The following is a 72,089-nucleotide window of genomic DNA, read 5'->3' as shown; positions in this document are numbered from 1 at the left end:
GATACATATTTTTTAACGACTTTTTTGCGTATTCATGTAAAACGAAGAAATATGCGAATTACCCCTCTCTGCATTTGAGTGACTAATTTCTTGGAAAGACATGGATTCAATTCCCTAGGATACTGCCGGAATAAGAATAACCATCCAGTTTCTTCGGAGCTGGTTTCATATGATTGCAGTGGGGAATATATCTACGCTTAAGCAGAAAAGAGAAACAGAAACCTATTCCTATCCAATGCACATTCATAGAAATGCCTATAGTAATTTGAAGAAATTCTTTGCCGTCTATGGTCTATGGTCGAGAACTTTTCAGAACACCTTCATATATAGATGTACTACTCTGGATTATAATAGTTTTTATACTACACTCTTGTTTTGATTATAATCTTTCAAGCAGATTAATTCTGCACACTAGGACAAATACTTTTATTTTTCATAAACTGGAACAAATATACACAGAAGCAGAAATTGATGATTTATGGCACAGTAATGAATATGCTTACATATGTTGTATACCGTGCACACGATAGCTTAGTTCATATATTTCTATCAGGGCAAAACGATCTCCTAAAGACATCGTTTTACTCTGATTAAAGCACGATAATGTCATACTATTGGGGGTAAAAAATTTGGATTTGTATTACAATAAAAGCAAAATTGAAGAATATGAAAATATACAGTGTATACACATGAGTTTCTTTCATACATCGATGGCAATAAGAGAGAGAGAGAGAGAGAGAGAGAGAAGCGAACAACTCTGGAAGTTGTATTGATCACGTATTCATAAGAAACAAAATGGCCTATATGATATCCTCTGCAGTCTATTTTAACAAAATAACAAATCACCATTCTATACTGTTGAATCTATCATTACCTAATAGTGTTGACATGAGCTGTGCAGGTAGTCACAGAAAATTCGAAATCGGCACCAATTCTAATAAATTTGAGAATTACATAAACCATGATAAACTGCTTCAAAATGATATATTAGATTCATGTCAGTTATATGAGGAATTTATCAACATGATTAAATATGCAGACAGCAAATCGCAATATCACAAAAGAGTTACTCGGAAAAAGGACGTTCACACACTCTGGATAAGAGATGAACTAAAAAATACGATAAGGACAAACGATAATTGCTGAATGATGATTTCAACAAAAAAAAAAATAATAATAAAACGATGATTAGTTTCATTTCACGATCCAACTACAAGCAACAACAACAATAATAATAATGGGAGAAAAACTAATTCTTTAATTTATTTAGGAAGGGTGCACGAAAATATAAAAATCAGAAAATACCTACAAATAGCGTGTGAGTAATAAATTATGCCGAAAGTTCTTAGTGCAATACCGGACAGTTTCTGTGATATTTACAATACCAACAGTAAAACAGTCAATGGTGATAAACATTCAAATCAATGCACAAATATTGAATGAATCTCGATGTCTCACCGCGTGTTTCTACCTATTTATTATGGTTTTCAATTAACTGCTTACAAACCCTCAGAACTACGAACATGCATATGAATAACATATCAGAATCATACTAGAATCATCATTATTTATTTGAATGTCATCCCTAGTATTATTAATCAAGGGAAAGCAACCATTCCAGCGGTTCAACTTATAGGGCGTGCAAACTCATTTTCCCCAAAATATTATGGATAGAAATAGGAAAGGAGAGGACAGGAACCATTCTGCTTGATATTCGTAAACCCACTTTTCTAATATCAAGTCGAAGGGTTCCTGGTCTTCCATAATTGAAATAAACTTAATAATAGTAAATGACAACCATCTTGGTTTATTTGATATCTCAAGTAGAAGCCGAAATACAATGAATTGAAACTAAAACATATTCAACTTTTGTGTGTCGGCTTCGAATCCAAATCTGCAAACTCGATGTAGACCCGGAGCCATAAATATTCCAACTGTGACCAAAAAAGGAAGAAGAGGAAAATGACACGAACATCCAGTTAGGTGGTGGTGGTGGTGGTGGGGGGGGTTGACCAGGACTTGCCTTTTCTGTTTCTTCTCTATATACCAGGGTTTCCCAAATTGTGTTCCACGGAAAGTGAATAAGTATCCCGTGATGTCAGTGACCAAGCCATGTATTTTTAAACATAGAAGTAATTCGCGAAAATGAATACCTCTATTTATGACTGGTCATAAAAATTGCCTGCAAGCCGATTACAACAATGAGAGGCGCATCCTCTGTTCTCAAAAGTGAATGAAATAATATCTGGGTTGCAAAATATTAGTGACCAATCAACAAGGAAGTGTAAAGAATATTTTTTTCACTGAAATCGAAGATCAAGGTAGTCTGTATCCGGTTCTCAAATCTAGTAATACTGAATACTTTCTTCGCAAGTTCGTATTGTAGAGTGAAAGTACTTGTTTCGAAACCATAGTGCCGTGATTTTTTAAAAGTAATAGGCCTACAGATTTAAATTTTAATATGAATAAGAGACAAGGGACTTCGGTGTTAAGAAATCTCTTATTGAAGGTGTTTGTGACGCAACAGAAAGTGATTCATCCACCTCCAGCCTACAAAGCGATCTCCAGGATGTACAAAAGGAGGGGAAAACTACCAACACACAGGAGAAAAAGTCTGCATTCACTCGTAAGTACTTATAATAATATTATTAATTTTGGTGATCAGAATGGGATATGTCAATGAAAATCAGCACAAATTAATTTAATGATGTTGGCCTGAGGAAACTAAAATATGCTACAAGATTTCATTACTCCAGTGATTGATAACTGATTTAAATGCAATTTTATATTTGTCAACATGTCACACCGCATACATAAGTGTACTAATGCTCTTTATGATTAGGCTATAATTAATTATTAATACATTACAAAATAACCAAGATGTTCCGTGAAAATTTCGGGATTTGTGAAGTGTTCCGTCGTAAGAAAAATCTGGGAAACGCTGCTATATACGAAGTGCTTCCCGACATTACACATCTTCTACTCGTGCAAAAGGCAGCTGCTAGACGCAGAGCATCGAAAATAAAACTTCTGTAAAAAGAACGTCCTCACCTTGGACTTGAAAATTTTAAGAGAAGTGATGATGGTAAGCTGCTTTCTTCAAATGATGTCATTTCACGTGCTTAATGAATGCTGTATTTAACTCTCATCTACAATTTTACTTTGATATCCAAGAAAGAAAGGAAAAAAAAAAACATCAAAAGGATTTTAAGAAATCCGCTACATTTGAGGGGTGGTGACCTTTAAAATTCCACCATACAACTCAACTAAAATTTTGAAAAAAAACTTTAATGCAATAAAAGTAATCTTTAATGATTCTCAGGTTTTTGTAACTTGTTCTATATTTCTCTATGTTTTATTCACACTTTTCCTCGGCTATGTCTTTCTCGTTCGTAATTCTTAATGCGATGTAGTTGGCATAATACTCGGTCACTTTTCGTTGAAATCGAAGCCCACCCATTCCAGAAAAGTTTGGGTGTTACCCTTCTAATCAATCAAGTATTGTTTAACTGTCGTAATATTCTTATTCAAGCAATAAATAAATAAATAAGATTGTTAAATTTAAATTCGATCTTTAATCGTGCAACTCAACACGATTGATCAGAGCATAACACATTATATACTGATGGCACAATGAAATCGGTTTTTAGTGAGTGTCGATCCGAATGGACCTTATTGTTTCTTTTATTAATTTCTTCCATCAGAGATTCGCTAATTTCAAATAACAGCATAACTACATTAAGTTCTATTTCGATACGAACAATTTATATACTCATCTTCTCAATGTTTTATTGGTTGTGGAGAGTAGAAAGATAAGCAGAATACAAATTGTTAATTAATCTTCTATATACTCAAAAGTTCTTTTGTCTGTTAACTACCTTACCTGCCATTATGGATCAAATACGCATTCTCATACGCTTCGTATCCATCATATATTTCAGTGTAATATCAATGGTATTATAATTTTAATATGCACTTCGCATCCATGGAAACTTGGACGTATATATACGTTCTGGCCGGAAGCATGGTTTAAGTGAATAATGAACGATAAGCAGAACTGAAACATTCAGTTGGCTTCCTAAGTTCAAAAGGGGAGTGATAATGGCGGATGATGGACATTCCAATTGACGAAAAGGATGAGAATGTTGTGTGATTTACTCAGGTTGTCCGTCACAGTACTGGCGATCAAAAAATAATTACATTTTGTTTTCACTGCAAAGGATTTTCACACGCAACACAAAAATGGTCCAACTCGTTCTGCATTTTCTTTTATGTATTCATAAAACCTGCTCTGAACTCTTCTTACACCCAGTAAAGAACAACTTCACAGATCTTCCATCATATATAATTTAAGGGGTTTTTTATTCCAAAGCTAAATGAATTGAATAATTTAATAACGTCCTACGCTTAAAAAAGGGGGGGGGGGACGGTATTTATTAGACCATTTGAGACGAGAATTAAAATCTTGAACTGTTTTGACATTGCTTGACAGAGACACTTTAGAAATCTCTTTCTTTTCTTCCTTTCCAAGAACAACTTTGGCCATTCCAGTTGCAGAAGGCTTGATCTGAGACACGCCTATTGTGTGAGGTTTCTTGTTTTTCGCGATTTAATATGTCACTTTGTAGAAGGCCTCAAGGAGTGGCTGCATGCTAGATCCAAGATAGAACTTGGTCGGGGTGGAGATGAATTGAATCAAGCATTCTCTTGCTGCAGCGTTTCCAGAGTGTCTCCACAATTTCTTGTTTGCACTTTTTTCGAAATGTTCTTTGAGTTTCGCGGCCACATCACTACAGAGAACTTTTCGCACTTAAAATGCATTGTGGTTTTTTAGTTTTTAGACCATGGCGGTCAACATAACATGCGAATCCAAATGGAACGTAATCCTCACTCCACTATCTTTTCTTGGACATTTTGTTGACTTGTTGGGGCAAAATATATATTTTGCATATTTCATAAAATAAATTCAGTGCATAAATCAGCACAGCGAGACTTTTCCGCGCGTAAGATGAGTGACGAATAAAAGCGAAGTGCATAACACATGGAGGAGAACGGAGTCTGGAACTGAGTGAGGGTCATGTGGATCAATCACAGACCGTAAGGCACTCATTCGACGCGTTCGTTGGCTGAGTGAGTAGGCATACAACTCCGACAAGCTGGCCGTAAGCGAATGCAAATTTGCGCCTCCTCCATCGCCATTTTTCTCGCTTGAATTTTAGGTTGAATTTATTGTAACAATATAATATTGCACTTAAATGCCTGACCCCCACTAATGGTGTGTTAGAAAATAAATATATTTGAAAAATATTATGGTGAAACACAGCCATCAATTCGCTGCTTTATTGGGTTCATCATTTAGGGAAATTCTACTTCATATTTTTCATTATTTTTTCTCTCTTTGCATACATCGTTGAAAGTTATATTTAAATATTAATGTAGAACGTATATTCTTAAAGTTTTCTATGAAATAATCTAACATTTGTAATATTTTTTTTATAATGCACAGTAGAGGTTCCCAACTTATTTTCACAGTTCGATTCCTGTAAAAAGTCATTTCAAGTTGAAAATGAATCTTTTTTTTTTTTTCAACATCCATGGTCCACTATTGTAAGTTTCGTAATAATGATTGTAATGTATATTTTGTGTTGAAATATTTATATATGTATTTTTTTTCCTGAAGGAAGAGAGAAACATCTTTCCCTTTTATGAATATATCCAGATAAGCAATTTGACTCGAGCCTGAAACGTTTCTAAAGCGATCTGCTAATAGAAATTTGTCGTTGCGCAAGACTACTGTGGCTAGCTCTTCTCGTAATTCAAACAATCTGACAAGAACTCTGCCCACGTGGTAGCCATCTAATTCTAGATATACCAGCAAAGATGTGTGTTGTCTGCCCATATCTTCAGATGAAATTTTTGAATAATCTTGTTTTTAATGGTCGTGTTTTCACAAAGTTAATAATTTTCACTGCTTCAAATGAAATACATTTTAAAGATGAAGGGATGTTTCGAGTAACCCGTACATGTCTATGAGGGTCACAGTGACTATTCGTAGAGGTTTTAGCAACATTTCTAATTCGTTACTGCCCCTTTCACAAGTCCTATCATTGACTTCGTTTCATCGCTATATACACCGACACATTTCTCCTAACTTATTCCACGAGTCTTCATAAAATCATCGATACACTTAAATATTATTTCTCCTGTTGTATTGGTTTGCAAAATTTTCACAGAGTAACATGTCTTCTTCAATAGAATTATTGTAGTAATAACGAACGAAAACTAATAAAATTGAAAATTTTGCAACAACATCCATTGTCTCATCTAATTGCAAAGGGAACTCATCACGTGACTGAAGTCACAAAATAAGTTCCTGCTCAATATCCTCAGCCATATCATGAATTCTGCGTGAAACTGTATTATCTGAGAAAGAAATTTTATCAATTCGTTGACAGGATTTCTCATCGAATATACACTGAACAACGTCTTTTGGGGTGGATTTACGACTGTTTCAGAAATTGTATACACTTCACCTGCGAGCGCTGTACGGCAAATTACTTTGTAGGAAGCCATTGTTGCACTTTCGTTATCCGACAATATTTTCGACATAAATAGTGTCATTTTGTCAAGAGACTCAAGTTTGCTTTCAAAAAAATTGTCATCTTTATTTTCATATTCTGAAGGGTTCAGTAGTATGGGAGCCTCTTTAAACCAGATCAAGATCAAGATAAGATAAGGAATCGTGACGTGTTGGTTGACGTCTTTGTGGGCGTGGCATCATGGGTTTGGAATGTTAGGAATTTCTCTGTGGGCATATGTGTCATTGGCTTCAGTTGGTGTGTTTTGGTTCGCGTATGGAATTATGGGTGATGCTATAGATAAGGAATCGTGTCGTGATTGGTGGGACACTTTGAACCAGATGAAGTTCAAGATAAGATAAGGAATGGTGACATGAATGTTTGTTGTTATGAGATGTAGATAAGTGACGTCATTTGTTAGTTGTTAATAAGTGATGTTATTGTTTTGAATGGGAAGGATGATTTTAGTGGTTAAGGAATCTTGTCGTGATTGGTGGACACTTCTGACAAGATGAAGATCAAGATAAGATAAGGAATGGTGACGTGAATGTTTGTTGTTATGAGATGTAGATAAGTGACGTCATTTGTTAGTTGTTAATAAGTGATGTTATTGTTTTGAATGGAAAGGGAGATATATTAGTGTATAAGTAATCGTGTCGTGATTGGTGGGACACTTCTGACAAGATAAGATTAGGAATCGTGACGTGAATGTTTGTTGTTATTGAGTTTGGAATGATAATTTAATTTAATTATATGCTATGTCCCTCAAGCATACAGTTTTTTTTTTCTTCTATAGATGGCTGTACTAATTTTCCAATACATTTTGGGGTATTTCTTTACTGTTAATGGGTGGAAATTCTTAGAGTATGTCATTATGGCAGGTGTGATTAGATTTTCTGAATAATTAATTATATACTGGTGTCACTCAAACATATGTTTTTTTTTTTTTTTAAACTCATGATGGCGACAGTCTTTCGAGGTTTTCTGAATAATTTAATTAAATGCTATGTAACTCAAACATACAGTTTTTTTCTTCTATAGATGTTTGTTCTAATTTTAAAACACATTTTGGTGTATTTCTTTACTGTTAAAGGGTGGAAATTCTTAGAGTATATCGTGATGACGGGTGTGATTAGGTTTTCTGAATAATTTAATTATAATAGTGTCCTTAATCACACACACATTAGACATGAAAAGTCGCTAATGTATCCATGTTGATACTTTAATATATATCCTATGATTATTCTTATGAAAAAAAAAACTATTCAGTATTAGAATTACACTTACCAATCTGGAGAGCTGTAAGTACTTAAAAAAGTACTTACAGCTTTCCAGATGACTCTTCTAAATACGAATATTCCAAAATAGTTGAATTTTATATCCACAACACTAACACAAAAACCACAAAGAATGAAATTTCTGTAAATACTGTAACCCGAACTAGTTAAGTACTTCGTCCTTTAGATTACAGACCGTAGATGTTGTGGTTTCGTGATTTGCAATATCCCCCAGCGAGCGGCTTTCTTCAAAGGGGTCTTTCATGAAGATGACATGAGTCATATCCGTAAATTGTGGTATTGTTCAAAAGGTAACATTTCTTCAAGTTTGGATATTCCTCAAATACTTACATATGACTAAGGGATTAATATTCACATATTTGGATGACACACATCCTAAATTATTCATTCTTCTTTACCGTTGGCATTTATTGGTGTAGTAAATTAATGCTTACATTTAATTTTAATTTAGATTACTATCCATTGGTTCTCTGTATTAATTCTTTCCCACTGTTGCCCAAACTTGGTGGGAAAGTCTATGCGCCATTTTGTTTAGGGTAAGTGTTATTTTCGGTTTCGAATTCCGATTGCTGTTAGAGTATGGAATTCTGACAAGTGAAATTATTATTATTATTTTTTTTTAAAAAATTGATTGGTTATTTTCTGTATTTTACTTTTAAAGGTCATATTCTAACAGAATAACTGAGCAAAATTTAATTCTGAATATTCCAAATATTTTACCTTCAATTCCTTGTGCTTTTAACCTATTTCTGTAAGGAATTTATTTATTTTATTTATTTTTTATTTAGCATTAGTAAATTTTAAGTAACTGATATCAGACAAACAAGATTTTGAACTCTCTGCAGCGTTTTTCTACAGCAATCTTTTTTAGAGTTTTTGTAACATGTCGTTGGTTTTAAATATCTAATGGCTCTGTAAAATAACTAAACTCTAACAGTATTGTGACTTTTCAGGTGAAATCTTCACCACTAAAATTCTAGATATTGATCAAGATTTGTCAGTTTCTTGAAATATTTGAGGGCTTGCATGAACAAATAAGACTTTTAATTCAATGAATCAAAAAAAATTCTCTGGTTACTTTGTGGCATGAAATTTCACAAGGGAAAAAAAAAGAAAAGAAAAATGTTATCCTCCTTCTTAAAGTTGTATATAACAAATCAATGACACCCAAGTATTCATTTAAATTTACACATTTTATTTGAATAAAATATTTTTTACAAATTGTATTAACTGAATCTAACAATACAGAGAATAAATAAATAAACTGAAAAATACATCAAAGGTTCTTCCCAGACTTGTGGAATTGCCATCATATGGTTTTTGACAATGTGGCTCTCATCTGAAAGTTAATTTTTCGTTTGGCGTTCGTTGGGAATTTATTACTGTAGTAAAATTAAGGGTTGTGTATTTATTTCTTTGAATCCAATACGTATACTTCAGAGAATTATTACATGACGATAATGATCGATATGTGTTCCCCAGAAATATCCAAACACATAACGACATTGTTGTTATGTTTTGTTTGGCTATGGAATTGTGGGGGATGTTTTTGAGATAAGATATCTTGGAATTTTCACAGGTGACACACATCCTTCATTGTCGTCATGTTTTATCTAACAGCATGTAGAAACATGTCCATGAATCATCTGCACAAAAAGTTTAAATTTGGAAGGAACGGCCAGGGTTAAGGGTCAGGTAAACAGTACTATAAGGAAAAATAAACGAGTCAAGTGGCTTTGCAGTTACGACAATTCATTCATCCTGTGAAGTTATCATATTGTGTTGTGGTTATTGGTATCCAGGAAAGTAAAGTAAAATAATGGGTGAGCCAAAAAAGTCATTGAAATTTTCTTTCTTCAGGAAAATAGCACGAGACAAAACTCTTCACCTAGCTCTAAAAGGATGGAAACCGATTATTATTTTAGAAGACACATGCATTGTGATGTATTTATCCAGGACCACTTGGGAAAAATTATGCAGGAAGTGGTCTGATATCCTCAGCTACTTGCAAAGAAGAGTTGACTACGAAATGGACCTCGGTGAGTGTTATATTCTGAAATGCCAAGATGGGGAACTAATACTGGATGATACAGGAGCTGATGGAAGTAAGGATTTTTCTATTAGTTGTGAAGAAGCTGAGAGATTTTCACCAAAAATGTACGACATTGATAATCATTTACTATTTTTGGAAACCGAATTACCATCTGTTTGTATAATGGGAAAAATTATCGCTAATCATTTAAATTCATCAATGGTAAAATTAGACTTTCAAGATTTTATCCAATTCAATAAAGATTCTTTATTTTGGGACATTACGAACATTTTATAAAAACTGTTTTTGTATATTTGCTGACAAAAGAATACACAGAATGTTTAGTGAGGCATGATGTCATTTCCAGACTGACACAATATCAAACGTATGGATGTGTGGTTACCATGGTATCTGATTTAAAAATTCTTTTGCGTGACCAGCTATTTTGATGTAATGTAACCAAGAAACAGTGAGTAACAAAAATTTTATTCATTGTACTCTTTGGAAAATATTAAGAGTCTAAACTAAAAATTGTGAAATATTTTTAGGTAATTACATGTTTCGAGTTTTTCTCAGTGAATATACTTGTAAATAGTATTTCAGCAAAATAAAATGTGCATTTGTAAACTTAAATGAACAAAGATGTGTGCTTTTGTTGTTGTGTTTTTCCACAGTGAATTTTTTAATCAATTATTCTGATTAGAACTTGATATTTAAATCCACAACTTTATATCTTAATGCAATTCTGTTTAATTATTTTTAAAAAATCACAAGTGTGAAATTAATGCCAGGACAGGAAATAAAGTGTCGAAAATGAATATCCATGTATTGATTATTTTAGAAATTGCCTAATGCTATCTATTGATATTATTTGAGTGATCTGAAAACAAAATCGTTCACATAATCGAAAATCCGAACTGTTAGAATTTGGTTATTTTACAGAGAGAGAAAGAGCGAGAGAGAGATAAGCATCTAATTAACCCAACAAAACGTGACTTTAACTCTTCTTTAAAGTTTGGCATAGAGAAAATGTTTGTACTCTACAGATAACACTTATACAAATTTTACCTTTTCCTACACAAAGTAAGATAAAAACACACCAACAGTATATCCAACACCATGTGAAAACATGTCGTTGAGTCATCTGCACAAAAGGTTCATTTTTGAAGGAACGGTCAGGGTAGGGCATGGTAAGTGTAAACAGTACTATAAGAAAATACCATACAGTCGAGGGACTTTGGACTTAAGGTATTCGTTCATCCACTGCAGCTGCTGTTTTGTGATTTGTGTTTGGTAATGTAAAAATAATGGGTGAACCACAAATTCTTTGAAAGTTTCTTTGTGAAAAGTTCTAATTGTTCAGAATTTTGTAAACAAAAGTTGCCTAAAGTATACGATCAGAGCTAATAATCAGTGAAATAATAATAAACTATTTATTTGTGGTGTCATATGAAGTAATCGAAGAAATAGAAGAATGAAGGAAAACAATTATGAAAAATCGACAGTGGGTGAAAAATACGAATTTTCAGTTATCATTGGGATAATTGACTGCCAATTTCTTTTGAATAAGAGTTCAAATTTATTTCCTAAAGAAATTTGTATTTCTGATGGAATTAGTGTAAGATATGCATTGACAAAATCACCTTGTAGTTGCAAAGAATTACCTGAACGAGTTAAAAAACAGAATTCTTGGTTAATAAAATATAACCATCAGCTGAAGAGATTGGATGATAGAATCAACATACAAATATTATATATTACTTGCCAAAGGAAGAGAAAAATCAAAAACATTAACAAAGTTAATAGGGAGGCCTGTTCTTGATTTAAATGAAATTGGATGCCCAAAACGTGAAAACATAACGTGTACTTTTAAATGCTTTTGGAAACATAACGAAAGATTCTGTGTTTTTAATAATTCTCTGAAGTATACGTATTGGATTCAAAGAAATATATACACAACCCTTAATTTTACTACAGTAATAAATTCCCAACTAACGCCAAACGAAAAATTAACTTTCAGATGAGAGCCACATTGTCAAAAACCATATGATGGCAATTCCACAACCATGGAAGAACCTTTGATGTATTTTTCAATTTATTTATTTTCTGTATTGTTAGATTCAGTAAATACTATTTGTAAATAATATTTTATTCAAATAAAATGTGTAAATTTAAATGAATACTTTGGTGTCATTGATGTGTTATATACAACTTTAAGAAGGAGGATAACATTTTTCTTTTCTTTTTTTTTCCCTTGTGAAATTTCATGCCACAAAGTAACCAGAGAATTTTTTTTTTGATTCATTGAATTAAAAGTCTTATTTGTTCATGCAAGCCCTCAAATATTTCAAGAAACTGACAAATCTTGATCAATATCTAGAATTTTAGTGGTGAAGATTTCACCTGAAAAGTCACAATACTGTTAGAGTTTGGTTATTTTACAGAGCATTAAAAGTCTTATTTGTTCATGCAAGCCCTCAAATATTTCAAGAAACTGACAAATCTTGATCAATATCTAGAATTTTAGTGGTGAAGATTTCACCTGAAAAGTCACAATACTGTTAGAGTTTGGTTATTTTACAGAGCAATTAGATATTTAAAACCAACAACACGTTACAAATACTCTTAAAAATATTGCTGTATAAAAACGCTGCGGAGAGTTCAAAACCTTGTTTGTCTCATATCAGTTACTTAAAATTTACTAATGCTAAATAAAAAATAAATAAAATAAATAAATTCCACTTACAGAAATAGGTTAAAAGCACAAGGAATCGAAGGTAAAATATTTGGAATATTCAGAATTAAATTTCGCTCAGTTATTCTGTTAGAATATGACCTTTAAAAGTAAAATACAGAAAATAACCAATCAATTTTTTAAAAAAAATAATAATAATAATTTCACTTGTCAGAATTCCATACTCTAACAGCAATCGGAATTCGAAACCGGAAATAACACTTACCCTAAACAAAACGGCGCATAGACTTTCCCACCAAGTTTGGGCAACAGTGGGAAAGAATTAATACAGAACCAATGGATAGTAATCTAAATTAAAATTAAATGTAAGCATTAATTTACTACACCAATAAATGCCAACGGTAATGAAGAATGAATAATTTAGAATGTGTATCATCCAAATATGTGAATATTAATCCCTTAGTCATATGTAAGTATTTGAGGAATATCCAAACTTGAGGAAATGCTACCTTTTGAACAATACCACAATTTCCGGATGTGACTCACGTCATCTTCATGAAAGACCCCTTTGAAGAAAACCGCTCGCTGGGGGATATTGCAAATGTCGAAACCACACCATCTATGGTCTGTAATCTAAAGGACGAAGTACTTAACTTGTTCAGGTTACAGTATTTACAGAAATTTCATTCTTTGTGGTTTTTGTGTTTGTGTTGTGGATATAAAATTCAACTATTTTTGAATATTCGTAATTAGAAGCATCATCTGGAAAGCTGTAAGTACTTTTTTAACTTAAACATAACAACTGCTCATATGCTTTTGGTAAGCGTAATTCTAATACTGAATAGTTTTTTTTTCCATAAGAATAATCATAGGGTATATATTAGAGTATCAAAATAACACATTAGCGACTTTTCATGTCTAATGCGTGTGTGTGTGTGATTAAGGACACCATTATAATTAAATTATTCAGAAAACCTAATCACACCCGTCATAACGACATACTCTAAGAATTCCCACCGTTTAACAGTAAAGAAATACCCCAAAATGTATTGGAAAATTAGTACAACCATCTATAGAAATAAAAAAAACTGCATGTTTGAGTGACAGAGCATATAATTAAATTATTCACAAAACCTCGAAAGACTGTCGCCATCGTGAGTTAAAAAAAAACTGTATGTTTGAGTGACATAGCATATAATTAAATTAAATTATCATTCCAAACTCAATAACAACAAACATTCACGTCACGATTCCTTATCTTATCTTTATCTTGATCTTGTCAGAAGTCTCCCACCAATCACGACACGATTACTTAATCACTAATATATCTCCTTTCCATTCAAAACAATAACGTCACTTATTAACAACTAACAAATGACGTCACTTATCTACATCTCATAACAACAAACATTCACGTCACCATTCCTTATCTTATCTTGATCTTCATCTGGTCACGACACGATTCCTTATCTATACCATCACCCATAATTCCATACGCGAACCAAAACACACCAGCTGAAGCCATTGACACATATGCCCACTGGGAAATTCCTAACATTCCAAACCCATGAAGCCACGCCCACAATGACGTCAACCAACACGTCACGATTCCTTATCTTATCTTGATCTTGATCTGGTTTAAATAGGCTCCCATACTACTAGGTTCGTTTCGAAATATCTGCGCAATTTAGCTAGTCCTAACGAACTAGTTGATAAAATCTTATTGCCTAATATACATAACGCACCGCCTTGAGATTTCCTTTGGTCGTGAATCCGAATAATAAATAACTTGAGTCGTATTTACGTTTTAAATGACTTAGCGATGTTTCAGTATTGACAAAAAAACACTTCCCTTTTTCTCGATTCATCTGCTACGCAAGTAATGCCAGTGTCCTGATCTGTATTTTCGTCAGCATCCGATTTACCAGTCTCTTTGTCGCTTGCAACACGTTTTTTTAAAAAAACCTTCTCTCAACTAACAATCCATGATTTAATTTGGGGTACACATAATAGTAATATTATAAATTTATACGATGCCCACTTTATTATTTTTATATGAAAAGTCCATAAGGCATCACAAAATGATTGCAGTGCATAACACTGCTGATCTATGAATGATTACGCCCATTCGTACGCTGCACAGCAGCGCTCCACCTCACTACAGTTCATTTCATTAGGGGGATATGACTCAACTAGTGGTGGGAGAATCAAATGCAAGTATTCGATTCGTTCATCCACCACTTGACTCAACTGATTTGATTGAAATTTTTGAAATTTATTTACATATATTTTTCATATTTTAAACTATTAATCAGATGGGGTGGGGGGGGGGGGGGGTGGGGGGGGGGGGGGGTGGGGGGGGGGGGGGGTGGGGGGGGGGGGGGGTGGGGGGGGGGGGGGGTGGGGGGGGGGGGGGGTGGGGGGGGGGGGGGGTGGGGGGGGGGGGGGGTGGGGGGGGGGGGGGGTGGGGGGGGGGGGGGGTGGGGGGGGGGGGGGGTGGGGGGGGGGGGGGGTGGGGGGGGGGGGGGGTGGGGGGGGGGGGGGGTGGGGGGGGGGGGGGGTGGGGGGGGGGGGGGGTGGGGGGGGGGGGGGGTGGGGGGGGGGGGGGGTGGGGGGGGGGGGGGGTGGGGGGGGGGGGGGGTGGGGGGGGGGGGGGGTGGGGGGGGGGGGGGGTGGGGGGGGGGGGGGGTGGGGGGGGGGGGGGGTGGGGGGGGGGGGGGGTGGGGGGGGGGGGGGGTGGGGGGGGGGGGGGGTGGGGGGGGGGGGGGGTGGGGGGGGGGGGGGGTGGGGGGGGGGGGGGGTGGGGGGGGGGGGGGAAGACTAATCGTATTGCATTTAACAGAAATACGAAAGTAAATAATAGCAAAAGACAAGACAATATAGTCTTTTTTATGTATGTATGTATGTATTGTTTATTTAGATTTTAATTAGATTTTCATAATATTTTTATTCTTATACAATGAAAGCAATATATTTATTGATTTGATGAGTTTCCTAATTTCCGTTTCGTTTCAATTTTTATTCAATTTAACCTGGTTGGGAAATCCTGCTCAAATTTCATGACCAAACATGGTAAGCACTCGAGCCACTTCAGGCCTCTAATAAGCAGTGCTGTTGTCTCACATCTGACGATGAAATTCATCTCACACCTAAAAACAGTTGCAAACATCCATGCCCATTGCGCGTTTCGAATCCACAGCTCATTGGTGGAAGAGGGTACGCTATTCAGCATGTATATATATATGTATATATATATTTTTTATTTATTTATTTTATTTTATTTTTTTTCCCACTAAAGAAGACTAAATATGAAATTTTAAATTTCTCAGTGTTATAAAATACTAGTATTGGAGGAAAAGGTAATGGCTAGTATTGAAATTGCAGATGGCAATTTAACTTATGCTGATTTACATGACGATGATAGGATTTGTGTAATATTATTATCATTTTCTTTAATATAATTACTCGAAAGTGCACCTATCATCTTAAACTAGCTATCTAAACGATAACAACGTATGACGTATCTTTTGTAAGCAGGAAAAGGGTGCAGTGATTTTCAAAATACACTTTTATTCAATAACTAAAACATGTCACCTTCTGAATTAGTTCAAATGAAAAAATAGATCACAGCTGGATGGATGGCTGAATGCGCAGAACAGAAAAATAGTGAATGGTTAGAATAATAAATATTCTTAAATATTGTGTCATTTCTCCTTAACTATTATTAAATATATTATTTTCTCTAATAACTATTCTAACTATTAATAGAATAGTTAATAGGAATAACAGGCATATGTAAATAGTTAACAACCTATTTGTTTATAAATTCAGTGATGATTCATAATTTCATTTACATTGAGCAAGAATATGAATTTTTTTGGAAAAAGAGAAACTCAAAACAGCTTATTTTTCTTATAGCAAGCACGCAGACACAAGGACACTGCAAAGATAAGGATGGCTACTGCGAATTCGAAAACCGAGAGACTTCGAAGAATGAAAATGTCACATTTATTCTTCTGCCTTTTCGTCTGTATTTTAGTGTCATCAGTACAAGCAGATGATATGCTCATTCAGACAAACAAAGGACCAGTAAGAGGGAAAACAATTTCAACTCCAACGGGAAAATTTGTGGATACGTTTCTTGGAATTCCTTACGCAATTCCACCAATTGGTGAACGTCGATTTCGTGCACCAGAACCAGCAGAACCTTGGACCACAGTCTTTAATGCCACAGAACTGCCCAACGCATGTATACAAACTAAGTCAAATGTATTCGAAGCATTCAAGGTCCTACAATTGAACAGACAAACCAGCGAAGATTGCTTGCAATTAAGTGTGTTTATACCTCGTCCCAGACCACAAAACGCAAATGTTATGGTTTGGATACATGGAGGTGGTTTTACAATCGGGTATTCAGCACTGCCTTTATATGATCCTCGTATTCTAGTATCGGAAGAGGAGGTCATAGTTGTACAAATAAATTACAGAGTTGGTGTCCTAGGCTTTCTGTATTTCGGAACAGCTGACGCTCCAGGTAACATGGCATTTCTTGATCAGCAACTAGCACTTCAGTGGATTAAAGATAACATCCAGTTCTTTGGTGGTGATCCACAGAAAATAACTTTGTTTGGGGAAAGTGCTGGAGCAGCCAGTGCATCTTATCATCTTATAATACGAGAAAGCTGGAATCTCTTCGATAGAGCAATCCTTGAGAGTGGTTCTGCAAATGCCCCATGGGGTTTAAGAGATAAAAATGAAACAATAAGTGAGGGATTGACGTTAGCTCACATGCTTAACTGTCCTCACAGTCCTCAAAATATAAATTCTGTTTTGAAGTGTCTGAGGCAAAGAGATGCCAAACAAATAGGTGAAATGCAACCACCAATTGAAGTCGTTTTTAAATTCAACTTCGGTCCAGTACTCGATGGCAACCTTATTACAGAAACAGCTGCCCAATCGTTATCAAGAAGAAATTTCAAAAATACTAGTATTTTAATTGGAACCAATTTGAACGAAGGAACTGCATTTTTAAATTTAGGGTTTCCAGATATTTTCCCCTTAATTAATAATATTGAAATTTCTCACAAAGAATTCATGCAAGTTGCTCGTCAACTAATTCCCTCAGACAATGAAGTTATTCAAGACGTTTTTCTATACGAGTACACGCCATTGCAAGATATCAATAATTCGACTCTGAACATTGGTGGACTCGAAAGACTGCTTGCAGATGGCCAATTTACTTGTCCTTCTGTTTTTCATGCACTACGCTATGCACAAGCGAACAATCCAGTTTACCAATATCTATTCACTCATCATGCTAGGTTGAATGTCTACCCAAGATGGTTCGGATCCCCACATATGTATGAAATAGCTTATGTGTTTGGTCTACCTTTAAATCCTGAATATAGATTTGTTCGAGAAGAAAAAGTATTGAGCAAGAGGATAATGAGATATTGGACTAATTTTGCAAGAACAGGGTAAGTAGGTTTTCCTATGGTGTAATAAAAATTACTGACTCTTGCGATATATTTCTATTACTTTTCACAGACAGCTCTTCACCAAATATATTTCTAATTTAAAAAACAATAAACCCTTTAGTGACCCATCGTTTTCTTTGCTATCGTCCGAATTTAGTGTGTGTTTCAACCATATTGTTCGCGTTATTTTTCCTGATAGTATGCTTCAAGGTCAGGTGTATGTCACGGATGTCTGCATATTCCAAAACGATATGTATTCGTGTTACAAAAGGGATCATTGTACACCTGGGGTGAAAGGATAACATAGGATCATTGCAATAACCAACAGTGAAATCCGACCAAAACATAGTTCAATTTACAAAGGTAATGTTTGTATCCATGTCTTTCAAAAGATCCAAATGTCAATATTAACTTCAATGGATGTCTTCTTTACAAATTAATGCTAAATTTAAATTTCTCTGTCCTACTAATGCGTTGGGGAAGCAAAAGGTAATGTGGAAGAGCAGGATAGTGAGGTAGGAAAGATTTTGAATGGAGATGTGAGTCGTGCCATTGAAGAGAAAAGGAAAGGTACACAGGGTGGACAGAGGAAAACTGCATGACAAGTGTAGATGATGGTTTCAGGAGTATATATGTGAATACGCAAGGAAGATTGAAACAGTCGAGGATGTGGGAAGACGTTTAGATCTCGGGAGGGGTTATAACATCAGTGATGATAGACAGGAGGTTCGAAGTATCATGTGAATTAGTGGGAAATTGAATTAGTGAGAGTTGTTACAGAAACAGAAATGAGCTCATGTGTATGTTTACAAATGCAAGAAGTATACGAAACAAGGGGAATGAATTGTAGAATAGATAGAGTTCGTTAGTCGAAAAAATGTTGGTATAAGCGAGACATGATTAAACAAGGAACAATCATGTTCCTTGTTCAATCATGTTCAATGGCGAAGACAGACAAAGCCAAATGTAAGGAGTGTTATTGTTGATGGGATGGCAGAAGAGGTGTTTGTCCATTTAGAGACAAACAACACTGCAGTGAGTGCAAAGGACAAATACTGACAGTGCTTTTTGAAGCCGTATGGTGAGAAGTGGAGGTGAAAAGGAGGAAATTTTTAGCAGGAAGTTGCTAGACCTGGTAATGTGGAAGGCAGTGAAAAGGAAATTTTTGGCAAATGGGTCTGGCTAATAAGAAAAGTATGATCATTATGGGTGACTTCAATTATGATAATACAGACTGCAATGAATGAACAGACAGCATCAGGAACCAAAGAGAATGAATTTGAGTTTTTAAGGGTTAAATACCTTAAGCAGTACATAACAGAGGCCACAAGTGGATCGACGATCTCGTATTTGATTACCTCGACAGAAGATATAATTGTAAATGAAGTGTCGCATCTTCCTCCACTTGATGAACGTGAATATGATCACTTTGATTTTGTGAGAACAACGTGTTATAGGCAGAACTATAATGCAGATGATTATGACAAGCTCAGAAGATTGCGTACACAATATCACGGAATGAGTAATCGCATGGGACGAACTTCAATGCTGCTTGATCTCTGCTCAGGAAGTATGTGGCCGCGAAGCAATGACTGCGTGTATTCCAAAGGTCAGGAGATTAAATACGTGTAAAATGGATAACTAAAGAAGTGAAGCGTGCAATCTGGAAGAAAGGGCATTTTGGAGGCTGCATAAGATGAATGGAGATAATCGGTTACATGAGGAGTACAGAGTGTAATCAAGGAAGATATCTCAATGAATAAGGATAGCGAAAATGCTATACGAGCAGCAGTTAGCAAATGGCGCTAAATGAAATCGTGAGGAGTTTTTTTTCGATATGCGGTCAGTAGAACGACGAATGTTGATGGAAGGATGATATTGATCAATAATTATGAGAGAATGATAAAGATAAACACTGATGTGAATATAGTAGAAGTATCAGATGAGCAGTTTATTGAAGTATTACATCCTTTTGAAAGTATCGTCATGCAGAACTTGAGAGCGGTGGAAAGAGGGGGGAACTACTGACGGAGAGTGAGCAGGAAGGATATGTGGCACTGAGAAAACTTGATGTCAAAAAAGGCCACGGGACTTGATGGTATATATATATATATCTATCACGGCGTGTCTTTGGGGATTGTGCCAGGGAGTTAGCAACAGCTTTATTGTACACTTTTAACATGAGTCTTATATGAGCCCAGATTCCAAAGGAGTGGAAGGAGAGTAAAAACGTTCTGCTTCATAAAGTGGGTAATAATAATAATAATAATAATAATAATAATAATAATAATAATAATAATAATAATAATAATAATAATAATAATAATTATTATTATTATTATTATTATTATTATTATTACTATTATTATTATTATTATTATTATTAAGAAATTAAAAACTGCGTCAAAGAGCTAACTGAAAGACAGCATAATTTAATTAAAGAGACAACGGACCTACGGCAAGAACTAAACTCTCTAAAGCAACAGTACGAGCTCTCAAACCAACAGCAGCACAAAAATGACCTCCTCATAAATGGTCTCCCAGAAATAGCTACGGAACCTCTAAGAGACACTGTAATACAACTAAGCCAAAAAATCGGCTCCCCCATTGAACCAAGAGACATCCAGTCAGTGCATCGGTTACCACAAAAAAGGAAAAGAGAAAATAATACCCGTCCTTCTCCCGTCGTAGTGCGACTCACCAACAGCCTAACAAAAACTACACTTATAAAAGCTAGCAGGATTAAAAATCCAGTAGTAAAGGATCTGAAAGGAGACCACGACAACAGCCCAATATACTTGTCTGAATACCTTACTCCACACTATCAGAAAATATTCTACCAAGCAAGGAAAGTAAAAACAGAAAACAATTACCAGTTTATATGGACAAGAGACAGCAAAATATTCCTTAGAAAGACACAAGACTCAAAACCAATCGAAATAAAATCCATAGATGACCTCAACAGGCTGTCACATTGAAAGGAATATTGACAACTCGTAAAGAAGGACCAGCACCCCAACCAACATGAATGCACACCATCAAGCAGACGTAATCACCCCGGAACATGATAATTGCCACATTCTGAAATCAATATCAGAATGGAAACAACTGACAATCCCCAAAAAAGGACTATCTATTCTCCACATCAACATCAGAAGCATTCAAAAATACTGGCTGACCCTGCAAGCTTATCTGAAGAAAGATATAGACGAAATAGACATTTTAATACTGACTGAAGTATCTATGACAAACGAAGAGGCATCCTCCTACCAAATGCCACACTTGCAACAACACAAACACTGCAGACAAACAAAACGAGGCGGTGGTATAATAATATTTACCAAACATAAACTAGAAGTAACAGAAATAAACTATAAATTAGAATACGCAGAAAATATATGCATCGAAATTAAAAACATCAAACAAGAAAACTCCCTGATATTAAACGCAATATACAGACCACCCAACTTAAGCACCACAAAATTCCTAGAAGAACTAAACAGATGGCTTTCAGCCACGAAAGTAGGCATCTCAAAATACTTGATAATAATAGGAGACATTAATATAAACATTAGGAACATAAATAACAACACAGAACAATACCTAGACCTATTATCGGCGTATAACATAACCCCATCCATACAGTCGTATACACGAGAAGAGATAATCGGAAACACAACAACCTCAACCTGCATTGATCATATAAATATAAGGGCCCCTCCAAACAGCAACACAGCAGCCGTCATAACATGCAAACTAGCAGACCATTATTTCACAGCATTGCAGTTACACACTGAACCAGAACCCATAAAAATCACTGAGACTACAAAACAGTATCATAGCATTGTATCCATGGATAACAGACAACATACTAACAGACATACAAAGAAAAGACGCCCTATGGAAACAACTTAAGAAGTCACCGAACAATATCGCTTTAAAAGCTGAATACAAAAGAAAACGGAATCTCCTAACAACCCAGATTCGAACGGAAAAAAGAAACTATTAGAGCAACAAATTAACAACAGCACAGAATGACATAAAGGAGACCTGGCACCTGATTAATGAAATGCTGGACAATATACACAGAACCACTGCCACAGAAACAATAAAACACAGTTTTGCCTGCGACCCCAAATCCCTTAAACAGTTGGCAAACAACTTTAATCAGCACTTCGCGAACTCTGTCCAAAAGCTACAAGAAACAACCTTTCCTCACACATACGAACATTCTCCACTAGGTCCACGAGCAACCCAGTCGATGTTTTTCCCCACAGTAACAAAAGAAGAACTATCACTGGCAATTCAACAAATTAATCCTAACAAAGGACCGGGGATAGACGGAATCAGACCAAAAGACATCAAGAAAAACTCAACCGACCTACTTCCAGTTATACAAAAACTGTTAAATAAAATCTTCGAAACGGGACAGATACCTGAAACACTGAAGACTGCATTAATCACACCCATACACAAACAGGGAAAAAGAAACATAATAAGTAATTACAGACCTATCGCCACGCTGCCTGTAATCAACCAAATCATGGAGCGCATTGTACATCAGAAACTCTCCACATACGTTGAAAAATTTCAAATCGTACCCAAAACACAATATGGCTTTCAAAAAAATAAAGGAACAGCAACACTCCTGGAAGACTTCACAGATCTAATAAACGCTGCAGTGGATAAAAACAGAAAAACATTAGTGTTATTCATTGACCTAACAAAAGCATTTGACACACTAACACATAAAACCTTGTTAACGAAACTTACCCATATCGGAATTGGAGGTCGTCTACTCCAGTGGTTTAAAGCATACACGAAAAACAGAAAGCACATCACACGTATAGGATCAGCACACAGCAAAGAGGTACATGTAACCTGTGGAGTACCGCAAGGAGCTGTCCTATCTCCCATTCTATTTAACATATACACACACGACATAAGCCAACTCCCCCTAAAAAGTAAAATCTTCCAGTATGCAGACGACACTGCCATAGTATCCATTCACAACACTGCAAAAATCGCTTACAAAAATATGCAACACGACATCAATCAAATCACTAACTGGTTAACCGAAAACGGCATATATATAAACCCTGGAAAAACAAAGCTAATGATATTCAAAAACCCCCAAACCCTGCCCATAGAAACTAAATATCTCACTATCAAACATTCATCCTCCTATACACAAAGTGCAGAACCTAAAATCACAACCATCACACAGGTGAAAGCAACACGCTATCTCGGACTTCACTTCGATGCTGATCAAAGTTGGAATAGCCATACAAACTACCTACATACCAAGCTTAGGATAATAGCAAGCAAACTATACAGATTAAAAGACATTGCCCCAACCCACATAAAAATACTAATCTATAAAGCATTATGTGAAAACATTTTAAGATATGCAATCACATCATACGCATTCTGCACAGACTACAGACTTAACAGGCTACAATGGTTGCAAGATAAAATGATAAAACTGATATTCTGGGAACAACCCACTCTTATGCAGGAAGCATGGACAAAACACAAAATATTTAAGGTGAAACACTTACGCAACTACACAGTCATGTTAAAACACTACTACAGCCCAACATATAGAGTAACCAGAACAACATATCAAATAACAGGACCACAGTCAACAAACTACATAACATATAAGTACAACAATCAGCACGGCAAAGCCACCCGAAACTTCTACGTACCTGATATGATAAACAAACTGCCGTTCGACAACAGAAACCTAGGAACATACAGAGAGCTGAAACAAGCACTATATAAATATTATAGCGAGAATGAAAATTAGAGCAATTCATGTTTCTCTCTCCCCCACCACACATACACACACACACAAACCATGCCAACCCCCCCTCTCAAAAAACTACCACTACAAGAACACAAAGAAACAAACACACCATGTCTAAATCCAACCCTATTTGCACAAAAAAAAAAAAAAAGTTAAACTGTAATAGCAGTCAAAGTCTTACAAACACGTACCAACAAACAGTAAAATCAACACTTGGCTTGTGACCACTATAGGAACACAACCGTGAAACCACCACCCTCTGTCATCTATTATCTTCCTCAGATAAGCTCTGCTAAGCTTCGAGGAAAAAAATTACTAACTTGCAAGTATCTGCTATACACACTTGTAATGCGTTATAAATACTGTATACATATAATTACTACAGCAACTATGTATGCAATTCATCTGAGACATAAAAAAAAAAAAAATTCTGTATAATCCTTATTGTAAATACTGTAAATATTATTATTGTATGTAACTTATACTGAGACATAATAAAATGTAAAAAAAAAAAAAAAAAAAAATTATTATTATTGAACTGTGTGTGTATGCTGCATTACTGCATTGTATCGTGAATTGTGTGCACATTGGTGCCAATCCATATTTAGCTAGTTTAAAAAAATGTATATTCATATTTATAAAATGTACTCTGCATTTTGTATATCGAATTTTCGTACTGTACAGAAAAGATAGTATGTTTTTCATTGTGTGTGTGCAGATACTCTGTGTGATAGTAAACCTTATCATTTTCATTGTAAAAAGAAATAAGTCGTTTATAAAAAAAAATTATTATTATTATTATTATTATTATATTCTAAATTCAAAATTTCTGTATAAACCTTATTGTAAATATTATTATTGTATGTAATTTATACTGAGACATAATAAAATGTTTAAACAAAAAAATTATTATTATTATTATCTAAGACCTCCAGGGAGTCAAGGACACCTCGAGGAAGGCTGTAAATTAACCAACCCAGCTATCATACCTACCCTTAAATTTATTCACACTAGACGCACTCACTACCCATAAGGGCAATTTATTCCACTCACTCACTGCTCTCTCTCTGGGAGTAAAACCTATCTCTTACCCCTTTCTTGACTGAGAACAACCTTAACTTCCACAGATGCCCTTGTGTTCTCTCCCCGCCTTCCATATAACGAAAATTTCATCAGTTGAAATGCTCTAACAACCATTCGAAAGTTTATAGACCTCTATCATATCACCTCCTCTTTCTCCTGTTAACCAGAGTCTGTAATCCACATACTCGCAATCTGTCCTCATAATCTGAATCCCATAATCCGGATATAATCGTTGTAATTCTTAATATAAGAAAATCCAATGATTAGAGTCGTGGTCAAGGTGTCGGAGAAGCTAGTGAGGACAAGGATTCAGAACTGGGTTGACAGCAGCTAAATTTTCCTTAATAGACAGCATGTGTTTCAAAGGTAAGATTGTGTTTTAGCAATCTGCTTACTTATTATAACAAGGTGACGACGAATACATTAGACAAGAGGGATTCATGTATAGTATACTTTGACTTTGCAAAGGCCTTTGATAGATTGCCAAATGACAAACTAGTAGTTAAAAGGGAACAGACAGGCTTCAATAGTAGATTGGAGCTTGGATTTGAGATTAGCTGTTTGATATGTATAGGGGGGGAGGGGTTATGCCAGAAGAGGAAAGTTATTAGTTGTGTGTCCCAGAAGTCTCTTTTGGGGCCATATTGCTTAATATGTATGTACATGATTGAAGGGCTTGAATAGTGATATACAGCTGTTTGCAGATTATGAAAAGTTGGAAGAGGATCTGATTAGACGTTGCAGCTGTGCAAGAGGACCTAATTAGACTGTCTGAATGGGTACGTGTGGGGGGATGTGAGTTTAATGTTGCAAAGTGTAAGGTTTTAAAATATGGGCAGCAAATATTGGATGCAGAAGAAACTTTAGAAGAGACGGAGGAGAGAAGGATTTGGGGGTTGTGGTGGATAGCGACTTGAAGTTTCCTGGATAATTTACCAAAATTGCTAGGGCAACAGAGCAACTTATGGGAACGATGAGGAGAACACTGACTTGTAAAAGAAGGGAGGTTTGGATTTCATTATACAGGTCTATTATATTCATGCTGGATGTGGATTACTGTGCACAGATTTAGTCGCTAGGTTTACAAAAGGTTGATGAGATGTTGGAGAGGGTTTAGAGACGATTGACGAATTTGGATTCTGGTCTCTGAAATGCGGAATATCAGGATAGATTGAGAGAATGCAAATTACAGAACCTAGTGGAGAGAAGGAAGACGGGACATATGATCGAGACGTATAAGTTGGTAAGGGTTAGTTACCAGATTAGGGAGAATGAGATTTTTCAGGGAATATCTGGAGAGAGAGCGGGGGGAGCGAGAGTCCGAATGTGGAAGCTGTTAAGGTAGGTATCGGCAAGGGGATGAGGAGTAGATTTTTTTGCGTCGAGAGTGGAGGTTGATTGGAATGTATTGCCCGAGATTGTGGTGAGTGCAGAGTCAGTGAATTCAGTTAAGACGAGGTACAATTAGCAGTGGAAATGAGAGTGGGACCTCCCACGCTGAGTCTCTTGACTCCATGGATGTCTGTGTATAATAATAATAATAATAATAATAATAATAATAATAATAATAATAATAATAATAATAATAATAATAATAATAAATGTTTGGAGCTTACTTATTTATTTATATTTCTCTTCTCAGAAATCCCAATATTTCGCCAGATGGTTCGAACCTCAACGACTGGCCCCAGTATACTGTATCAACTCAAAAATACCTGATTCTTGACGCAGGATGTAAAGATGTAGGAGACAAACTGAGGGTGCGGAGGTGTTTCTTGTGGAATAGTCTCATTCCGCATTTGAAGGACTTGTTAGGTAAATATTTTGTATCATGCGTTATAATGATAAAAATAATGTGATAAGTATTTTACATTTAGAAAAGCATGTTACAAAAAAACATATTGCGATGAAATTTCAAACTGATTTTAATTAAATTAATAAAAAATATAAAAAAGCATTTTAGCTTTCAGATTTGTTTTGGTCCTTCCGTGCTCAGAAAATCTACACATGGAAAATTTTCATGAGCAGTTAGTATTAAAGTAAAAATAAATAAATAAATTCAGGCCTGTGTAGTTCAGCGAATGTAGCGCTTGCATGTTCTGTGCTAGGCCTCATAGACTAGTCTTATAATTCAAGTCTAGACTTGAAGATTTCAAGTCTAGTCGCCGACTAGAGGAACTTCTTCTAAGCCTTTCTTTGACCGGTTCCCGAGTTAGTCGATCTCTGGCACGGGCAAGCGCCCCTGCCAGAGATCGATTAACAACTAACGTTTTTTTTTTATCTCCCAGAAACTCGGGTTTATCTTCTCGTGAACTCAAGAAAATCAACCGTAGAACTCGCATTATTTCAGACAGTAACAATTCTGTTAGGACTAGGCACTAAGAGATTGCAGTACTTGTTTTCCGATCTCTTCATCGTTGGCCGCCTAAAATTAGTGATAATCATGTGCCACTCTATCTCTAATTGGCTACTGGCGGAGATTGAACTTCCCATTCAGTCTCCATAAGATAGATACGGTGAAAAGGCCTTGTATCTTCCATATTAGCGAATAAAAAGCGTTTGCATTATTATTATTATTATTATTATTATTATTATTATTATTACCAGTATAAATAAATTCGTTAATGCCATTTATTCCAACGGAGTAGGCAACCCCAACGCTGTGGGATTTTGGAGACAGTCATTTTCCATTCTTAGTCTCAGAGAATCAAATAATGGGAAAAAATGGAAGCCGTGACACATTTCGTATATTAATCTGGCGTTGGTTCGCATTGGGCGTTTAGAACAGCTTGTATTCTTCAAGGAAGAGAATTTGTCAGTGCTTGGAACTCAACAGGAGAAATGTTACACCATTCGTGCAAGAGAAACTGGATCGGTTCGCTTTATCCTTTGTCGCTGGAAACGTTGCTTGCTAGCTCGCACGAAAACGACCCATAAATGTTCTTTATGATTTCAGTGTGGTGATTGGGATGGCCATACTCTGCACCGTTGTGTAGTGTACTGCACCATTGGACGCCAAGGCGTCTGTTGACGGGAGTGATTAAAGGCTTGTGTAAGGCAACTCGACCGTGATATCCAAGAGTGTACAGTTCCCAGTGCAGAGTTATGTTAAAATGAGTTTCTCACGACCAGTGTTGAATTTTTCGCAAAATTGCTCAGCAGTGGCCCTTCTATTTTTCGTAGTGCAACGCACTAATGCTCGAACGACCCTCCCTTGCTTTCGTCTACTATTGCATTTCGCTGACGAGGTTTGTCCTGTCGATTGCCACTCTGACATAACCTTAGAGCCTGCTCCTCGACTAACATGTGTTTGTTTAGCTGTTCTGGTCAAGGAATCGCCTGCCACCTGGCTTCAATAATCACGGCCCTCCTGGAGTTTGGATATCAACTGCATCTGTGTTTGGAGCAACGTTCACCCTCATCTGCAACTGCCAATAATGCGATCCGAAAGCTCAGTGGTTCCATTTTTTTTGTCCTTACCTGTAGCAGGCTGACATTATTAATGATTTTTAAGCGGCATCTGTGAAGGGATTAGGACAGAACACATCATACGGAGGACAGCTGCCATTTCGTGGTCCCTAATGTTATTTAGGGGAATGGAAAATCCCATGTCCATCTATTTAAACCCTCCTGGTACATCACGAGTTGTGTAAAATGCAAATTCCTTGCATTTGCTGTTTACAACATCTCCTGTTGGTGAATTTTGGAACTACAAGACCTTGAGCAGGAATACTTTATATATATATATATTTTTTTTTTAAATTTTTTATTTAACTTGTTAAAATAAACATTACACGATAGGCAACAATGATTATTTACATATTATAAGTATATATTTACAGAGAAAGAAAAAACATTTTCCTTTCGGGTGTACAATAGAGATATAAATGAATATTCAAAATTAACAGTTCAGTTTCAGTCTGAGTTATCATTCAGATGAAGCACATTGTCGTCGTCAATCCAGAAGAGGGTACCATTTGGATTCCACTCCTCTAGGAATTTCGCGACAGTTCTTGTTTCTTTGAAGTGCTCAAGTTCCAATAGAAGCCTGCTTTTTAGTTTCCGACGGAGGATGTGCATGAGGGTTTGTGCAGTTTCAGTGATGGATGGGTGCTGGTTACTTCTTGTCTGTTTTAGGTAAAAGCTGTAGATGACGGCCTTAGCGCAGATGAAGATGAAATTGCATGTTCTGTGTCTGTTTTCTTCTTTGTGGACTAAATTCCAGTAGTCTTCTTGGCTGTGTGTGTAGTTACAGGTGCTAGAGGCGGTATTCAGGGCATAGGTGATTATCACTTTGTTTGCAGGGCAGGTCAGATATGTATGTTCCAAGGTGCCTGAAACGTCACAGAATGGACACAGATCCATATCTCTTAGCTTACATTTGTAGAGCTTTGAAGGAGTTGGCAAGATGTTATGCCATAGTCGCCACTGTATTTCGGAATCTGGTTTGGCACATTTTGATTTATATGGCAGATCCCACTGAAAACTGTGTGGTATATGCAGCCTTGTAGATGAGAGTGTTAAGGCTGAATATAAGAATGGTGAGGATGGGGACACTGACATGAGGAAGTGGTATATTTTCTTGTAGTTGGAGGGAAGAATTGGAAGTGAGGCTTCAGATTGTACAAGATGAAATATTGGCCTCGAGCAGTTTCTAGAAGGAATACGGATTTCCTGAGGTGTAGCGATATCTGGATAGGCTTTTATAATGGAGGCTTGCAACTGTTGATATTGCTTTTCAGTTTTTGGGTTATTCATTGGTAGGCTTGTGAATGCTTTCCACTTTAGGGTGTGGGTTAGGAGGTCTCCTATGACTCTTATTCCTGCCCAGTTCCATGTAGGAAAAAGAAAAGGCTGGCCAGTTGTGAGACTTTTGATGTTTTTGTTTGAAAATAGTGGGTCTGTAAGTACAGCTGACTCTGTTGATCCTGTGAGTGTGTGATGGAGTCCTGTGTTTTTCCATCGCTGTAGAGCATCTTTGTAAAAATGAGGTAGTTTAGGAGGAGATGGTGCAGGACTGGCCATTCGGAGGATTGTGGAAAGTGTAAGTCCTCTGGTGGATGCTTTCGTGATGTAATCGAAGGTGGTTACATAAGTGTGATTGCATTGAAGTGTCTTTAGGAGGAGGATTATCCTGAAGGATCGAATCTTGTTTTCAAGGGAAATCAGGCCTTGACCTCCCTTGTTGAGTGGCTTGCAGAGTTGAGGGTGTGTTGTCCAGTTAGTTTTGTTCCAGAGGAAACGTTTGATTTCCTTTTGAATGTGGTGGAGAAATTCTTCAGGAGGTGTGAGTACTTTGAGGGTATGCCATAAGACACTAGCAGCCATCTGGTTAACTATTAGTACTCTTCCTCTAAGTGAAGACATGGAACGAACGCTGTTCCATTTACCTAGCACCTGTTTAAAACGATTGTGCAGCTGCGTCCAGTTCAGTGTGTTATATATTTTGGTGTTGCCAAGGTGCACACCTAAGTATCTTTGTCCTTCGCTTGACCAGGTACATTCGATCGGAGAATCATTTCTAGACTTCCATCTGCCTGACCACAAGCCTGTGGTTTTGGCAGAATTTAATTTGGCCCCTGAGGCTTGTGCATATAGTCTGTGTGCTTCCTCGGTTACTGCCATTTCTTCTTCATTTCGTACTATTACAGTGACGTCATCGGCATATGCTGATAAGGTAATTTTTTGATGTGGTTCTATTATTCTGGTTCGTTTGCAGATGATGGTGTCGTGTATTCTTTTTAAGAAGGGTTCTATGGCCAGTGTGTATAATTGACCAGAGAGGGGACATCCTTGCTTGATCCCTCGAGAGTATGACAAACTGCCAGTGAGCCTGTTGTTGATTTTTAAACAGAAGTGTGCATCTCTGTAAAGCAATTGCACTGTTTCAATGATGAGAGGACCATAGCCAAATGCCTTTAGAACTTCATAAAGGTATTCGTGCTCTACCCTGTCAAAAGCCTTCTCCTGATCAAGGCTGACGAGTGCTAGGTCTTCATGTTGGCTATTTGCGATGTGGATGAGGTCTCTTATTAAATGGAGGTTATCATGTATTGATCTTCCTGGGACAGAGTACGTTTGATGTTGGCCAATAACTTCAGGCAGTGTTGGCTTTATTCGGTTTGCTATAACTTTGGAAATTATTTTGCAATCGGTATTAATTAGGGAGAATGGACGCCAGTTTCGGATATCCGTGTGGTCTCCCTTCTTTGGTATCAATCGTGCTACTGAGGTCGTGACGGATTGTGGGAGGCCATTGATGTAGGCTTCTTGCAGTGTTTCGAGGAGAAGTGATCCGAGTTGATTCCAGAAGGCTTGGAAAAACTCTGACGTGAGACCATCAAGGCCAGGAGATTTGTTCTTTGGCAAGGATGTGCATGCGGTTTTCAGTTCATGTAGAGTGATTTTCTTTACATCGCAATTATCATCTTTCTTATTCTGATATTTTCTTACAACGCGGTGATTCATTAAAATAAGGATCGCTGATTTATTAGTAATTATTTTAGTTACCACAATTGCAATGATAATATTGTTAAAATTAATATTTATTTAATAATAATTAAATAAATTAAATACACGCCTCCTTCACCATGATGAGAAAGCAGAAACAAAAGGCTGCGTGTTGTCTCTATTTTAGCAGAGTAGGGATTACGTCACAATTTCAATTGCATCTAGGGCAGCTGGGAGTGATTATGAAGTCATTGTCTTATGCGGATGTCTCCACAGACCAATTTTCAGCACAAGAACCCTGGGATATCGTTCCTGCGTAGCGTATATTTCTGATTCTATGAATGATTTTTAAAGATGGAGGACAATTGTCGAACCTTGGATATGTATATTTATTTACATATAATACGGTTTGGTTGGATCTGATTGGCGTACTTTTTGTTGTATGACCAGTGTTAGAAAAGATTTTCAGTGGGCTCAGGGAATCATTTCAGTTCAAAATGAGTTACGTCATCGATGACGTCAATAAACATTAAACACAATTGATTCTCTCTCTCTCTCTCTCCCTCTCTCCCCCCCCTTTCTGTCTAATATGTGATCATTATGTGTCCGTTTTACTACTGTAGATTTATTTGTCTTTTCATTTATTTTCAGATCAGTCGAAGTGCTGCAAAAAGTAGGAAGAAAATTCTCTACGTGCAATGGAATATTCTGAAGGATACCCTTTTCACTGAAAACATCAGTTGATGTTATTTGCTCTGTTTGAATGAACACAGTAATTGTATTGGGTTTTTCTTAAATAAAATATTTCGACTTAAGCAAAGATTAAGGACTTGGGGACTTAGTTCATGCATTTTAGAGTAAAATTGTAGCAAACGTTTATCTACACCAACAATGCGACGTATCTAAACGAGAACGAAAATGTCGTTATATCTGCTGATGTTGGAACTCTTACATAAATATTTTTTTTCTCACATCATTTCTTTATTAATTATAATGTAATCAATTTACAGATTTTTGCCTTCTTCTATCACCCATGTTATGTGCAGTGATTTCTTCTTTCCACTAAGAGAAAAAAAACGGATAGTAACAGATGAAAAATATGCGTATTTTCTTTTTCATTGGGTGAATTTCCAATGTTATTTCTTTGTATTTTGAAAGGAAAGTGCAAATGATTACTTTCTTACTATTTTTACCAACAGAACATCTGATATAATTATAAGAGGGATATTTTACCATTTCCCTTCCACACTAGAAAAGGGAATAAGGCAATAATATGGTTGAATCTGTTGAACTTTATTCTAGCGGAAATTTTTATTATAAAACTTTCCTTTGTTCTAATAAAAAAAATATTATTATTAGTGCTTTTCCGAAAATTTCTAATCCCTGGCACACACTGCTATGAAAATTGAATAGCCAAAATTTCACTTTTAACAAACTGTATTCTTGTTTACTAAAAATATCTTATAATAGGCAAATTTCAAAAATAGTTCCAAAGAACGAGATTGTGGGCTCGCAAAATGTTTCAAAAATTAAGAAATAAACATCGGATATTTACATATATATATATATATGTAGAAAGTTTTTTACCTTGGGTATAATATACGTTAAAGTTACTAATGCTACTGTAATAATAACTGCTACTGTTCGGGGAAATGAAGCTGTGAAGCCATTGCAACTTATGCCCGCCATCTCAACACAAAAGATTCCGATCTAGTCAACAAACCCATTGAGTTCTTTATGCGTAAACGAGATGCACTTAAAATAGAGAAGAAATTATTTCCCAAGCTTCAACCGCTGAAACTTCCACTTCTGACGGCATCCTATTTAATATCATTACAGATAGCTAAATGTAAAAAAAAGTATTCCATTTGCGAAGACCACTTTAAGCTTTCTTTGATTGCTGCTTGTAATGAAGTGTTAGGCCGGTCTTTGGCAAGTAAAATGAAAGCCATTCCCCTTGTCGAATGATAAAGTTGAAAGGGGATATCTCGTAAGACATAAGATACAGAAACGCAACTTGTTATGAAAATTAAACAATCGAAATCGCTTGCATTACGTGGACGTATTTATATTACAGATATTCAGAACAACAGCATTTTACTTACGTTTGTACGATATATTGATCATGATGAAAGTGATATGAAGAAAGACATTTTAAGTGTTTCTGAATTACTTACGCACACTACCAGCAGTGAAAATTTCAAAGTTTTAAATTCGATACCTCTCTCTCAAATTATAAGGGTTCGGGAAAAAGGGGGGGTTTTTGGGTGGGGGGGGGGGGGGGTGGGGGGGGGGGGGGGTGGGGGGGGGGGGGGGTGGGGGGGGGGGGGGGTGGGGGGGGGGGGGGGTGGGGGGGGGGGGGGGTGGGGGGGGGGGGGGGTGGGGGGGGGGGGGGGTGGGGGGGGGGGGGGGTGGGGGGGGGGGGGGGTGGGGGGGGGGGGGGGTGGGGGGGGGGGGGGGTGGGGGGGGGGGGGGGTGGGGGGGGGGGGGGGTGGGGGGGGGGGGGGGTGGGGGGGGGGGGGGGTGGGGGGGGGGGGGGGTGGGGGGGGGGGGGGGTGGGGGGGGGGGGGGGTGGGGGGGGGGGGGGGTGGGGGGGGGGGGGGGTGGGGGGGGGGGGGGGTGGGGGGGGGGGGGGGTGGGGGGGGGGGGGGGTGGGGGGGGGGGGGGGTGGGGGGGGGGGGGGGTGGGGGGGGGGGGGGGTGGGGGGGGGGGGGGGTGGGGGGGGGGGGGGGTGGGGGGGGGGGGGGGTGGGGGGGGGGGGGGGATAAATACAAAGGTTTGGCAATAATGATCCGTAAATTATTTGTAGTGCCAGTTGACTATTGTTTACAGTGCATCATAGTGCTTAAAATAATGAAAAATGATTTAAAAGGTAAATATTAATTTTAAACATAAAAATTATAAAAATTGGGATATTCGCGTGCGGTTTACACGAAAGTAAATCGCAACGAAGGATTTTTTTTTATTTTTGGGCGGGGAGAAAAAATGTAATTCAAATTTTCGTCGATCGAGGGCGCCAAATGATGCCACATTCATCATTTGTAAATGCGTGTAAATGAAGGTTCTATAAAACGCAGAGTTAACTGCTGTAAGCTCGTAATGAATGCCCTTAAATTCCCAGTCATCAGAGTGAAGAATTGTTTTTGTGAAAAGAAAAATTTACTGCTGAAGTTTTACGAAAGCTTCGAACGCAGAAAAGAATGAAGAAAAGTCGAGGTCTTATCACTCCTGCCAGACTAGTCACCAAAATGAAGCTTCGAGAAAATTGGAAATTTCTCTGATCCCTTTCGAAGATGCAGACCAATGTTATCTAAAGCAGTGCTTCCCAAACTTCTGGATGTCAGGGCTCCCTTTGCAAAAATTAAAATATTTCACGGCCTCCCCCTCGAAAAAAATCGTATTAGAGAGATATATTATTATAATATTTATTGTATAAATATTATAATAATAAAACATACACAGCGAATATTGCAATAATCAAATGCATATATTACATTTTTTGCCTCTTACCGTTTGGTTCTGAAGACGATGCGGGCTGTTCTGGTAAAAGATGAAATACTGTCCTTTTTTTTGAGTCTGTTTCTGCTTCTTCTGATTGTTCGCGGGAATTTTTTTAATTTTTTATCAGCCACTTATCCATCTCAGGGTTAAATGTTTTAACGTAGAATAGATCAAATAATATCACAACTTACCGATACTAGCACACCACAGACTGATAACATGAAATTAGTGAATATTACCAGAATAAGGGAATCACCGGAGCAGGAACATTTTTCTCTTTTGTGACTTTTCTCCCTTTACGGTAATTAAGCCTAACGTGAAACAGACAGCAAAGGCAGGTTGTTAAAACGTGCATATGATTGGTGCGATATTAACCAATGATCGCGCAACCGAAAGATAAAAGCATAGCTGGCAATTGAGTTGAAATGCTAACTCTCTTCAACCGAATTCCAGATGTGAAACTACAATAACATTCATTATATATATATTGGTTTTATGAAAAAAATTGAATGACTAGAACCGAGATTTAATTAAAAAGGTTTTAATATAAACACACTACTAGTTTCGGCCTGTAACAGCCTTCTTCAGGTGACATTATAAAAGAAAAAACACTAAACATTGAGGGTTAAAAGACTATGAACAACACAGACAGTCTTTATACATAATTAGCATTAAAACGTTGTAGTTGTATTTCAAGCTGTTCTTTCATTTGTTGCATTGTTGGGAGAGTGCGTGCTTGCTGCATCACGTGAACGCCAGTACATGATTACAGCTGAATGACTATCCGGGAGGTTGTAGCTTAAGTTGTTATTTAGATGAACAGGATTGAAGATGATTTCTCTCGATTCCACAATTTTTCTTTCTATTTCGTCACTGCAACGGAAGATGTTTGTAGATTTTTCCCAGCAGACTTTGTGACTTTGGTTTTCATCATTAGGATTAGCCGAGAAGAGGATATGACTTGATAATGCACTCGCTCGTTGTCGCTTGTAAGTAATGTCTCTCATGTGTTCTTCCATACGCATTTCGACAGATTTGTCTGTCTGCCCGAAGTAAGGAATATCGCAGTCACATAATATATATATATATATATATATACATCTAATTAATAACAATAGTTTTTAGTTAGATACTGTGTTTGCCCATGTAACATATGGTTTTATTTCTGTCTATATATACAGCATTGTTTCTGTATGAGGGGACATGTGATTCATTAATTAGTGTGTTTTTATCCCAGTTGTCTCTAATTGCACTATTTGTTGAGAAATATATTACACAGACTCCTCATACCTTATTCACTGGCATAATAAAAGTACTTGTTTTTATTGCCTCTGCAGTATAGTGGCTGTTAGGGAGGGGTGTTGTTTACCATTGCAAGGAGTCACTATCTCCCCACATGAACTTGTTTAAGCTTTTTTTTTCATGTGTGAAGTATATGCGAAACTTTTATTGGTAACAGAAACTATCTCGGATGACAGTGATAATATAAAACGAGTTTCGATATGTATATAAAGTCAATATCAACAGTCCCTGATTACGAACACGTGATGAAAGGGACAGGAAGATTTGGAGCTTCCCTGGAGAGCATTCGAAGTAAATACAATTAACCGCTGCTTTGAAATGAAACATATGAATAAGCAATATTTACTAATATTCATTAAGCGCCGAAATACGCAGGAAGCAAAGTTTGTGAACCAACACCAATGTGTAAATTTTTCCATTAAAATATAAAAAATAACAAAAAAGAAATAATAAATAATAAAAGTTAAATATGTTTCTTTTAAAATCAAAAAAATCTACTTAGTCTTAAAACATTTTAAATTTGTTTTCATTATTTCACGGCACCCCTCAACAAAACCTACGGCCCCCAAGGGGGCCGCGGCCCACAGTTTGGGAAGCGCTGATCTAAAGGCAGTAGCAGCTGTGGTATCGCAAGTGAATGCCCCAGCGGTACAATCAACAAGCGTGTAAGCAGGGCACCGGAAGCTGCAAGAATCACAGGCATAGCGAAAATGCCACTATTCCGCATTCTTCATGGTGCGTAAGCATCACAGCAACAAAGTTTTCTTTTCACAAAAACAATTCTGTTCGCAAAATGACTTGAAATTTGCACGCATTCATTACGAGCTGTCAGCAGTACACCCTGTGTTTTATAGAACTCTGCGCGTATTTGCAAATGATATTGGTGGTACAGCGCCCCTATCGGTGAAATTTGAATTAAATTTTTTCTCCCCGCCAAAAAAAAATTCCCCTCCTCTGATTCACTTTAGTGAAATCTCACTCTAATATACCGATTTCTCCTATTTTTATGAATTATTGAAATATCTAAGAACTTATGGGGCACCCTGTATTTTTTACACGTCTAAAATGAAGTAATTTGCTTGAGCGTTTGATGTACTTTCTCACATCAGTTACGTAAATATTTTTGGATCAACATTGCAAATTGAAATTTGTAGACGTTCCATTTCTTTCGTCGTTAATGCCATTTTTGCAGTAAAGTAAACATGCATTTCAAATGAACATGTTTTAGCAGATACCCGTCGTTGCTTGGCGAATGCGGCAAAAGTTCATTCTCGTGTCTGAGTTTGACTACATCCCCTATTTGCTTCCACACAGCCCTAATATAAAGAGGACACGGGGATGATATCTGATTGTGTTTTTTAGATAAGACTAATCGTATTGCATTTAACAGAAATACGAAGTAAATAATAGCAAAAGACAAGACAATATAGTTTTTTTTATGTATGTATGTATGTATTGTTTATTTAGATTTTAATTAGATTTTCATAATATTTTTATTCTTATACAATGAAAGCAATATATTTATTGATTTGGTGAGTTTCCTAATTTCCGTTTCGTTTTAATTTTTATTCAATTTAACCTGGTTGGGAAATCCTGCTCAAATTTCATGACCAAACATGGTAAGCACTCGAGCCACTTCAGGCCTCTAATAAGCAGTGCTGTTGTCTCACATCTGACGATGAAATTCATCTCACACCTAAAAACAGTTGCAAACATCCATGCCCATTGCGCGTTTCGAATCCACAGCTCATTGGTGGAAGAGGGTACGCTATTCAGCATATATACAGTATATATATATATTTTTTTTATTTATTTATTTTTTTATTTTTTTTTCCCACTAAAGAAGACTAAATATGAAATTTTAAATTTCTCAGTGTTATAAAATACTAGTATTGGAGGAAAAGGTAATGGCTAGTATTGAAATCGCAGATGGCAATTTAACTTATGCTGATTTACATGACGATGATAGGATTTGTGTAATTTTATTATCAGTTTCTTTAATATAATTACTCGAAAGTGCACCTATCATCTTAAACAAGCTCTCTAAACGATAACAGCGTATGACGTATCTTTTGTAAGCAGGAAAAGTGTGCAGTGCTTTTCAAATTACACTTTTATTCAATAACTAAAACATGTCACCTTCTGAATTAGTTCAAATGAAAAAATAGATCACAGCTGGATGGATGGCTGAATGCGCAGAACAGAAAAATAGCGAATGGTTAGAATAATAAATATTTTTAAATATTGTGTCATTTCTCCTTGACTATTATTAAATATTTTATTTTTTCTAATAACTATTCTAACTATTAATAGAATAGTTAACAGGAATAACAGGCATATGTAAATAGTTAACAACCTATTTGTTTATAAATTCAGTGATGATTCATAATTTCATTTACATTGAGCAAGAATATGAATTTTTTTGGAAAAAGAGAAACTCAAAACAGCTTATTTTTCTTATAGCAAGCACGCAGACACAAGGACACTGCAAAGATAAGGATGGCTACTGCGAATTCGAAAACCGAGAGACTTCGAAGAATGAAAATGTCACATTTATTCTTCTGCCTTTTCGTCTGTATTTTAGTGTCATCAGCACAAGCGGATGATATGCTCATTCAGACAAACAAAGGACCAGTAAGAGGGAAAACAATTTCAACTCCAACGGGAAAATCTGTGGATGCTTTTCTTGGAATTCCTTACGCAATTCCACCAATTGGTGAACGTCGATTTCGTGCACCAGAACCAGCAGAACCTTGGACCACAGTCTTTAATGCCACAGAACTGCCCAACGCATGTATACAAACTAAGTCAAATGTATTCGAAGCATTCAAGGTCCTACAATTGAACAGACAAACCAGCGAAGATTGCTTGCAATTAAGTGTGTTTACACCCCGTCCCAGACCACAAAACGCAAATGTTATGGTTTGGATACATGGAGGTGGTTTTACAATCGGGTATTCAGCACTGCCTTTATATGATCCTCGTATTCTAGTATCGGAAGAGGAGGTCATAGTTGTACAAATAAATTACAGAGTTGGTGTCCTAGGCTTTCTGTATTTCGGAACAGCTGACGCTCCAGGTAACATGGCATTTCTTGATCAGCAACTAGCACTTCAGTGGATTAAAGATAACATCCAGTTCTTTGGTGGTGATCCACAGAAAATAACTTTGTTTGGGGAAAGTGCTGGAGCAGCCAGTGCATCTTATCATCTTATAATACGAGAAAGCTGGAATCTCTTCGATAGAGCAATCCTTGAGAGTGGTTCTGCAAATGCCCCATGGGGTTTAAGAGATAAAAATGAAACAATAAGTGAGGGATTGACGTTAGCTCACATGCTTAACTGTCCTCACAGTCCTCAAAATATAAATTCTGTTTTGAAGTGTCTGAGGCAAAGAGATGCCAAACAAATAGGTGAAATGCAACCACCAATTGAAGTCGTTTTTAAATTCAACTTCGGTCCAGTACTCGATGGCAACCTTATTACAGAAAGAGCTGCCCAATCGTTATCAAGAAGAAATTTCAAAAATACTAGTATTTTAATTGGAACCAATTTGAACGAAGGAACTGCATTTTTAAATTTAGGGTTTCCAGATATTTTCCCCTTAATTAATAATATTGAAATTTCTCACAAAGAATTCATGCAAGTTGCTCGTCAACTAATTCCCTCAGACAATGAAGTTATTCAAGACGTTTTTCTATACGAGTACACGCCATTGCGAGATATCAATAATTCGACTCTGAACATTGGTGGACTCGAAAGACTGCTTGCAGATGGCCAATTTACTTGTCCTTCTGTTTTTCATGCACTACGCTATGCACAAGCGAACAATCCAGTTTACCAATATCTATTCACTCATCATGCTAGGTTGAATGTCTACCCAAGATGGTTCGGATCCCCACATATGTATGAAATAGCTTATGTGTTTGGTCTACCTTTAAATCCTGAATATAGATTTGTTCGAGAAGAAAAAGTATTGAGCAAGAGGATAATGAGATATTGGACTAATTTTGCAAGAACAGGGTAAGTAGGTTTTCCTATGGTGTAATAAAAATTACTGACTCTTGCGATATATTTCTATTACTTTTCACAGACAGCTCTTCACCAAATATATTTCTAATTTAAAAAACAATAAACCCTTTAGTGATCCACCTTTCCTTTGCTATCGTCCGAATTTAGTGTGTGTTTCAACCATATTGTTCGCGTTATTTTTCCTGATAGTATGCTTCAAGGTCAGGTTTAGGTCACGGATGTCTGCATAATCCAAAACGATATGTATTCGTGTTACAAAAGGGATCATTGTACACCTGGGGTGAAAGGATAACATAGGATCATTGCAATGACCAACAGTGAAATCCGACCAAAACATAGTTCAATTTACAAAGGTAATGTTTGTATCCATGTCTTTCAAAAGATCCAAATGTCAATATTAACTTCAATGGATGTCTTCTTTACAAATTAATGCTAAATTTAAATTTCTCTGTCCTACTAATGCGCTGAGGAAGCAAAAGGTAATGTGGAAGAGCAGGATAGTGAGGTAGGAAAGATTTTGAATGGAGATGTGAGTCGTGCCATTGAAGAGAAAAGGAAAGGTACACAGTGTGGACAGGAAAATTGCGTGACAAGTGTAGATGATGGTTTCAGGAGTATATATGTGAATACGCAAGGAAGATTGAAACAGTCGAGGATGTGGGGATGACGTTTAGATCTCGGGAGGGGTTATAACATCAGTGATGATAGACAGGAGGTTCGAGGTATCATGTGAATTAGTGGGAAATTGAATTAGTGGGAGTTGTTACAGAAACAGAAATGAGCTCATGTGTATGTTTACAAATGCAAGAAGTATACGAAACAAGGGGAATGAATTGTAGAATAGATAGAGTTCGTTAGTCGAAAAAATGTTGGTATAAGCGAGACATGATTAAACAAGGAACAATCATGTTCCTTGTCCAATCATGTTCAATGGCGAAGACAGACAAAGCCAAATGTAAGGAGTGTTATTGTTGATGGGATGGCAGAAGAGGTATTTGTCCATCTAGAGACAAACAACACTGCATTGAGTGCAAAGGACAAATAATGACAGTGGTTTTTGAAGCCGTATGGTGAGAAGTGGAAGTGAAAAGGAGGAAATGTTTAGCAGGAAGTTGCTGGACCTGGTAATGTGGAAGGCAGTGAAAAGGAAATTTTTGGCAAATGGGTCTGGTTAATAAGAAAAGTATGATCATTATGGGTGACTTCAATTATGATAATACAGACTGCAATGAATGAACAGACAGCAGCAGGAACCAAAGAGAATGAATTTGAGTTTTTAAGGGTTAAATACCTTAAGCAGTACATAACAGAGGCCACAAGTGGATCGACGATCTCGTATTTGATTACCTCGACAGAAGATATAATTGTAAATGACGTGTCGCATCTTCCTCCACTTGGTGAACGTGAATATGATCACTTTGATTTTGTGAGAACAACGTGTTATAGGCAGAACTATAATGCAGATGATTATGACGAGCTCAGAAGATTGCGTACACAATATCACGGAATGAGTAATCGCATGGGACGAACTTCAATGCTGCTTGATCTCTGCTCAGGAAGTATGTGGCCGCGAAGCAATGACTGAGTGTATTCCAAAGGTCAGGAGATTAAATAAGGTAGGTGTAAAATGGATAACTAAAGAAGTGAAGCGTGCAATCTGGAAGAAAGGGCATATTGGAGGCAGCATAAGATGAATGGAGATAATCGGTTACATGAGGAGTACAAAGTGTAATCAAGGAAGATATCTCAATGAATAAGGATAGTGAAAGTGCGATACGAGCAGTAGTTAGCAAATGACGCTGAATGAAATCTTAAGGAGTTTTTTTCGATATGCGGTCAGTAGAACGACGAATGTTGATGGAAGGATGATATTGATCAGTGATTATTAGAGAATGATAAACACTGATGTGAATATAGTAGAAGTATCAAATGAGCAGTTCATTGAAGTATTACATCCTTATGAAAGTATCATCATGCAGAACTTGAGAGCGGTGGAAAGAGGGAGGAGCGACTGACGGAGAGTGAGCAGTAGGTATATGAGGCACTGAGAAAACTTGATGTCAAAAAAGGCCACGGGACTTGATGGTATATATATAATGTAATATATATATATATATATATATATATATATATATATATATATATATATATATATATATATATATATATATATCACAGCGTGTCTTTGGGGATTGTGCCAGGGAGTTAGCAACAGCTTTATTGTACACTTTTAACATGAGTCTTAGATGAGCCCAGATCCCAAAGGAGTGGAAGGACAGTAAAAACGTTCTGCTTCATAAAGTGAGTAATAATAATAATAATAATAATAATAATAATAATTATTATTATTATTATTATTATTATTATTATTATTATTATTATTATTATTATCTAAGACCTCCAGGGAGTCAAGGACTCATCGAGGAAGGATGAAAATTACCCAACCCAGCTATCATACCTTCCCTTAAATTTATTCACACTAGACGCACTCACTACCCGTAAGGGCAAATTATTCCACTCACTCACTGCTCTCTCTCTGGGAGTAAAACCTAGCTCTTACCCCTTTCTTGACTGTGAACAACCTTAACTTCCATAGATGCCCTCGTGTTCTCTCCCCGCCTTCCATGTAACGAAAATTTCATCAGTTGAAATGCTCTAACAACCATTCAAAAGTTTATAGACCTCTATCATATCACCCCCTCTTTCTCCTGTTAATCAGAGTCTGTAATCCACATACTCGCAATCTATCCTCATAATCTGAATCCCATAATCCGGATATAATCGTTGTAATTCTTAATATAAGAAAATCCAATGATTAGAGTCGTGGTCAAGGTGTCGGAGAAGCTACTGAGGACAAGGATTCAGAACTGGGTTGACAGCAGCTAAATTTTCCTTAATGGACAGCATGTGTTTCAAAGGTAAGATTGTGTTTTAGCAATCTGCTTACTTATTATAACAAGGTGACGAATACATTAGACAAGAGGGATTCATATATAGTATACTTTGACTTTGCAAAGGCCTTTGATAGATTGCCAAATGACAAACTAGTAGTTAAAAGGGAACAGACGGGCTTCAATAGTAGATTGGAGCTTGGATTGGAGATTGGCTGTTTGATATGTATAGGGGGGGTGGGGTTATGCCAAAAGAGGAAAGTTATTAGTTGTGTCTCCCAGAAGTCTCTTTTGGGGTCATATTGCTTAATATGTATGTACATGATTGAAGGGCTTGAATAGTGATATACAGCTGTTTGCAGATTATGAAAAGTTGGAAGAGGATCTGATTAGACGTTGCAGCTGTGCAAGAGGACCTAATTAGACTGTCTGAATGGGTACGTGTGGGGGGATGTGAGTTTAATGTTGCAAAGTGTAAGGTTTTAAAATATGGGCAGCAAATATTGGATGCAGAAGAAACTTTAGAAGAGACGGAGGAGACAAGGATTTGGGGGTTGTGGTGGATAGCGACTTGAAGTTTCCTGGATAATTTACCAAAATTGCTAGGGCAACAGCGCAACTTATGGGAACGATGAGGAGAACACTGACTTGTAAAAGAAGGGAGGTTTGGATTTCATTATACAGGTCTATTATATTCATGCTGGATGTGGATTACTGTGCACAGATTTAGTCGCTAGGTTTACAAAAGGTTGATGAGATGTTGGAGAGGGTTTAGAGACGATTGACGAATTTGGATTCTGGTCTCTGAAATGCGGAATATCAGGATAGATTGAGAGAATGCAAATTACAGAACCTAGTGGAGAGAAGGAAGACGGGACATATGACCGAGACGTATAAGTTGGTAAGGGTTAGTTACCAGATTAGGGAGAATGAGATTTTTCAGGGAATATCTGGAGAGAGAGTGGGGGGACCGAGAGTCCGAACGTGGAAGCTGTTAAGGTAGGTATCGGCAAGGGGATGAGGAGTAGATTTTTTTGCGTCGAGAGTGGAGGTTGATTGGAATGTATTGCCCGAGATTGTGGTGAGTGCAGAGTCAGTGAATTCAGTTAAGACGAGGTACAATTAGCAGTGGAAATGAGAGTGGGAACTCCCACGCTGAGTCTCTTGACTCCATGGATGTCTGTGTATAATAATAATAATAATAATAATAATAATAATAATAATAATAATAATAATAATAATAATAATAAATGTTTGGAGCTTACTTATTTATTTATATTTCTCTTCTCAGAAATCCCAATATTTCGCCAGATGGTTCGAACCTCAACGACTGGCCCCAGTATACTGCATCAACTCAAAAATACCTGATTCTTGACGCAGGATGTAAAGATGTAGGAGACAAACTGAGGGTGCGGAGGTGTTTCTTGTGGAATAGTCTCATTCCGCATTTGAAGGACTTGTTAGGTAAATATTTTGTATCATGCGTTATAATGATAAAAATAATGTGATAAGTATTTTACATTTAGAAAAGCATGTTACAAAAAAACATATTGCGATGAAATTTCAAACTGATTTTAATTAAATTAATAAAAAATATAAAAAAGCATTTTAGCTTTCAGATTTGGTTTGGTCCTTCCGTGCTCAGAAAATCTACACATGGAAAATTTTCATGAGCAGTTAGTATTAAAGTAAAAATAAATAAATAAATTCAGGCCTGTGTAGTTCAGCGAATGTAGCGCTTGCATGTTCTGTGCTAGGCCTCATAGACTAGTCTTATAATTCAAGTCTAGACTTGAAGATTTCAAGTCTAGTCGCCGACTGGAGGAACTTCTTCTAAGCCTTTCTTTGACCGGTTCCCGAGTTAGTCGATCTCTGGCACGGGCAAGCGCCCCTGCCAGAGATCGATTAACAACTAACGTTTTTTTTTTATCTCCCAGAAACTCGGGTTTATCTTCTCGTGAACTCAAGAAAATCAACCGTAGAACTCGCATTATTTCAGACAGTAACAATTCTGTTAGGACTAGGCACTAAGAGATTGCAGTACTTGTTTTCCGATCTCTTCATCGTTGGCCGCCTAAAATTAGTGATAATCATGTGCCACTCTATCTCTAATTGGCTACTGGCGGAGATTGAACTTCCCATTCAGTCTCCATAAGATAGATACGGTGAAAAGGCCTTGTATCTTCCATATTAGCGAATAAAAAGCGTTTGCATTATTATTATTATTATTATTATTATTACCAGTATGAATAAATTCGTTAATGCCATTTATTCCAACGGAGTAGGCAACCCCAACGCTGTGGGATTTTGGAGACAGTCATTTTCCATTCTTAGTCTCAGAGAATCAAATAATGGGAAAAAATGGAAGCCGTGACACATTTCGTATATTAATCTGGCGTTGGTTCGCATTGGGCGTTTAGAACAGCTTGTATTCTTCAAGGAAGAGACTTTGTCAGTGCTTGGAACTCAACAGGAGAAATGTTACACCATTCGTGCAAGAGAAACTGGATCGGTTCGCTTTATCCTTTGTCGCTGGAAACGTTGCTTGCTAGCTCGCACGAAAACGACCCATAAATGTTCTTTATGATTTCAGTGTGGTGATTGGGATGGCCATACTCTGCACCGTTGTGTAGTGTACTGCACCATTGGACGCCAAGGCGTCTGTTGACGGGAGTGATTAAAGGCTTGTGTAAGGCAACTCGACCGTGATATCCAAGAGTGTACAGTTCCCAGTGCAGAGTTATGTTAAAATGAGTTTCTCACGACCAGTGTTGAATTTTTCGCAAAATTGCTCAGCAGTGGCCCTTCTATTTTTCGTAGTGCAACGCACTAATGCTCGAACGACCCTCCCTTGCTTTCGTCTACTATTGCATTTCGCTGACGAGGTTTGTCCTGTCGATTGCCACTCTGACATAACCTTAGAGCCTGCTCCTCGACTAACATGTGTTTGTTTAGCTGTTCTGGTCAAGGAATCGCCTGCCACCTGGCTTCAATAATCACGGCCCTCCTGGAGTTTGGATATCAACTGCATCTGTGTTTGGAGCAACGTTCACCCTCATCTGCAACTGCCAATAATGCGATCCGAAAGCTCAGTGGTTCCATTTTTTTTGTCCTTACCTGTAGCAGGCTGACATTATTAATGATTTTTAAGCGGCATCTGTGAAGGGATTAGGACAGAACACATCATACGGAGGACAGCTGCCATTTCGTGGTCCCTAATGTTATTTAGGGGAATGGAAAATCCCATGTCCATCTATTTAAACCCTCCTGGTACATCACGAGTTGTGTAAAATGCAAATTCCTTGCATTTGCTGTTTACAACATCTCCTGTTGGTGAATTTTGGAACTACAAGACCTTGAGCAGGAATACTTTATATATATATATATATTTTTTTTTTTTTTTTTATTTAACTTGTTAAAATAAACATTACACGATAGGCAACAATGATTATTTACATATTATAAGTATATATTTACAGAGAAAGAAAAAACATTTTCCTTTCGGGTGTACAATAGAGATATAAATGAATATTCAAAATTAACAGTTCAGTTTCAGTCTGAGTTATCATTCAGATGAAGCACATTGTCGTCGTCAATCCAGAAGAGGGTACCATTTGGATTCCACTCCTCTAGGAATTTCGCGACAGTTCTTGTTTCTTTGAAGTGCTCAAGTTCCAATAGAAGCCTGCTTTTTAGTTTCCGACGGAGGATGTGCATGAGGGTTTGTGCAGTTTCAGTGATGGATGGGTGCTGGTTACTTCTTGTCTGTTTTAGGTAAAAGCTGTAGATGACGGCCTTAGCGCAGATGAAGATGAAATTGCATGTTCTGTGTCTGTTTTCTTCTTTGTGGACTAAATTCCAGTAGTCTTCTTGGCTGTGTGTGTAGTTACAGGTGCTAGAGGCGGTATTCAGGGCATAGGTGATTATCACTTTGTTTGCAGGGCAGGTCAGATATGTATGTTCCAAGGTGCCTGAAACGTCACAGAATGGACACAGATCCATATCTCTTAGCTTACATTTGTAGAGCTTTGAAGGAGTTGGCAAGATGTTATGCCATAGTCGCCACTGTATTTCGGAATCTGGTTTGGCACATTTTGATTTATATGGCAGATCCCACTGAAAACTGTGTGGTATATGCAGCCTTGTAGATGAGAGTGTTAAGGCTGAATATAAGAATGGTGAGGATGGGGACACTGACATGAGGAAGTGGTATATTTTCTTGTAGTTGGAGGGAAGAATTGGAAGTGAGGCTTCAGATTGTACAAGATGAAATATTGGCCTCGAGCAGTTTCTAGAAGGAATACGGATTTCCTGAGGTGTAGCGATATCTGGATAGGCTTTTATAATGGAGGCTTGCAACTGTTGATATTGCTTTTCAGTTTTTGGGTTATTCATTGGTAGGCTTGTGAATGCTTTCCACTTTAGGGTGTGGGTTAGGAGGTCTCCTATGACTCTTATTCCTGCCCAGTTCCATGTAGGAAAAAGAAAAGGCTGGCCAGTTGTGAGACTTTTGATGTTTTTGTTTGAAAATAGTGGGTCTGTAAGTACAGCTGACTCTGTTGATCCTGTGAGTGTGTGATGGAGTCCTGTGTTTTTCCATCGCTGTAGAGCATCTTTGTAAAAATGAGGTAGTTTAGGAGGAGATGGTGCAGGACTGGCCATTCGGAGGATTGTGGAAAGTGTAAGTCCTCTGGTGGATGCTTTCGTGATGTAATCGAAGGTGGTTACATAAGTGTGATTGCATTGAAGTGTCTTTAGGAGGAGGATTATCCTGAAGGATCGAATCTTGTTTTCAAGGGAAATCAGGCCTTGACCTCCCTTGTTGAGTGGCTTGCAGAGTTGAGGGTGTGTTGTCCAGTTAGTTTTGTTCCAGAGGAAACGTTTGATTTCCTTTTGAATGTGGTGGAGAAATTCTTCAGGAGGTGTGAGTACTTTGAGGGTATGCCATAAGACACTAGCAGCCATCTGGTTAACTATTAGTACTCTTCCTCTAAGTGAAGACATGGAACGAACGCTGTTCCATTTACCTAGCACCTGTTTAAAACGATTGTGCAGCTGCGTCCAGTTCAGTGTGTTATATATTTTGGTGTTGCCAAGGTGCACACCTAAGTATCTTTGTCCTTCGCTTGACCAGGTACATTCGATCGGAGAATCATTTCTAGACTTCCATCTGCCTGACCACAAGCCTGTGGTTTTGGCAGAATTTAATTTGGCCCCTGAGGCTTGTGCATATAGTCTGTGTGCTTCCTCGGTTACTGCCATTTCTTCTTCATTTCGTACTATTACAGTGACGTCATCGGCATATGCTGATAAGGTAATTTTTTGATGTGGTTCTATTATTCTGGTTCGTTTGCAGATGATGGTGTCGTGTATTCTTTTTAAGAAGGGTTCTATGGCCAGTGTGTATAATTGACCAGAGAGGGGACATCCTTGCTTGATCCCTCGAGAGTATGACAAACTGCCAGTGAGCCTGTTGTTGATTTTTAAACAGAAGTGTGCATCTCTGTAAAGCAATTGCACTGTTTCAATGATGAGAGGACCATAGCCAAATGCCTTTAGAACTTCATAAAGGTATTCGTGCTCTACCCTGTCAAAAGCCTTCTCCTGATCAAGGCTGACGAGTGCTAGGTCTTCATGTTGGCTATTTGCGATGTGGATGAGGTCTCTTATTAAATGGAGGTTATCATGTATTGATCTTCCTGGGACAGAGTACGTTTGATGTTGGCCAATAACTTCAGGCAGTGTTGGCTTTATTCGGTTTGCTATAACTTTGGAAATTATTTTGCAATCGGTATTAATTAGGGAGAGTGGACGCCAGTTTCGGATATCCGTGTGGTCTCCCTTCTTTGGTATCAATCGTGCTACTGAGGTCGTGACGGATTGTGGGAGGCCATTGATGTAGGCTTCTTGCAGTGTTTCGAGGAGAAGTGATCCGAGTTGATTCCAGAAGGCTTGGAAAAACTCTGACGTGAGACCATCAAGGCCAGGAGATTTGTTCTTTGGCAAGGATGTGCATGCGGTTTTCAGTTCATGTAGAGTGATTTTCTTTACATCGCAATTATCATCTTTCTTATTCTGATATTTTCTTACAACGCGGTGATTCATTAAAATAAGGATCGCTGATTTGTTAGATAGATAGATAGATAGATAGATAGATAGATAGATAGATAAAGTGAACCTATGGTAACTCGGTTACCATACATATTTTTATAAAGAATTGAATGACTAGAACCGAGATTTAAATAAAAAGGTTTTAATATAAAAACACGACTGTGTTTTAATATTAAAACCTTTTTACTTAAATCATTTATTTCATTTAGGAGTAACAGAGCTAACGATAATCGGTGCATATGTTTCAACACGTGATCGCAATTATCATCTTTCTTATTCTGATATTTTCTTACAACGCGGTGATTCATTAAAATAAGGACCGCTGATTTATTAGTAATTATTTTAGTTACCACAATTACAATGATAATACTGTTAAAATTAATATTTATTTAATAATAATTAAATAAATTAAATACACGCCTCCTTCACCATGGTGAGAAAGGAGAAACAAAAGGCTGCGTGTTGTCTCTATTTTAGCAGAGTAGGGATTACGTCACAATTTCAATTGCATCTAGGGCAGCTGGGAGTGATTATGAAGTCATTGTCTTATGCGGATGTCTCCACAGACCAATTTTCAGCACAAGAACCCTGGGATATCATTCCTGCGTAGCGTATATTTCTGATTCTATGAATGATTTTTAAAGATGGAGGACAATTGTCGAACCTTGGATATGTATATTTATTTACATATAATACGGTTTGGTTGGATCTGATTGGCGTACTTTTTGTTGTATGACCAGTGTTAGAAAAGATTTTCAGTGGGCTCAGGGAATCATTTCAGTTCAAAATGAGTTACGTCATCGATGACGTCAATAAACATTAAACACAATTGATTCTCTCTCTCTCTCTCTCTCTCCCTTTCTGTCTAATATGTGATCATTATGTGTCCGTTTTACTACTGTAGATTTATTTGACTTTTCATTTATTTTCAGATCAGTCGAAGTGCTGCAAAAAGTAGGAAGAAAATTCTCTACGTGCAATGGAATATTCTGAAGGATACCCTTTTCACTGAAAACATCAGTTGATGTTATTTGCTCTGTTTGAATGAACACAGTAATTGTATTGGTTTTTCTTAAATAAAATATTTCGACTTAAGCAAAGATTAAGGACTTGGGGACTGGTTCATGCATTTTAGAGTAAAATTGTAGCAAACGTTTATCTACACCAACAATGCGACGTATCTAAACGAGAACGAAATGTCGTTATATCTGCTGATGTTGGAACTCTTACATAAATATTTTTTTTCTCACATCATTTCTTTATTAATTATAATGTAATCAATTTACAGATTTTTGCCTTCTTCTATCACCCATGTTATGTGCAGTGATTTCTTCTTTCCACTAAGAGAAAAAAAACAGATAGTAACAGAAGAAAAATGTGCGTATTTTCTTTTTCATTGGGTGAATTTCCAATGTTATTTCTTTGTATTTTGAAAGGAAAGTGCAAATGATTACTTTCTTACTATTTTTACCAACAGAACATCTGATATAATTATAAGAGGGATATTTTACCATTTCCCTTCCACACTAGAAAAGGAAATAAGGCAATAATATGGTTGAATCTGTTGAACTTTATTCTAGCGGAAATTTTTATTATAAAACTTTCCTTTGTTCTATTAAAATAAAATTATTATAAGTGCTATTCCGAAAATTTCTAATCCCTGGCACACACTGCTATGAAAATTGAATAGCCAAAATTTCACTTTTAACAAACTGTATTCTTGTTTACTAAAAAATATCTTATAATAGGCAAATTTCAAAAATAGTTCCAAAGAACGAGATTGTGGCTCGCAAAATGTTTCAAAAATTAAGAAATAAAATATCTGATATATACATATATATATATATATGTAGAAAGTCTTTTACCTTGGGTATAATATAAGTTAAAGATACCAAGCTATTTTAAATATAAACCTGGTTTCAATCCATTTTCCAAGTAAGCAAACAGACAAGTAAGTACTACTTGTACTATTTGCAGGCGCATAAAGTTTGCGCCTGCAAATAGTACAAGTCTTGGTGACCCGTACGTAGTGCAAGTCTTAGGCAAGTCGTCGTAAAGGTGGAATAAGCTCTGATCACTATTCTTAATATTAACCCTTAATGCAAAGCCCATCTCCTTGAGGAGATATATGATGCTATGAATTAAAGGCAAGGGGGGGGCCACGACCCATACCGGTTTCGACCTTTATTCAGGTCTCATCATTGAGAGCCATGCTTAGAATACCGAGGTTTAAGTAATAAAGAGCTTATAAGTATTTTACCAAAACAAGTTACTATAAGGTGCTTTGACTTTATTAAATAAAAATCTCCGTATGAGAGATAGATGTAGAAAGTTTTTTCCCCTTGGGTATAATATACGTTAGAGATACCAAGCTATTTTAAATATAAATATAAACCTGATTTTAATCCATTTCCCAAGTAGTTGCCAAAGACTTGCACAACGTGCTGGTCACCCAGACTTGCAGGCGCAAACTTGACTAACTTGTCAAGGGGGAGCGACTATCCAATATTTATAAGCTCTCTATTACTTAAACCTTGGTATTTCTAAGCCTGACTCCCACAGATGAGGTCTCATAAAGGTTGAAACCGGTCTGGGTAGTGGCCCCTTGCCTTTAATGCATAGCATCATACATCTCCTCAAGGAGATGTGCTTTGCATTAAGGGTAAATATTAAGATTAGTGATCAGAGCTTATTCTAATTTTATCATGTTTCTCAACCGCCGGGCCTGGCATCAATTATACCGGTCCGCGAAAGATTCTCCCGGAATTTGTCATTTTAGTTTGCAAAGTGTTTTTCATGAATAAATATTTTATAGTGGAAATATTCTGAGGAGAATAATTTCGCGAATGTGTCGAAAAGCTGAGATCAGAACGCCTAAATCAATCTGGGTAGGAAATGTCAGTGAGCAAGCGGCGTATTTTTAAACATGGGCGTATTCATGAATTATCGTTAATTTTCACACATCGAAATCTTTCAATATTCGGGAAAAGGAATACCGCTTGTTATGACCGGTCTTAAAAATTGCCTGCAAGGGGATTACAACAAGGGGAGGCATATCCACTGTTCTCAAAACTGAACCAAAAAAACATCTATGTAGAAAATGTCCGTGACTAATCAGCAAGGAAGTATAAAGAAAACTGAAGATCAAGGCAGTCTGTATCCAGTTCTCAAATCTAGTAATACTGAATAGAAAAAGCCTGCATTCACTCGTAAGTACAGCTATTTAAAATTTGGTTTCATGCAATGTTCTCACAGTGACCAATTGCCACGACCCCAATGTGTCATTTGTGATACTGTTCTGGGAAGTGAAGTTATGAAGCCGTCGCGACTTATGCCCGACATCTCAACACAAAACATTCCGATCTAGTCAACAAACCCATTGAGTTCTTTATGCGTAAAAGAGATGCACTTAAAATAGAGAAGAAATTTTTCCCAACATTCAACCGCTGACACTTCACTTCTAACGGCATCCTATTTAATATCATTACAGATAGCTAAATTGAAAAAAAAGTATTCCATTTGCGAAGACCACTTTAAGCTTTCTTTGATTGCTGCTTGTAATGAAGTGTTAGGCCGGTCTTTGGCAAGTAAAATGAAAGCCATTCCCCTTATCGAATGATAAAGTTGAAAGGGGATATCTTATAAGACATAAGATACAGAAACGCAACTTGTTATGAAAAATTAAAAAATCGAAATCGCTTGCATTACAAGTGGACGTATTTATATTACAGATATTCAGAACAACAGCATTTTACTTACGTATGTACGATATATTGATCAAGATGAAAGTGATATGAAGGAAGACATTTTAAATGTTTCTGAATTACTTACGCACACTACCAGCAGTGAAAAGTTCCAAGTTTTAAATTCGATACCTCTCTCATCAAAATGTTGATGAGAAAAGTGTCGAAATGAAAAATTGCGGTGGAGTTTGTACTGAAGGCGCAGTCTGTCTTACATACAGAAATTTTGGTTTAATGAAGAAAATTAATGATGTAGCGGACAATAACTTATTGTCAACGCATTGCTAAATTCATAGGCAAAACCTCGTCTCCAAACAGATGGCACCCGAGCTTAATGACGTCCTCTCTCATTCTTTCTTATATAAAAAAGAAAACCAATGTGCCATGAAGTGGGTTCTGATTATCAACATTTTCTTTTCCATTCAGTCGTTCGATGGCAGTCCCGCGATAAAGTTCTCAAAAAGTTATACGAACTCCGAAAATAAGTTGCGCTGTCTCTAAATGATAAAAATATGCACATGCGAGCGTACGACTTCTCGTGCTCCCCAATACCGAATGGCAGAGCTATGTGAGTTTGGCAGACTCTAACTGAGATTGCTGTTCATGTGGGAAGAGTCAAGGATTATTTCTTTTGATTCCACGATACGACGTTCTAATTCATCGTAACATTTATGTATGTTGGATGTTAAATTGCAGTCCATTAGACGTTGGCGGCCTTCATCCTTGAAGTTAACTGAGAACAAGACGTGGTCGGAGAGGGCGCTGGCTCGGGATCTGTAATAAGTGATATCTCTCTGGTGTTCTTTGAGGCGCAGAAAGATAGGCTTCTCAGTTTGGTCGTAATATGTCTTCCCACAATCGCAGGTAATTCTGTGGACACCTAGAAACTGAAGATGGGCATGCTTTTCTTCGGGGTAGCTTAGGATTGACCGGAGTTGTGGTAAAGTGGAGAAACACGTATACATAACACTGAACTGTATAGCTCGCACTCCAATTCCAACTACAGTTTTTTAATGCCTGTTCTTGTAGAAGTACAGTGCTTTTATTGCTTTTTATTTACTTTTATGTCTCATATATATATATATAAACAGACAAAGGGAATGCGAGTGTCATCTTAGACAAGTCTGATTACCATAATAAAATCTTGGAACTTTTAAACAGTGATATTTACTCAGACATTGCTAGTGACCCTACGATTGAACTACACAATAGAACTAATAATTTATTAAAAACCACCTTAGAGTTACAAAGAAACATTCGTCTTTCTCTTATGTCACTTCATCCCTTGATCCCTCTACTGTATAGTCTCCCCAAGATTCACAAAACAAACTTCACACACAGACCTATAGTTGAGGGCATACACTCTCCTACCTATAACCTCTCCAAATATCTCGCGAGTTTTCTAAGAAATCTTTCTGGAATTTCCTCTTCACATATTAAACTCTGCAGATTTTGTTTCTAAAATCAAGGATATCAAACTTAAAAAAACAGATTTAATATCCAGTTTCGATATTGTTTCTCTCTTTACAAATGTACCTGCTCGATCTTCTCAAGAAAAGATTATCAAAAAACTCTTTGCTCTTTTCTCCCATTGCATAAAGTCAGAATACTTCAAATATGACAAAAAGATCTACTTACAAAACTCAGGTCTGGCCATGGGCACCCCGCTCTCTCCGATTCTGGCGGATATATTTCTCAACGAGTTTGAAGAAAAAGCTATTAACTCCTTTGACCTCAAACCAAAATTCTAGTATCGCTATATTGATGATATTTTCCTCATCTGGAAAGATGGTGTCAACAACCACAATTTATTTTTAGACCACCTAAACAAGTGTCATGAAAAAATCTCTTTTACCTTCGAACAGGAATCAGATGACTGCCTCCCCTATCTAGAACTGAAATATACCAGATGTGCTGAGAGTATTAAAATCTCAATTTTTAGAAAGCCTACTCATACTGATAGATACCTTCATGCTTCCTTCTATCACTATCCCCCACAAAAATGTGGTATTATTTCCACCTTAGCTCACCGAGCCAAACCGTTACTTACAGAAGAACAAGAAATTGAAAATGAACTCCTTTTTCTTAAAAAAACTTTTATCAATAATGGTTTCTTTCCAAAGAAAATTGACAAATTTCTTTCCCCCAGGCAATCAACTACTTCTGAAGATCCCTCTTCCCCAAGAGCCTTCAACTCTTTGCCTTACATCAGCTCTCTTTCATCAAAACTGGCAAAGATTCTCAAGAAGTTTGGCTTCAAAACTTGCTTCACTAAGCTTCCAAACCTTCGTTCAATACTTAGCAAACCTAAAGAGAAACATCTTCCAACTCAGTTTCCAGGAGTGTACAAGATTCTATGTGATTGTGGAAAACCATATAATGGCCAGACTGCTAAATCAATCCTTCTACGTTTGGATGAACAACGTAGAGATATCTCCTATAATAGGACTAGAGCTAGCGCTCTCTCTAGCCACGTTCTCTTTTCAGCTAACTCAGCCGAAGGTCGCCAACACATTGTGAACTGGACTCAAACTTCTAACATCCATGTGTGCTATGATTAACTCGAGAGAAAGACTGTCGAATCTAGGGAAATTTCTCTAGATTCCTCTCATATCAACAATAGCCTGGGTTTTAATCTCTCTGACGCACACGTTGCCTCTCTTCAGTACTGGTGCACTCGCAACAGCGCGTAGTATACGTTTGTTTGAAATGCAAACTCGCATTTTGTTCTCAAATACGCTGCTGCCTTTTTGTACTTGTTCTGTTATTACAATTTTAAGTCTCTGTAATTTTTTACATACTTCTTTGATTGTGATACCTGAAGATGTTGATCAATTCAACGAAAGTAGCAAACTAGTAGTACCTTTTCAAATATATCACGTCATCTTTTTCTCTGTCGTTATCAGTCATTAAAGCTTTTTCATATATATATGAGACATAAAAGTAAATAAAATGCAATAAAAGTACTGTACTTCTACAACAACAACAGGCATTAAAAAACTGTAGTTTGAATTGGAATGCGAGCTATACAGTTCAGTGTTATGTATATGTGTTTCCAGTGTTTCTCCAGTTTACCAAAACTCCGGTCAATCCTAAGCTACCCCGAAGAAAAGCATGACCATCTTCAGTTTCTAGGTGTCCACAGAATTATCTGCGATTGTGGGAAGACATATTACGACCAAACTAAGAAGTCTATCTTTCTGCGCCTCCAAGAACACCAGAGAGATATCACTTATTACAGATCCCGAGCCAGCGCCCTCTCCGACCACGTCTTGTTCTCAGTTAACTTCAAGGATGAAGGCCGCCAACGTCTAATGGACTGCAATTTAACATCCAACATACATAAATGTTACGATGAATTAGAACGTCGTATCGTGGAATCAGAAGAAATAATCCTTGACTCTTCCCACATCAACAGCAATCTCAGTTAGAATCTGCCAAACACGCATAGCTCTCTGCCATTCGGTATTGGGGAGCACGAGAACTCGTACGATCTCAAGTGCATATTCTTATCATTTACAGAGAGCGCAACTTATTTTCGGAGTTCGTATAAATTTTTGAGAACTTTACCGCGAGACAGCCATCGAACGACTGAATGGAAAAGAAAATGTTGATAATCAGAACCCACTTCATGGCACATTGCTTTTCTTTTTCATATAAGAAAGAATGAGAGAGGACGTCATTAAGCTCGGGTGCCATCTGTTTGGAGACGAGGTTTTGCCTATGAATGTAGCAATGCGTTGACAATAAGTTATTGTCCGCCACATCCTTAATTTTCTTCATTAAACCAAAATTTCTGTCTGTAAGACAGACTGCGCCTTCAGTACAAACTCCACCGCAATTCTTCCATTCGACACTTTTCTCATCAAGGTTTTGATGAGAGAAGTATCGAATTTAAAACTTTAGACTTTTCACTGCTGGTAGTGTGCGTAAGTAATTCGGAAACATTTAAAATGTCTTCCTTCATATCACTTTCATCATGATCAATATATCGTACATACGTAATTAAAATGCTGTTGTTCTGAATATCTGCAAATACGTCCAGTTGTAATGCAAACGATTTGGATTTTTTAATTTTTCATAACGGGTTGCGTTTCTGTATCTTCTACCATATCAGATATCCCCTTTCAACCTGTATCATTCGACAAGGGGATGCCTTTCGTTTTACTTGCCACAGACCGACCTAACACTTCATTTACAAGCAGCAATCAAAGAAGGCTTAAAGAGGTCTTCGCCAATGGAATATGGATTTTTACATTTAGCTATCTGTAATGATATTAAATAGGATGCCGTCAGAAGTGAAGTTTCAGCGGTTGAAGCTTGGGAAATAATTTTCTTTTACTATTTTAAGTGCATCTCGTTTACGCATAAAGAACTCAATGGGTTTGTTGACTAGATCGGAATGTTTTGTGTTGAGATGGCGGGCATAAGTCGCGATGGCTTCACAGCTTCATTTCCCAGAACAGTAGCACAAATGACACATTGGGGTCGTGGCAATTGGTCACTGTGAGGGCATTGCATGAAACCGAATTTTAAATAGCTGTACTTACGAGTGAATACACACTTTTTCTATTCAGTATCACTAGATTTGAGAACGGGATAGAGACTGCCTTGATCTTCCTTTTTGTTTATACTTCCTTACTGATTGGTCACAGAAATTTGCTACGTAGTTGTTTTTTCGTTCAGTTTTGAGAACAGTGGATATGCCTCCCCTTGTTGTAATCACCTTGCAAGCAATTTTAAGAGCGGTCATAAACAGCGGTATTCCTTTTTCCTAATATTAAAAGATTTCGATTTGTGAAAATTAACGATAATTCATGAATACGCCCATGTTTAAAAATACGCCGCTTTCTCACTGACATTTCCTACCCAGATTGATTTAGGCGTTCTGATCTGAGCTTTTCGACACATTCGCGAATATTATTCTCCTCAGAATATTTCCACTATAAAATATTTATTCACGAAAAACACTTTCAAAACTAAAATGACAAATTCCGGGAGAATCTTTCGCCACCCGGTATAATTGATGCCATGCCTGGCGGTTGAGAAACACTGTTTTTCTAATGGAAATGATAGCCAAATTGCACTTCATATTCCTGTTCTTTCAACAGGTAGTTTCAACTGCCTCGCCCCTACTCCCTATACGGAAATGAAAAGTCATTAACCGTTTTGTTTTGTTTTCCCGAAGCATTTTCATTTGAGTGGTTGCTCTAGTTCGCGGTGAAAACTATCTCATCACTGTTAATTCTGCTCGCCGTAACTCTAACGAGGAAGATTTTGTTGCCCATCCAGTGATCTGAAACAAATCAGAAAACTATTCAAATTAAGTGGATATTGAATCCCAAATTATTTCTTAGCCGAATGACAAACTCAAAGATCGGAAATCTATCTAAGAGTTTCATGCCGAATATAGAAAACTGTAAACGTTTGGCGAGTCCAAGCGCAAGCCAACACCTGGTACAATACTACAATGAAGCCTGTTGGCTCTTATCTCTATAAGTAGATCAGTGCACCTTTTGGCAACTCGTACAGTAAAAGTATTAAACTCTGCACTACTGTATTACCAGTATTTACATGGTCTACCTACTCACTGATGAGACCTCAAAAAAGGTCGCAACCAGTCAGGGTAATGACCTTCTCTCATAATGTATAACAGCATTCATCTCCGATGAGTTGTGTTTTACATTATGGGAAAATACTAAGGACAGTGATCGGCTTGCACCACGTTTACTACGAGTTGCCCTAGTATTGTACCAGGTGTTGGCTTACGCTTGAACTCACCGAACTTTTATAGTTTTCTGTGTTCGGCATGAAACTCGTGGATAGATTTCCTATCTTTGAGTTTCTTATTCGGCTAAGAAATAATGTGGGTTTCGATATCCACTTAATTTGATTAATTTTACTTCGCCTAAGTGAGGCCTGTTGGCTCTTATCTCAATAATTAAATCAGAAAACATTTTTCGATTCATGAGATGCTTAGGCATGCATGAGATCATGTCACCTTGAACTTGCTCAACAATACTGTGGCATGCAAACACCTTCACATGTCAGCAGTCTGTTTACAACTTAATTCATCGCTGTTGTTCTCTGATGATGTTTATATTTTTGTATTTCTCTTTTCGTGTTATGCAACCGATGAAGTCTAAGGCCACGAAACTAGTTGTGCGTTCAAGTAATAAGTAGTTTTTCTATTTTGTTATCTCGTCTTTTAGTCATTAATTAAATTTCTTCAGAATATGTCATAGCCGAGTAAATGCGGTGCATCAAATATACTCGCGTGTTATATACATATACAGTATATATACTATTTACTGGTCTCTAAAACTGAGTAATTTGCTTGAGCATTTGGTGTACTTTCTAGCATCAGTTAAGTGAATATTTTGGGATCTGCATTGCAAATTAAAATTTGTAGATATTCCATCTCTTTTTGTCGCTAAATGACATTTTCACAGTAAAGCAAACATTCTACTAAAATAAACATGTTTCCCCGTCGTTGCTTAGCTAATGCGATAAACGTTTATTCTCCTATCTGATTTTGATTAGATGCCCTAACACAAAGAATACATGGTGATGATATCTAATTGGAATTTCTGTATAAGATGAATCGTATTTTTTAACAGAAATAGGATCTGAATTAGAGCAAAAGACAATGCATTGAGGTTAATCCTCTTGCATAGTTTCAAATGTGAACCGAAATCACATTCCTGATAAACTTCGTTCATAAATATAAGTAGATGTGCGTGAGATTATACACAGGTCGAATAAATTTTGACGCTTAAACGGTGCAGAAAGATGAGTGTAATTCCACTGAATTTCTGTCAATTTACTATCATAATTATATATTAGAGGAAGTAACTGATTTATTATAATCACACGTTTCAACGTAATCACATTCTAGTCCTTTTTGTCGTAAATCGGATTGCTTTTTGACTTTCTGGTTGTGACAAGTACGAGTGACCGGATAATTGTGAACGTAGCGGAGGGTAGTTGACGAACTGCATGTCGTTCTCTTTTCGGTTTGCATGTCATGCTGATGAAAAATCTGTTTCTAAGCGAAATAGGCACTGGTATCTCCGAGTATCGCTGGAACTCGTCTTTAGTTAGAGGGAAATAAAACCCATTTCTTTCCTACTAAAGCATACTATTAATACCAAGTGTAATATGGTATGGAGGCACTGCTATCTTGACAGGAAGACAACCTTTTTTTAAAGTCACCAAATGAAGATCGGAAGTCATATCGCATCATTCATGAAGGATAATTTTTACCTAGAAATTGAGAGAAACTGCTTTCTATATTCGAATTGATGTCAAAAACACATGGATAGAAATTTATAATTATCATAACATTTTTTTTTGGCAGTGATATTTACAATTCCCAAAATGCATTTACTAAAGTACCAGCAAAGAAGGCTTTGTTTGTAGTTAATCGAAAAGTTATTGCTTGGCATTTGTACTTTGGTGGAAGCGCATTTGCTTCTACATTGCTAGACCACGCAAAGAAAGACATAAAATGGAGATATGATTGAAACATTTAAAATTCTGAAGGGTTACTATAAGATTAATTTAGAGGATATTTTTCAAAACAGGACTGGTGGTGGGAGGACTGGGGCCATCCATGGAAACTGGTCAACAGTGTGGTTAGCAAGGGTGTTAGAATTAGGTTTTTGCGCTTGGAGAGTGGTGAATGAGTGGAATAAGCTGCCAGTCTTTTGTGGGTGCCACGACTGTGAACGAGTTCAAGGCAAAGTTTGATAGATACTGTGTGGATGTTGAATAGTTGTTCTTGACATGATGTTTAGGGCCTTACTCGATGAGTCTAAGGACTCCTTGGAGTTGCCGATAATAATAATAATAATAATAATAATAATAATAATAATAATAATAATAATTTGTTCATTCTAGTAGGAAACAAGTGGAATTTTTTCTAAGCGTTTCTTCGACCGTGTCCCGATATGTTTGACCCGGTCAAGCGAGTCTTATTTCTCTCCAGGAAACTCGGGTTTTTCGTGCCGTAAATGAAAAAAAAAAAAAAACATCGACCGTAGAACCTACACTATTTCAAACATTAAAAATATTGTGTTAAGATTATAGACCACGGGATAGCGGCATTTCTCTGTAGTCTCTTCCGCTTAAAATTAGTAAGTTTCGGCCAGCTATCTCTGATTCACTTGTGGAGATTAAACTGTCTAAGAGTCTTCAAAAGTTAGGAGTAAGACGATCTCGCGTTCTTCCGAAAAGATGTTTGGAAGCTTCGTTTTATTGCTGCTATTTTTATAAACCATATTGTAAACTACGAACATTTTTTTCCAGCCTAGTTGGTGGAGTAGTGAGCGTTCTTATCTCTAAGAGGGGCAGAGAGTTCCAACCTTGCCATGGGCGTGAATGATTGAGTTGTGTTTAGATGGGAGATGATTTCATTGCCTGCTGTGAGACCCACCGCGCTTACTGGACACGTGAAGTGGAAGCTTCATGCTACGTCCCTAATAATAATATTATTATTAATAAAGGTAGATTAAAAATCCTTCGGTACTAATGTTCTATAGCATTTGTTTACCAATTCTCATAACTCGGTCACAAAATGACTCTATCTTGGGTTAGAATTCAGTATTTGGAAAATTTGAAATAAAAGAAATGAAATTAGTGGAAAATGTTTCTTAATAATGACGTTTCATAATAAAAATGTTTTATCATTTTTATTATTGTTACCTGGATTCTCTTATTTTCCTTAAAATGGAATCATAATAGTTGAAACAAACACTGGATTACATGTTTTTGCTGGGCGAGGTTTAAAACTAAACTATACAAGCAGCAGGTTGGGATTTCACATAAAAATCCCTCCACCGAAAGAGAGATAACCTAAAATTTACGCAATACTACAAGGACGTATTGAAAGTCACATCTTAGGGAACACAACTACCTTAAGTCCGGCACTGTTTTTTTTTTCTTTGCGCATAATGCCTGAACCTTTGCATTTCACTCCTTACCACCTCCCTTTTCACGGTATTAAAATCATATCACTTCCAATACCCTTCCGCTTAATAATCGAGACTTGATTCGCCATCCGCATCGACTTGATGCGGACGTAAGACGGGAAATCGATTATAAGAATTCATTATAAATCGACGAACTTTCACTTCTTTTACGGTCAGCCGTAACAAATCCGACATTTTAATCACCAACGTTTACTGACTGACTTCATTCATTTTTTAGTACTCCATCTTTGGAATACTGTAAAAATCGATTCGTTCATCTCATTCGGCTAGATTTGTTTTTAAATTCAGTAATAATTGGTTTACATTATATGTAATTAGCATGAGAATAAGAATTTCATTTTATTTTTTTTAAATCTCAAAACAGCTTATTTTTCTTACTCTTAGCAAGTACGTACGCAGAAACAAGGATACCATAAAGATAAGGATGGCTACTGCGAATTCGAAAACCAACAGACTTCGAAGAATGAAAGTGTAACATTTGGTCCTCTCTTCTCGTCTGTATTTTTGTGCCATCAGCACAAGCAGATGATATGCTCATTCAGACAAACAAAGGACTAGTAAGAGGGAAAACAATTTCAATACCAAACGGAAAATCTGTGAATGCTTTTCTTGGTATCCCTTTCGCAATTCCACCAGTTGGCGAACGTCGATTTCGTGCGCCAGAACCAGCAGAACCTTGGACCACAGTTTTTTGATGCCACAGAACTGCCAAAGGCTTGCATGCAAAGTAGCTGTGGTGATGGTGGTGGTGGTGGGCAGTAGATGGCGCCGATGTTGTTGATTGGTATTGGAGGTTCGGTGTAGTAGTGGAGAAGGAGAGTTGTACAATAGGTGTCCTCCCGCGATGAGTTTTCGGACTCCTTGGAGGTGTTCGAATAATAATAATAATAATAATTTTTTTTTTTTATTTTTTTTTTTAACATTTTATTATTTCTCAGATAAATTACATACATTATATAAACACAATTATGCATAACAAATACTTTCTCGTACATAAAGTTCTTTTAAATAATAATAATAATAACAATAACTGTTTACAACGTATATTATTATAATATTCATAATGGTGATTATTACAGATGTTTCTTTAATTATTAATTAACTTTTTTAAACATTTTATTATTTTATTTATTTCTTTATTTATTATTATTTTTTTAAACATTTTTTTTTTAAGTTTGAGAAAGAATGATTATACATACAAATTTCTGCATTTGCTTATAAGCATTACTTGTAGATGAGTGAGGCAAGTTAATCCCACCTACTTCGAAGCTTGGGTTAGCTTTTATGAAGGGAATGGGATTTAGCTTTCACTGTTTGTGTTGTTGCTACTGTTTATGTATGGGATGTAGGCATTGGATGCTAGTGATTTGTGATGTGTATATTAGTGTTAATGGTTTCTTAACTTTGTTGGTATATTTTCCAGAGTTCGTTTTTTAATGTTCTGTAGTTATCTACGTGTTTTAACTTTTTTGGTAGATGGTTTTGTTGCGTGGGTATCTGATGTGATCTCACAAAAGAACCGTATGAGTTATTGAAGGGTTTGGGGATGTAGAGAGTTGTTGTAGGTCGTGTTATACGATATGTGTCTCTGTTGTTTCGACAGATGATGTTGAAGTAATTCCTTGTTAATGTCATGTAGTGTTTCAGGTTTTTAATGCTCAGAATTCTGTGTATCGCCATGTGCTTGTCGGATATTGGTTGTTGCGTGTAAGGTGTCCAGATCACTGTTGACACGATTTTCCTGTGTAGTATTTCTAATTTTGTTAGGCTTCCTTGCTTCTGCGCTTTCATCAAGTATGATGAAATCCAGCGTCCAAACACTCAGAACAACCAAGAAGCTAAATATCGAGGGAAGAAAATCAGTTCCTTGGTGGAACGACGAACTAACAGTCCTAAGAAAACGTGTCAACGCACTCCGACGACTATACCAAAGATTTGAGAGAGAGTAGAAGACACAACTACCATAAAGCCAAATACAGCTTTCAGTCCAAATTTACAAACGCGAAAACAGAATCATTGAAAAAATTCTGTACAATTTCAACAATATTGAATCCTTGGAATTGGATACATAAATTAGTAGCAAGCAAAAATAAAACAACACTTATACTATCAACTATCAAGAAAACAAACGGCATCTTCACTAAAAACTTATCAGAAAAGGCAGCTATTATAATAAAGACGTTCATTCCCGATGATGATGAATCAACAGATGAAGAAATTCACAAAACTTACAGACAAAGAATGAAAACAGACGGTGACACACTCCAGACGACGACTTATTTACATCTAATGAAATCGAGTCACTATTAAGATCAATGGATCCAAGAAAAACTCCTGAAGAAGACAAATAAACAGCAATATACTCCTAAGAGCGATTCTCGAATTACCCAAATTCACAACAACAGTTTACAACGAATGCATAAAAAGAGGTCGATTTCCTTCAATATTGAAACGCTCATAAATTATACCCGTAATCAGAGCAGGAAAAGAAACATCTGACGAAAGCAAATACAGGTTAATCAGTCTCATAAACGTTGCTGGTTAGGTGCTAGAAAAACTTCTGATAAACCGAATATTGCACTATGTCTACTCAAGAAACCTATTAAGCAGCAATCAATACACATTTAAACCTCAATCCAGCACAGTAGGCACAATTATGAAGGTTAAGGAGTTCACAGAAGACAATCTACAGCAAAAAAAAAAAAGAAGAAGACGTACTACGGATCTCACTTGATGTGCAAGGAGCCTTTGATGCTGCGTAATGGCCGGCCATAATCAATCAGTTAATAGATTTAAAATGTCCAAAAAACTTACTCTACCTTATAAAATAATTATTTTACAGACAGAAGAGTAACAATGACCTTAAAAACCACAACTGTAGCGAAAGAAGTCAAACGAGGCTGCCCACAAGGTTCCTGCTGTGGGCCAGGTTTCTGGAACATCCAGTACGACTCGCTTTTAAGACTTCCTTTCACTGCTGAAACAAAAGTCATAGCCTTCGCCAATGATGCGATGATAATGATTCGGTGACGCGAATCATTATCATCACATATCGTGATCATGATAACGAAGAACTCTTTAACATTTCAGAGTGTGCACGCGAGAAAGAAGTTACCTTCAATAGCACCAAGTCTAAATACTCCATATCTCACGCAAAAAATCAAAACACCCTGTAACGGTCTTCCTAAACGCGCATAGTGGGGTAGCAGGAAACGAGAGAGCAGATTAGCTGGCTAAAGAAGCAGCTGGAAACAAGTTACCAAAAGTATTCAAAATCTGCTATAAAAACACTTGCAGAAAAGAAAAGCCTAGACTTGTGGAAAGAAGAAAGGAAAACATCGAAAAAAAAAAAAAAAACACCAAGCATCAGAAGCAGACTCCGGCTGAAATGACATGACATTTCTTCATGTTTAATTGCATTTGTAGTCTACACCTTCAACAGACTCTATGCCTGTCAGCTACTGAACTCCATCCTGATGCCCCTAATACAACATCTCCTCACATCCGGAGACAAGAGACAAGTGTCAAAACAGAGACTTATCGAAAAGTATTACTCATAAATAATTAAATTTGCCATTAATATCAACTTCCAGTGCTTGTAATCCAACATAAATTACTGATATTGTGTGAATTGTATGATGGTAATATATGAATATATAAAATTATAAATGTAAATATGGATATTGATACAACGACATAAATATAATGTTAATCAGTACTTGGAAGCTACATGTAACATAAGCATTGTATACAATGGAGCATGTAGGAATAAATTACCTCCTGGTAGGGTTACACACACACACACACACACACACACACACACACACACACACACACACACACACACACACACACACACACACACACACACACACACACACACACACACACACACACACACACGCGCGCACGCACGCACGCACGCACGCACGCAGACAAACACAGTTCAGACAGCCAGCTTGTGTAATATAAAATTCCGACTATAATGCTATATAGACATCGAAGATATCTATATAGCATTATAGTTCGCCCACAGATTAGAGATCCTTCGACACTTCTGCGCTTGTCAGAAAAAGGAGAATCCATTCCGATAATAGGGTAATCAGTGCGTATTGCGGGATGAGCTGTTTATTATTACAGGTCGGAAAATGAACTTCTCTTTCATGATTATTGTAGTTAATATGTTGCTTGTATAACAGTTGGAAAATTTTACCTATAAAGCACGTGATTCCGTTTGTTGGCGACCAATTCGTACGTCCTTCATTTCTTTCTCCCCTTCAGCATGAATTGACTATTCTTGGCAAGACGCCAAGCAGAGACCTACAAACGGTGGGCGAACTATACTTACAGATTGTTATTACAAATGGTGATCGCTGGTAAAACTATCTCAATAGCAAATACTTCTCTTTGCTCCTGGAAACACGGATAACGCAGATAGACATCAAAGAAAGTAGCGGCTTGGAGGATGAACCCTAGTATGCAACTAATCAACACGCATATTTTTATTACTCTCCTCACTATATTCTCAGTTGCCATTATTTCGGCTACTCCAGTGATTATAGATCCTCCTATCAGTGCTCTTTCATATTCACTCAAATATCCCATCTTTAATCGATGACGTTATCACGAAAGAGCATTTATGTAATATAATAACTTATTTTTAATATAAATAAAAAAAAGACAGAAAGTAGTAATTCACTTTTTCAAAAAAAGTGATTTCACATTATTATCCATTTTGAATATGTAAACATACTGAACAAATTTAGAATGAAACTACAGCACTTGTTTGGACAAATAACTGAAAATGGTAAATACTAGTGTTCTGTAACTACGATTAAACTCACTGTATACTAAACACAACTTACCTTCTTCACCTAATATGAATTCTATTCTAAGGAGCACTAAATTCTACCTACGAGAGATGGTCTGCTTCTGTAAATCGCAACCCACTTGTCCCCCTGGAAATATAAAAGCTGGTATATAAACGTTTGCAAATGCGAAGTGCCCAAAATGAAAACTGTATTTTGTAACAACGAAAATATGCTTGGAAAGAAGCAAACAAGAAAATGCGATAAGAGGCAAAATGGTTTGATAATAACGGAGGAGGGTTGAAAGAGAGTGGGGATAGCACTTTGATGAGATTTTAAACACAGAAAGCAAAATGGACATAACGAGAATTAAGATAATTGAACAAACTCCTATATTATGGATTTCAATATTAAACCAAAACTGTTATATAAAAATAAAGTAACGAACTTCACTGAGTTCAACGCAATATAAACAGAGAAAAAACCGGAAAGACATGCGCATAGTAACATAACAGCAGAAATGCATATATTTCCTTATGCTATAAAAATGTGTTAATGAAGGGTATGGGCATTATAATGAAAATAATTATGAGGAGATAATTCTTTCGATTTTGTGTTGATCCAGATTGAATCCATTACAAGTGTACAAAAATGTCTGCAAATATAAGGCATTCGAGAATAGAAAAGGTCTGCAAAATGGAAAAACTATGTTGTCATAGTTGGAAAAACTATGAAAAACTACGTCACGAAGGCTACAGACAAGAGCACACAAAAGAACATGTAGGTAGATTATAATTTTGGTACACAAATGTTAGGATAATCTGAAAGAAGTTGTAAAGTTCGAAGCCGTGGACAATATGGTGGACCATCACATTTTAGGCATTAGTGAGAGCTCGCTGTCAGAAGCAGACGGTGTCGAGTTTAAAGCGTGCTTCATTTTTAGGAAGAATACAACATTTGCTGCTAATGATATCGGATGACTTGAATCCAGTTAGTGTTGAGAACTCTGACTGTAGTACTAGTAACAGTATTTCATGTGGCAATGAATGTGAAGCCATCTAGTGTGATATAGAATCAAATGCAAGATCAATTACTTAGTGGGGTCTTGATTTAAACGTGGCGAATCGACTGCTAGTGAGGAAGAAATGCATCAGGAAATACAGAAGATGGCAGAGAATTTTATTGCTGCCCAAATGATGCGATATCAGAAAGTGTCGTGAGAGTTCGAAGAATAAATAGAGTGGGACTCAAATGGATGTGAAATCTTAATAAGCCATGATGTCCGTTATTAAAATTATAAGCAGCAGGCTAGAAGAGTCACAACTGCTGTACGGAAAGCAAAGTCTGGATATGAAAAGAAACTGATTCTACTTGCTAAAGACAACCCACAAGAATTCTATCGATATGTTGCAAGTATAATATAAAAGGAAGAATTAACATGAAAGAATAACTTTGCTGAATGCAAGTGGTGTGTGGGTGAGAGATGCAGAAGAGTTTGTTCTTCTAATGAGTGCCCATTTTGCTATAGCCTATTGCAACATGGGATTCGTTACTAACAGTTCACTGAATGAAAAAACTAAGATATATGAAGAGGAAGTATTGGAGTTTATGCGTAAACTGAATAACAATTCAGCAATAGAGATTGATGAGATATTAGAGGGATGCTAAAGGTGTGTTCAGCTAAACTGACTATTCTTCTGACCAGGCGGTTTCATTTGAGTCTCAGAACAGGGAAGATTCCGCGGGAATCGAAGGAATATATGGTAATTCCATTGCACAAGTGGTCGCGCAAAGTCCGATGTATCCAACTATCGACCGACTGGTATCTCAGGAGTGGTGTTGAAGATTTTGGAAAAATGGATTAGGACTCACATTCAGAAATAGGTTAACTTTACTACTTTGCAATGAACAGCTTGGGTTTATTGAGGGAAGGTCATGTTTTCCCAACTTGTTCATATTCTCTAATAATGTTACCATTGATCTAGACACAAGGAATACAGCATGTCAGATTGTTGCATAAATTGCAGAATATGAATTTTATTATAAAATGATAGCGTGAATAAGGATTTTGACAGATATCAAAAAGTGATATACGAGTCTGCAAGATTTCAGGTGACAAGTGGTGTACCACAAGGATCTGTGCTTGGTCCATTGTTATTCAATCTGCACATTAATGATATTGAGAAAGATTTCGTAGGCGACATATAGCTATTTACTGAAGATGCAAACATGGGTAGGGTAATCAGATATGCTGCTGATAATCAGTATTTGCAGAGTGATTTGAATAGGTTGGAATTCTGGGCATGCGCATGCGAAAATGGATTTTAGCCCACTTAATGTAAGGAAATGCACTTTGGCATGATTATGGAATAATGAAAATATCGAAATAATTAAAATAAGAATATAACGTAAATGGTTAGGCAGGAAAATATTACAAGATGAAGTAGAATAACGAATAAGAGTCACATCGAAGAGAGAAGCCCGAAAATGGCAGACTATCATGAAACAGGAAAAAAAAATGCCAAAAGCTTTAATCTATTCCACAGAATGAGTAGGCAAGAGTTGTTAGTCCTGGCTAGTTTTTTTTTTCTTTTTTCTTTTAACTGGGCTAACAGATGGCAAACTCCACCCTCATAACTGAGGGTGGAGTTATCTGCCTGATCACAAATTTAATTGCTTTCAAGGAAAGCAGTACGGCTAACAACTGTCGCCATCTTGTGGCACCTAATTCTAAATTATATATTAATGCTTAAAATAGTGTGAGTTTTATAGTCAATTTTCTTCACTTGCGGTATGAAAATTCAAAGTTTTCACCAGGAAATCTACTTATATATAATAGCTGGCCTATCACTGTCACGACTTTAATTGGCACAAAGGGAGGATGGTATGGTAGAAAACTTCCACCATCTCCTGGTCCCTACTCCTAACTCAATATATTATATACTGAAGTTGTTTGTGTTACTTCGTTGGTTATCTTGAGTTTTCGGACTTCAATCCTAGTATTTGGGTAGAAACAATGAAAGGGAAAAAACTCCAATCTTAGGGTTGACAAACCCGGGAACTGAGATGAAGAAACGCTTAGAAAAAGTTCACTAACTGGCGATCGGGATTGAACTTAGTACAGTTTTTTTCAGTCTATTGTTGTTCTATTGATGGAAATGTGATTCTGTAGATACAGAATGGCGTTTCCATCCATAGAACAACATTAGTCTTAGTTACATATGCCTTAGTTTGAAATAAACAAAGAAATAAAAAATAAAACTAGCCCGGAAATGGCACCTTAAACTTAGAGAAATATAATATTCAGGAATACCATTTAGAGTGATTATTATTTTTAAATAAATGTAAAAAGCATGGAAAAGGGCAAGAATAATTTTTATTTAAAAAAAATTGTAATACAGAATATTCTAAACTTATAAAGATATTCGCATTCTTACTTCCGCTTACAAAACATGCACCAGAATATTAATTAAAAAAAAAGTTCTGAAAATCACATTCCGAATGCAAAGTATGTTTTGTTTTAAGAAACGGAAGATGTATATCCAACTTTTTTCTAAAAATAATCACAGAAGGAAGAAAGTAAAATATGTAAAATAAGAAAGTAGAAAGTAAAATAAGATATATGTTTATATCTTATTTCTTTATTATGCAAAATAAAGAAATATTTGATATGGTTAAAAGATACATTTTACTTATTACTAAAATAAAGAGTCACAAGCTTCATTTCAGCGATGCAAAATTATGTAAATCAAGTGGATATTAAATCAAGCATTATTTTAAAGCCGAATGTAGAAACTATGAAAGTTTCTTAAAAATACGTTGACCAGAGAGAGATTACGGGCATACACACGCCGGAATTTACGGGTTGATTGCCCTAACCGGACCTTATAGAAGACATGATCGCTTGCCCAAGCGTCCATATATTCGCCTTCTGTTGGTCAATTTTGAATAGGTTTCACTGGAACCTTGTCCAGTAAAACCTGGAAACCGCGGCTTGACAGCTGTTTTTAATTAGTTGGTTCTCCTCGGAGACCAGGCAGAGAGCAAAAACTCTCGATCAGTAATTATTTATTTATTTATTTATTCGTATGGAGTCCCTCCCGTTGCTCATCCGTCCAGTAGGACTGGTTGAGGTCCCCTAATGAGGGATAAAGTATGTATTTATGACTGCAAATGTGTGTGTGTGTGTGTGTGTGTGTTTTAACGGGGGGCTGGTTTTCTTGTTGTAAGGGACGAAAAACCTGAGTTTCAGGGTGAAAAAAACCCTCTACCGCCATATGAAACGGCTAACTTACTTTTCGAAAGAGACGACTTAAAGGTTCTTCCCGTCATTCACGGGAATCAAACCCAGGTCTTTCCGACCAAAGTGCTTCGTCTATACCAACTGTGATATGGAAACTCTAACGATTGTCCTGATTTTATATTACATATTTGTTGTTGTTCTTCTTCTTGTCGACAATGCACTATGGATCAATTCATCACCAACTAAGGATGATGGTCCTTCTTTAGGGATAGAAAGGGATAGAATGCCTCATATATCTGTGAGTCATTTATGATGGGATCTGACATCCAGGTGCTAAACCTAGTAGACAGGTTCAGGAACTAGGTTCAGGTACTAAGGAACTCGAAGTGTCAGAGAGGTGTATTTTTCTTAAGCGAACTCTCGGTGCGTCAAGTATTTACTAAAATAAAGAGCCAAAAGTCTTCATTTCCTAAGCTCTCTGGTCAACTTTCGTACGAAACTTTCATAGTTTTGGCTTTGAAATGATGTTGGATTTAATATCCACTTGATTTATATAATTTTGCATAAATTAGGCCTTTTGGTTCTTTATCGTAGAAATACTTTACCAACCAAGAATTTGCTTACGAAAAATACACCTCTCCGACACTTCGAGTTCCTTAGTAATGAACGAGAGATTTTGTTATCTTAAGGTTTCATCCGGTAGGGGGCTTAATATATCGGGGAAATTTCCTTTGAGAGAGCAGTTTGAGTCTGGTGATTGGTGCTTTCCGGCAGGGATTCTATTGGGGTCGTATAGGTGGGTGCTTTCCCTGGAATCAATGAAATATAAGCGGTTCTGGTCAGTGGTAGGGTGAGCCTGTCATTGAGTGGAACCAGCGCTGAGTTGGATAATTCATCGGTCACTAGTAGTGAGTGTTCTGGGGAACAGCCTAATTTTTAGAGAGAACTTTACTTAAATAGTTGCCTGGTCTCTGAGGAAAACCATGAAGTTCGATACAGCTGTCAGGCTAGTGAAAACTGTTCAATATGGACCAAGAGAAG

The 72,089-nt window shown here is 37.0% G+C and overlaps 1 protein-coding gene and 1 pseudogene across 1 annotated transcript; both read left to right on the top strand.

Moving 5' to 3' along the window:
- Positions 1 to 16,557: 16,557 nt before the first annotated feature.
- Positions 16,558 to 18,084, top strand: LOC150105881 (acetylcholinesterase pseudogene; annotated as a pseudogene).
- Positions 18,085 to 19,301: 1,217 nt separating this feature from the next.
- On the top strand, positions 19,302 to 50,246 carry LOC150105880 (acetylcholinesterase-like). Its single transcript, XM_090394586.1, has 4 exons — positions 19,302 to 19,650; positions 38,813 to 40,250; positions 44,442 to 44,614; positions 50,194 to 50,246. The coding sequence occupies exons 1-4, from the start codon at positions 19,302 to 19,304 to the stop codon at positions 50,217 to 50,219; spliced, it is 1,986 nt and encodes a 661-aa protein (XP_090250712.1). The 3' UTR covers positions 50,220 to 50,246.
- Positions 50,247 to 72,089: the final 21,843 nt, after the last annotated feature.

Source organism: Typopeltis vanoorti, chromosome 6 (assembly GCF_054136105.1).
Source record: "Typopeltis vanoorti isolate ZY-2024b chromosome 6, IOZ_Tvanoo_1.0, whole genome shotgun sequence".
Taxonomy (NCBI): Eukaryota; Metazoa; Arthropoda; class Arachnida; order Uropygi; family Thelyphonidae; genus Typopeltis; species Typopeltis vanoorti.
This window is presented reverse-complemented; position numbering and strand designations above follow the sequence as displayed.

Coding starts and splice junctions, on each gene's coding strand:
- LOC150105880 (XM_090394586.1), top strand. CDS start 19,302: ATGATAATACAGACTGCAATGAATGAACAGACAGCATCAGGAACCAAA. Junction 19,651..38,812: donor GCTTGATCTCTGCTCAGGAA/GTATGTGGCCGC, acceptor TCTGTATTTTAG/TGTCATCAGCACAAGCGGAT. Junction 44,615..50,193: donor GCATTTGAAGGACTTGTTAG/GTAAATATTTTG, acceptor ATTTATTTTCAG/ATCAGTCGAAGTGCTGCAAA.